The sequence below is a fragment of the Oncorhynchus keta genome, chromosome 22 (genome assembly GCF_023373465.1).
Source record: "Oncorhynchus keta strain PuntledgeMale-10-30-2019 chromosome 22, Oket_V2, whole genome shotgun sequence".
Classification (NCBI taxonomy): Eukaryota; Metazoa; Chordata; class Actinopteri; order Salmoniformes; family Salmonidae; genus Oncorhynchus; species Oncorhynchus keta.
The window spans coordinates 6,002,328-6,074,416 of NC_068442.1; the positions used below are offsets into that span (position 1 = coordinate 6,002,328).

The 72,089-nt window shown below is 40.7% G+C and overlaps 1 protein-coding gene across 1 annotated transcript; it reads right to left on the reverse strand.

Annotated features, from left to right (window-relative positions):
• Positions 1 to 12,887: 12,887 nt before the first annotated feature.
• Positions 12,888 to 52,755, reverse strand: LOC118400963 (kit ligand-like). The gene is made up of 9 exons (XM_035798021.2): positions 52,497 to 52,755; positions 23,359 to 23,466; positions 21,593 to 21,649; positions 21,244 to 21,396; positions 20,226 to 20,421; positions 19,193 to 19,293; positions 18,364 to 18,476; positions 18,152 to 18,203; positions 12,888 to 18,002 (listed from the first exon to the last, which is right to left on the reverse strand). Exons 1-8 carry the CDS (start codon positions 52,509 to 52,511, stop codon positions 18,173 to 18,175), a joined length of 774 nt encoding a protein of 257 aa, XP_035653914.1. The 5' UTR covers positions 52,512 to 52,755; the 3' UTR covers positions 12,888 to 18,002; positions 18,152 to 18,172.
• Positions 52,756 to 72,089: the final 19,334 nt, after the last annotated feature.

Below are 72,089 nucleotides of genomic sequence, written 5' to 3' on the forward strand. Positions count from 1 at the left end.
GTCCTTCACGGCTTAGTGTGTTACCAATTGTTTTCTTGGTGACTATGGTCCCAGCTGCCTTGAGATCATTGACAAGATCCTCCCGTGTAGTTCTGGGCTGATTCCTCACCGTTCTCATGATCATAGCAACTCCACGAGGTGAGATCTTGCATGGAGCCCCAGGCCGAAGGGAGATTGACAGTTATTTTGTGTTTCTTCCATTTGCAAATAATCGTACCAACTGTTGTAACCTTCTCACCAAGCTGCTTGGCGATGGTCTTGTAGCCCATTCCAGCCTTGTAGGTATACAATCTTCTCCCTGACATCCTTGGAGAGCTCTTTGGTCTTGGCAGTGGTGGAGAGTTTGGAATCTGATTGATTGCTTCTGTGGACAGGTGTCTTTTATACAGGTAACAAACTGAAATTAGGAGCACTCCCTTTAAGAGTGTGCTGCTAATCTCAGCTCGTTACCTGTAAAAAAGACACCTGTGAGCCAGAAATCTTTCTGATTGAGAGGGGGTCAAATACTTATTTCAGTCATTAAAATGCAAATCAATTTATAACATTTTTGACATGCATTTTTCTGGATTTTTTTTTGTTATTCTGTCTCTCTGTTCAAATAAACCTACCATTAAAATTATAGACTGATCATTTCTTTGTCAAATACTTTTTCCCCCTCACTCTATAGCTAGCTAGGTAAACAATATTTTGAAGATAAATACACCAACGCAGAGTATGAGAGGACAAGAGTACTAAAAACTAAATAGAAAACTACTGGTCAATAGGAAATTGTCAATGTAAGTAGGAGTTGGTTTTCAGCTGAACAGCTGTTTAGCATCTGTGGAATGTCAGTCCTGGGGGGTTATAAATTACATCCTGTTCCTTTATTCTTTGGAGAAAAGTTGAGGACAGGGGAGACTGAACATCTACCTCCCAGCATAACACATACAAATTTGGCCTTTTCAAATAAATTGTGGACGAGTGGGGTAACATCTCACAGCAAGAACTGACAAATCTGGTGCAGTCCATGAGGAGGAGATGCACTGCAGTACTTAATGCAGCTGGTGGCCACACCAGATACTGACTGTTACTTTTGACCCCCCTTTTGTTCAGGGAAACATAATTCAATGTCTGTTAGTCACATGTCTGTGGAAATTGTTCAGTTTCTGTCTCAGTTGTTGAATCTTATGTTCATACAAATATTTACACATGTTAAGTTTGCTGAAAATAAACTCAGTTGACATTGAGAGGATGTTAGTTTTTTGGCAGAGTTAAATAAATATACAACTTTTGACATTAATGTAATGCCATTGTTAATTGAGAAAACCACTCTGGAAAAGGGCGGAACAACTCTTTTTGAGCATGAAAGAGATTTCACTGTTTATTGATATAAAGAACCATTTCAAAGTAGAGGAGGAGGCATGGGTGAAAAAGTCAGATGTGACCCCCACCTGTGGCTTCTCTGTTCCCTCTATCTATCCTCACACTGAATTGTGCAAGGCAGATCAGGTTTCAAGCATCTGGTCAGTACTGCCTGGCTTTGCATCGACAGATTCTGACAGAAGTCACAAATGATGTCTTAGGCCAAACAGAACACAGGCTGTAAAAGGAAGTAAAGACAAACATCTAGTGACAGTAAATCACACAAAACAGCATCTCCAAAACAATTGGATGAATGACCGAAAACTTTTAAGCATCCACGAGACGTGGGTATCAGAGTTGTGCAGGTTCCGAGTGAAACCAACAACATTATTCATTCAGCAAAAAAAGAAACCAGGTGTATGTCATTATTGCGGGATTTCTGGTCACTGGCAACGAGCATATCTGAAAAGAAAACGTATTTCATGAGAAATGGCCAGGAAAAGCAGGGTCCATCTAAGGGAAAATGGAATCAAGACCACAGCCCCAACGACACAATGCTGATGCAAAAAAATGTAAGAAGCTCTCTCCGGCTCAGCAGCAGAGTTTTAGTGGATGCTGTTGAGGAGGTAAACTAACAGACGCACCAAAGTACGTTCATCTCTCGGAGACAGAACGCGTCTCCACCTTGAGAAGTATGACGGCTGCATGGTCCCATTGTGTTTATACTTGCATACTATTGTTTGTACAGATGAACGTGGTACCTTCAGGCGTTTGGAAATTGCTTCCAAGGATGAACCAGTCTATAATTTTTCTGAGGTCTTGTCTAATTTCTTTCCCATGATGTCAAGCAAAGAGGCACTGAGTTTGAAGGTAGGCCTTGAAATACATCCACAGGTACACCTCCAATTGACTCAAATGATGTCAATTAGCCTATCAGAAGCTTCTAAAGCCATTAAATAATTTTCTGTAATTTTCCAAGCCGTTTAAAAACATCCTAACGATTGATTCTGTACTTAGTTTGAAATGTTTCTTTGACCGGTAATATCACTTTTTGAAGTTTTTGTCCGATATAATGCTGACCAGAATTAGCGTTTGGATATGTATACCAAACGCTCTAACAAAAGAAGGTATTTGGACATAATTAATGGACGTTTTCGAACAAAACAAATATTTATTGTTGACCTGAGATTCCTGGAGTGCTTTCTGATGTAGATCATCAAAGGTAAGGGAATATTTATCATGTAATTTCTTGTTCATGTTGACGCCATCTTTGCGGCTGGTGTTATTGCATGCATTTGTTTTTCCGTAAAGTTTTTAAAAAATCTGACACAGCGGTTGCATTAAGGAGAGGTATATCTATAATTCCCTGTGTATAACTATATTATCATCTACATTTATGATGAGTATTTCTGTTGAATGATGTGGCTATGCAAAATCACTTGCTGTTTTTGGACCTAGTGAATCTAATGCGCCAATGTAAACTCTGATTTTTAAAAATATAAATATGAACTTTATCAAACAAAACATGCATGTATTGTGTAACATGAAGTCCTATGAGTGTCATCTGATGAAGATAATTCAAGGTTAGTGATTAATTTTATCTTTATTTCTGGTTTTTGTGAAGGCTATATTTTGCTGGAAAATGGCTGTGCTTATTGTGGTTTGGTGGAGACCTAACATAATTGTTTGTAGTGCTTTCGCTGAAAAGCCTATCTGAAATCGGACACATTGGTGGGATTAACAACGACACATGTATGTTTTAGGAATTGTAATTATGAGATTTCTGTGGTTTGAATTTTGTTGCCCTCTATTTTCACTGGTAGTCATATCGATCCCGGTATCGGGATTGCAGCCATAACAGGTTTAACCTGTTACTCCTACCCCCTACTTTTTCGAACATTCTTTAAAAAATCGCGCAACATTTCAGCGCCCTGTTACTCAGGCCAGGAATATAGTATATGCATATGATTAGTATGTGTGAATAGAAAACACTCAGACGTTTATAAAACTGGTTAAATCACGGCTGTGACTATAACAGAACGTGTGTTTCATCGAAAAGTGCAGGAAAATCTGATCACTGAAAGTGGAAAAATATTTCCATCCGCCACTTCAACCCATTGTTATGGGCGAACGACATTAAATGGGGCTGAGGTTGCAGTACCTACAGTACCTACATTTCCACACGATGTCAACAGTCTTGTCATTTGCCAATTCTTTGTTTCTTGGTCAAACGAACAAGAGACAGGCTTTTTCTTCAGGTCTCCGACCGGATATTTTGGTTGAGAAATACACGGACATTATTTCCAGACGGACCCCTATAGAAAACACTTCGTCTCGTGATTAATTTGATCGCTTATTAACGTTTACTAATACCTAAAGTTGCATTACAAAAGTATTTCAAAGTGTTTTGTGAAAGTTTATCGTCGACTTTTTTAATGAAAAAAAATGACGTTACGTTATAAGACGCTATTTTTTTTCGTTTATCACACAGTCTTCATAGATCGATATCTAGGCTATATATGGACCGATTTAATAAAAAAAAAGACCCAATAGTAATTATGGGACATCTAGGAGTGCCAACAAAGAAGATGGTCAAAGGTAATGAATGTTTTATATTTTATTTGTGCGGTTTGTGTAGCGCCGACTATGCTAATTATTTTGTTTACGTCCCCTGCGGGTCTTTTGGGGTGTTACATGCTATCAGATAATAGCTTCTCATGCTTTCGCCGAAAAGCATTTTAAAAATCTGACTTGTTGCCTGGATTCACAACGAGTGTAGCTTTAATTCAATACCCTGCATGTGTATTTTAATGAACGTTTGAGTTTTAACTAGTACTATTAGCATTTAGCGTAGCGCATTTGCATTTCCAGATCTCTAGATGGGACGCCTGCGTGCCAGGTAGGAGCAAGAGGTTAAACAACAATGCCACAGTGCCAACAATGCTACAGTGCTGGGAAGCTAACCAACCATGTTCAATGTTAGCTAGCTAACATTAGGCTCCAACAAGAACAGCATATGGCTCTGGGAAACAAATAATAACATCAGCTCGGGAGCCAGACAGCTAACATTAGCTAGCTAGGTAACAGTACACTTTAGCTTGAAATGAAACCACTTTCTGTCAAAATGAGATGTGTAATATCTGAAAATGTAACTAGCTAATGCTAGACTATCTTACCTGTATACATCATCGTGCAGGGACGTGTCTCCCTGTCAGGAATGTCATGCCATGGTTGCCCTTAGTTTGAAGATGTAATCCGGAGGCAGTTGTTTCCTCCAACTCTTTAGCTATCATACTCTAATTTCACTGATTTCAAAACTTGATCCTCCAGAAAGTGGAGAGCCACACTTATGCAGCTCCACTACACAATATATATATTTTTTTAAATCTGCGTTCGACAGGATTACCAACACAGACTAACGAGCTTCTATGGCAGACCAATCTGAACTCCTCTCTCGGCATGTCCAGCCCACTCATTATCTCAGCAAATCATGGTTGCGGGAAGGTTTGCCAGCTTTTTCTGTGGATTAACCAACAAGGCTCGTAAATGAACAATATTATTCGCATTTACAGATGGCATACAAGTCTGTTATTAAGGCACATGAAAGTTCACATGTTTTTGTGGAGGATCAGTGATGATCTGGGGGTGCTTCAGCAAGGCTGGATTCAGGCAGATTTGTCTTTGTGAAGGACGCATGAATCAAGCCACTTACAAGGTTGTCCTGGAAAAAAACTTGCTTACTTCTGCACTGACAATGTTCCCCAACTTGGAGGATTGTTTTTTCCAGCAGGACAATGTCCCATGCCACACAGCCAGGTCAAACAAGATGTGGATGGAGGACCACCAGATCAAGACCATGTCATGGCCAGCCCAATGCTGACCTCTTGCTCAGGAAAGAGCGGGGGCTGATAACCCATCGAACACGCAAAAGGCAAGAGACCATTGGCTGAGCAGGGGAGGGTGTTGCAGGCGCATTCCACCCACACAAGTTGCTGGCTCCAGGTGGTGGGGTTGGCAGAGAAGAGGCAATGAAGAGTTGTCTCAGGTCCTGATTGGCTCGCTCTGACTGGCTGTTAGACTCAGGGTGAAACCCGGAGGACAGGCTGGCCGACGACCCAATGAGCGTACAGAAAGCCTTCCATAATGGGGATGAGAACTAAGGACCATGGTCGGAGATCCATGTCCGGAAGTCCATGGATCTGGAAGATGTGGTGCACCATGAGCTGGGCCATCTGCTTGGCTGAGAGTAGCTTGGGGAGGGGAATGAAATGGTCTGCTTTAGAAAACCTGTCCATCACCGTAAGGATAGTGGTGTTGGGAGACCAGTGACGAAGTCCAGGGATAGATGCGACCAGGGACAGTGAGGGGCAGGAAGTGGTTGAAGGAGGCCAGCCAGAGCTTTGCGAGGAGATTTATTCTGGGCAAATACGGTGCAGGTGGCGACGAACGTGGAGATGTCAGGAACCAAGGTGGGCCACCAGAAATGTTGTCGTACAAAGGGCAGGGTCCAACGGAAGCCAGGATGGCAGGCCAGTCGAGAGGAATGAGCCCCTTCCAGAACCAGGGAACTGGCAGAGTCCGGGACAAACATCTGTTTAGCCGAGCCCCCCTGTCTAGGGAGGAGGGACTCGGGGTCCGATGATGTAGCAGAGGTGCTATAGAGGCATGACAGCGCATCCGGCTTCACATTCTTGGATCCTGGCGGTAGGAGATGGTGAAGTTGAATCAAGTGAATAGCAGGGCCATCGAGCTTGCCTTTAGTTGAGGAGCTTGGCGGTGCGGAGATATTACAGGTTCTTGTGATCTGTCCATACTTTGAATGGGTGTTCTGCCCCCTCTAACCAGTGCCTCCACTTCTCCAACATTATTTTCACCACGAGTAGTTCTCAGTTAGCCATATCGTAATTCCTTTCCATGGTTTTTAGACACGATGAGAGAGGAAAATGCAGGGATGCAGCTTTTGATCTTGGGCCTGACGCCGGGACAGGACAGATCCCACTCCGATGTCCGAAGCGTTCGGATGGGGGCGGTAGTGAATTGGTGCTTGAGGTCCAAGAACGCCCGGTCTGCAGCTGGAGACCACGTGAACAGGACTTTGGAGAGGTGAGTGCTGAAAGGGGGGAAGCCAGTGTGCTGTAACCCCGGATGAACCGTCAGTAAAAAGTGGTGAACCCCAGGAAGCATTGCAGCTGCAATCTGGAGGTAGTTTGCGGCCAGTCCACCACCGATCTCATCTTTACAGGATCCACTTGCATGCAGCTATGATTTATCCAAGGAAGGAGATGGTGGTGTGATGGAATCTGCATTTTTCTGCTTTGACTAACAGCTGTTTCTCCAGATGACACTGGAGGACTTACTGGACATGTTGTTGAGCTGAGTGGGAAAAAACTAGGATGTCATCAATGTAAATGAACACGAACCGGTTCAACATGTCATGGAGAATGTCGTTAACCAGGGCCTGGAACACGGCAGGAGCGTTGGTCAGTCCAAATGGCATCTCCAGGTATTTGTAGTGCCCGCTAGCCATGTTAAAGGCGATCTACCACTCGTCCCCTTCCTGTACCAGATGATAGGCGTTCTGGAGGTCCAACTTGGAAAAGATGGTAGCCCCCTGGTGACGGCTCGAAAGCAGAGGCAATGAGTGGAAGCGAGTAACGTTTTTTAACCGTGATGTCATTCAGGCCCTGGTAGTCAATACACGGCCGCAGGGTTTTGCTCTTCTCCTCCACAAAGAAGGACCCTGCACCGGCAGGGGAGGCAGAAGGACGGAAACCCCCTCCTAAATGTACCAGGGTAGCGTCCAAAAAACTTGTCGGCCCCAGAGTCAATGGGTACCCGGAGAGATTTGGACCGGTTATCACAGCAGGGTGGCATGAACAGGAGTGTGAGTAAGCCAGAGACTGGACATTCTCCGTAATGCCCACCAACATATTTATACCTCCTTATGAGCCGTGTCTTTTTACATGGCAGGTAGAAATGTAATGTCCTGTAGTCCCACAATACAGACAGCTCTTGGTGTTCAGTCCGTGTAAACGTTCGGCAGGAGACAATCTAGCTCTGCCAAGTTGCATAGACTCCGGAGGACGCGAGTCGGCAGACCTCGGTGATTCCCAAGGGAACTCGGGTAACCTCAGATTCTCTCTGCAATGTAGAGGTCAGAGACTTCCGGGATTCCTCGGAGGCGAAGTGGAATCTATGGACGAGCGAGGGGGAGTGCTAACAGACCTCCACTCCCTCCTACGTTCCTTTAGTTGCCCATCGATCCAGATGGTTAAGGCGATGAGAGGGAGGAGATCGATGGGCAGCTACTGGGCTGTGAGTTTGTCTTTCACCTCCATGAAGCAATGTGTCGAACAGGGCTTCTGGGTTCCTGGCACTCTCAGGGTCCAACGACTGCATATTCTGCCACACTACGGGAGTCTTTCCATAGCCGGAGTAGCTTCTGAGCAGCTTCTCTTTGAAAACAGAGAATCAAACCCTTTCTTCACCTATGACATGAACTAAGTCTCTAGGGCGGCAGGGTAGCCTAGTGGTTAGAGTGTTGGACTAGTAACCGAAAGTTTGCAAGTTCGAATCCCCGAGCTGACAAGGTACAAATCTATCGTTCTGCCCCTGAACAGGCAGTTAAACCCATTGTTCCTAGGCCGTCATTGAAAATAAGAATTTGTTCTTAACTGACTTGCCTAGTAAAATAAAGGTAAAAAAATATATATATATAAAAAAAAAAACTAATCTAGACTGTAGCCCTGGCAAGAGCCCTCCTGGACATTAGTGTTATAAGACACGCTACCTTCGAACAGTCCGTGGGAAAAGATGAGGGCTATAGCTCAAAGAAGCGGGAGCACTGGGAGAGAAATCCCAGGCAGGTCCCTGAATCTCCACCAGCGAAGTGTTCTGGATGAGGTAAGCTGGGTTCTCGGCAAGCCGGGATGCCTGGGGGGGACGTGCTGCTGACAGTGGGGATACTGAGAGGTTGGGAGGTTACGGTAGTGGCTGACTGTCTAATACACAATCCACGGACTTGCTCCAGCAATGTATGGAAAGCACGGTCGTGGCGTTCTGTCAACGTCTGCAATCCTTCCAAAAGACCTCAAAGTAACTTCTCGCATCTCCCAATGGTGGCTCCTTTGGAGGAGACGGCGTTGAGGGGAGGTCAGAGGTCCAAGTCTGCTGGGTCAGTCATGGCCAGTTTGTACTATCACGACTTAGGATAAGACCGACCCAGATGCAGACAGTTCGAATCACAGATGCTTATTGACAAAGCAGGGGCAAGCAAACGACAGGTCAGGGGCAGGCAGAGGTCAGTAATCCAGGGCAGAGTCAGAAAGTTACAGAATGGCAGGCAGGCTCAGGGCATGCAGAATGGTCAAAACCAGAAGAACTAAAAACAGGCACTGGACAGAACAGGTGTATGGGGAAAAACATGCTGGTAGGCTTGATGAGACAAGACAAACTGGCAACAGACAAACAGAAAACACAGGTATAAATGCACAGGGGATAATGTGGAAAATGTGTGACACCTAGAGGGGGGTGGAGACAAGCACAAGACAGGTGAAACAGATCCGGTTGTGGCAATGTTTGCTGAATCCAAGTTAAAACCAACTGACTGCAGCATTACTGTGAAAATGGAGTAGGCAAGTGGAAGGGGGTGGATGTAAGAAACGTGTTTGTCTGCTATATACTAAGGACCAAAATTGCCTGAAAAAGATTGGCATTACTAGACAAATTTACCAGTTTCATTTGAGGACAAAACTGTTTCCAGCTGTGACATACAGGTTGCACAATAGCTTGGAAGAAATGTTTGATGTACAAATTCCATGGGACATGGTGTATGAACTGATACATAAAAAACATTGTACGGAGGAGACCAAGGCGCAGCGTAAGTTGAATGCATACTTTAATGAAGACGAAAGAACACTTAACAAACTATACAAAATAGCAAAAACGAACGCAACTAGACATAGACATAGACAATAACCCACAAAATACCCAAAGTAGATGGCTGCCTAAATATGGTTCCCAATCAGAGACAACGATAAACAACTGCCTCTAATTGAGAACCAATCTAGGCAACCATAGACATATATAAACACCTAGATGATAAACAACCTCATAAACCTACAAAACCCCTAAACAGTACAAAAACACATACATCACCCATGTCACACCCTGACCTAACCAAAACAATAAAGAAAACAAAGAATACTCAGGTCAGGGCGTGACACAGCGCTTGATTCAACACTGAGTTTTTCAATTTAAATTATTATACAAAATTCTTACCACCAACAGAATATTATATAAGGGTTAAACCTGTGACCAAAAACAAGCTTCATGGAGACAATATCAGAATAAATTATCTAATGCTCTAAGGCTGAGATTGTTGTATGCCCCATGGGATGTTTTTGGTCACAGGTTCAGGAATGGCAAAACAATCACAACATTCCTTTAAAATCAACCCTTCAAATAGTAATGTTGGGCATGTTGGTAAAGCCATCAATCAACAATATAATAATTATCATGTATCTTTAATGTACAATCTGTAGCTAGTCTGCGATTAGAGAAGTTCATAGTTCATGTGAGACATCACAGCACAGTTGAAAAACACGTGAAAATCAAAGGGTGTCTATGGATATATAGGTGGGATGGGCCGAGAGTAGCAAACGGTTGGGTTTAAAAAGCTCATGATCAGTACTAGTTATTACTGAAAACACTATATAGATGTCCAAATACTAACTATCCACAATGTTGTGTGTGTGTATCAATACATAAATACATATGCCTATGCTCAAAAAGAAAAAGAAATAGCTACAAAAGTATTTGGTTTGTTATGAATTTTGAGAAATTAATTTGGATTATATTTTGAACACCTGCCCCCTGAAAGGTCTGTGCACGGCCCTGTTTCCCACACATGCCTGAGTCATATATGCTTCATAGCAGTAGCTAAAGCTACAAGGATGTAGTACAGTACTGTACATATCCTGCTCATATCTACAAGGTACACAAAAGGCCTAACACAATGTTGGTTGTGGTCATAGCCGTTTCATAGCATGGACTGACATTGGCTAATAAATAACTACAGTGCCTTCCGAAAGTATTCACAACCCTTGACGTTTTCCACTTTTTTGTGTTAAAGTGAGATTCAAATGGATTTAATTCTCATTTTTTTTGTCAACGATCTACACAAAATACTCATCTGATATGGATGAAAATATACTCAAATGACTTTGAGTATAGAGCCAAAAGAAGGAAAATGCTTCACTGTCCCAATAATTACAGAGGGCACTCTATGACATATTGTGAATTCACAGCCATATCAAATATTGTGGTGCGACAAAAAGCATGCAGGACATATGGATCTCAGAGGATGAAGAAATTAGCCATTAGTCAGCCACCTGACCCATGACCATACCCTTGGGTTTACCTTAGTTGAGGTCGATAAGTCGCTGCAGTTTAGGTCAGTCCTTTCTTCGATAGTCATTGTCAGAAATGTTACAGTTCTGTACTGTATGTATATTCACAGCAACACAATGCTGTATTCACACTGACATATTCAACATGTTAGTTGGCTCTTTATTTACTCATGACGATAACAATGATATGAGATCAGATCCTGTTATTTAGATGATGGCGCCACCCATAAAATGAGTAGTTGTTTACTTGAATACATCTTTAGAAGGAGTGAAGTCAGGGGAGGTGTGTTATTTCATAGTTTTGATGTCTTCACTATTATTCTACAATGTAGAAAATAGTCCAAATAAAGAAAAACCCTTGAATGAGTAGGTGTGTCCAAACTTTTGACTGGTACTATATAATATATATATACAGTGCCTTGCGAAAGTATTCGGCCCCCTTGAACTTTGCGACCTTTTGCCACATTTCAGGCTTCAAACATAAAGATATAAAACTGTATTTTTTTGTGAAGAATCAACAACAAGTGGGACACAATCATGAAGTGGAACGACATTTATTGGATATTTCAAACTTTTTTAACAAATCAAAAACTGAAAAATTGGGCGTGCAAAATTATTCAGCCCCCTTAAGTTAATTCTTTGTAGCGCCACCTTTTTCTGCGATTACAGCTGTAAGTCGCTTGGGGTATGTCTCTATCAGTTTTGCACATTGAGAGACTGAATTTTTTTCCCATTCCTCCTTGCAAAACAGCTCGAGCTCAGTGAGGTTGGATGGAGAGCATTTGTGAACAGCAGTTTTCAGTTCTTTCCGCAGATTCTCGATTAGATTCAAGTCTGGGCTTTGACTTGGCCATTCTAACACCTGGATATGTTTATTTTTGAACCATTCCATTGTAGATTTTGCTTTATGTTTTGGATCATTGTCTTGTTGGAAGACAAATCTCTGTCCCAGTCTCAGGTCTTTTGCAGACTCCCATCAGGTTTTCTTCCAGAATGGTCCTGTATTTGGCTCCATCCATCTTCCCATCAATTTTAACCATCTTCCCTGTCCCTGCTGAAGAAAAGCAGGCCCAAACCATGATGCTGCCACCACCATGTTTGACAGTGGGGATGGTGTATTCAGGGTGATGAGCTGTGTTGCTTTTACACCAAACATAACATTTTGCATTGTTGCCAAAAAGTTCAATTTTGGTTTCATCTGACCAGAGCACCTTCTTCCACATGTTTGGTATGTCTCCCAGGTGGCTTGTGGCAAACTTTAAATTACACTTTTTATGGATATCTTTAAGAAATGGCTTTCTTGCCACTCTTCCATAAAGGCCAGATTTGTGCAATATACGACTGATTGTTGTCCTATGGACAGAGTCTCCCACCTCAGCTGTAGATCTCTGCAGTTCATCCAGAGTGATCATGGGCCTCTTGGCTGCATCTCTGATCAGTCTTCTCCTTGTATGAGCTGAAAGTTTAGAGGGACGGCCAGGTCTTGGTAGATTTGCAGTGGTCTGATACTCCTTCCATTTCAATATTATTGCTTGCACAGTGCTCCTTGGGATGTTTAAAGCTTGGGAAATATTTTTGTATCCAAATCCGGCTTTAAACTTCTTCACAACAGTATCTCGGACCTGCCTGGTGTGTTCCTTGTTCTTCATGATGCTCTCTGTGCTTTTAACGGACCTCTGAGACTATCACAGTGCAGGTGCATTTATACGGAGACTGGATTACACACAGGTGGATTGTATTTATCATCATTAGTCATTTAGGTCAACATTGGATCATTCAGAGATCCTCACCGAACTTCTGGAGAGAGTTTGCTGCACTGAAAGTAAAGGGGCTGAATAATTTTGCACGCCCAATTTTTCAGTTTTTGATTTGTTAAAAAAGTTTGAAATATCCAATAAATGTCGTTCCACTTCATGATTGTGTCCCACTTGTTGATTCTTCACAAAAAAAAATACAGTTTTATATCTTTATGTTTGAAGCCTGAAATGTGGCAAAAGGTCGCAAAGTTCAAGGGGGCCGAATACTTTCGCAAGGCACTATATATATATATATATTTCTGTGCACTACAAGGTATACTGCATTTCTTTATATCAACATTTATATAATGATCAGCAAATACAACTCAGTAACACTGCATATTTGGATAAGTGTACTTTATTCATATCATCATATATATATATATATATATATATGTCTGTTTTCATTTATACAATAATACAGTAAACAGTAGAGTGTTGCCCAGCTTTCACCTGGGTCACAATTACATTTTCTTTTGGCACCCAGACTTACTTCCTGGAACACATAGACACAGAATTCCTCAATTAAAATTCTAACATTAGAAATATGGAATTATATTTTGATTGTGGGAGACTAAGCTAAACACCACTGTTCAGGGCACAGCTATGTTTTCAACCAAAATAAGCTAAAGAACATATCAGAACTGATACCATAACATATTTAAGGCTCTTTAATTTTACCGTTATTTTACCAGGTAAGTTGACTGAGAACACATTCTCATTTAGAGCAACGACCTGGGGAATGGTTACAAGGGAGAGGAATGAGCCAATTGGAAGCTGGGGATGATGGTATGAGGACCAGATTGGGACTTTAGCCAGGACACCAGGATTAACACCTCTAGTCCCATGGGATCTTTAGTAACCACAGAGAGTCAGGACACTCCTTTAACATCCCATCGGATACATGGCAACCTACACAGGGAAATATTTTTTTAGACCAGAGGAAAGAGTACCTTTACTTACCTACTGTTCACCTAACAACTTTTTTGCACTATCGGTTAGAGCCTGTAAGTAAGCATTTCACTGTAACACCTACATCTACACCGGTTGTATTCGGCGCACGTGACAAATAAACTTTGATTTGATTTGACCACCTACTAGCCTCTCCACCACCACTTCCAGCAGCATCTGGTCTCACATCCAATACCAACTCTGCTTAGTTTAACAGGCAAGCCAGCAGTGGGATGCTGATGACATTTTGTTACATTACTCTAAAATTGGCAGATTTTTTTTCTCCCACCAACAATCTACACACAATACCCCATAATGACAAAGTGAAAACAGCATTTTAGAAATGTTAGCAAATGTATAAACATTTTTTAAATATTTGCTATGAAACTTGAAATTGAGTTCAGGTGCATCCTGTTTCCATTGACCATCGTTTCTACAACTTGACTGGAGTCCACCTGTGATAAATTCAATTGATTGGACATGATTTAGAAAGGCCTCACAGTTGACAGTGCATGTCAGAGCAAGAACAAAGCAATCGGGTCGAAGGAATTGCCCGTAGAGCGCCGAGATAGGATCGTGTCGAGGCACAGATCTGGGGAAGGGTACCAAAACATTTCTGCAGCATTGAAGGTCCCCAAGAACACAGTGGCCTCCATCATTCTTAAATGGAAGAAGCTTGGAGCCACCAAGACTCTTCCTAGAGTCAAACTGAGCAATCGGGGGAGAAGGGCTTTGGTAAGGGAGGTGACCAAGAACCCGATGGTCACTCTGACAGAGCTCCAGAGTTCATCTGTGTAGATGGGTGAACCTTCCAGAAGGACAACCATCTCTGCAGCACTCCACCAATCAGGCCTTTATGGTCGAGTGGCCAGACGGAAGCCACTTCTCAGTAAAAGGCACACGACAGGCTGCTTGGAGCTGGCTGAAAGGCACCTAAAGGACTCTGACCATGAGAAACAAGATTATCTGGTCTGATGAAAGCAAGATTGAACTCTTTGGCCTGAATGCCAAGGGTCACGTCTGGATGAAGCCTGGCACCATCTCTACAGTAAGGCATGGTGTTGGCAGCAGCATGCTGTGGGGATGTTATTCAGCGGCAGGGACTGGGAGCCTAGTCAGGATCAAGGGAAAGGCAAAGTACAGAGAGATCCTTGATGAAAACCTGCTCCAGATTGCGCAGGACTTCATACTGGGGCGAAAGTTTACCTTCCAACAGGACAACGACCCTACGCACACAGCTAAAACAACACAGGAGTGGCTTTGGGACAAGTCTCTGAATGACCTTGAGTGGCCCAGCCGGAACCCGGACTTGAACCCGATCTAACATCTCTGGAGAGACCTGAAAAAAGCTGTGCAGCGACGCTCCCCATCCAACCTGACAGAGCTTGAGAGGATCTGCAGAGAAGAATATGAGAAACTCAAAAATATAGGTATGCCAAGCTTGAAAAGTCATACCCAAGAAGACTCAAGGCTGTAATCGCTGCCAAAGGTGCTTCAACAAAGTACTGAGTAAAGGGTCAACACTTATATAAATGTTATGTCTGTTTTTTTGTATGCATTTTGTATAAAAATCTGTTTTTGCTTTGTCATTATGGGGTATTGTGTGTCGATTGATAAGGGGAAAAATCTATTTAATTAATTAAAAAAAAAGGCTGTAATGTAACAAAATGTGGAAAAGTCAAGGGGTCTGAATACTTTCCGAATGCAATGTACATAGGGAATAGGCTGCTATTTGGGACGCAGACCTATAGCTCTGTGTTCATAGGCTCTAAGACGGACAAGAACATAGGTGATTCCACCACATTTCTGTTCACAGCTTAAACCACGTTTCAACTCATCGCAATATTCATACAATATGTAAAACACCTGTAAACCTTCTGAAGTTAACTCTTTAAAAGCTTACATTCATGTTTTGTTGTGGCAATTTTTTACATTTTTTTATTGTATCAAGGGGGATATGAAAAATAACACTCTTGTATCTTTTAACAAAACAACACTTACTCACACCAAGCATTTTCAGCTGCTCATGCTGAAACTGTCACTTTATGAACACCAATGTGTTTTTTTTAGTTTATTTTTACCTACACTCCATTTTGCATGATAAAAACAAACAGAAAAGTGCAAGAGGAAAATGTCCCAAATACACTTGGTGAAATAAACAGGTTTTACCATTTGAACCGTTTCCTATAAAAAGAGTACAACAGCTAAAACATTACATGCAGGCAGGATTTTCTAAATTAAACTGGAGTTTAATGCATTTTTCTGTCACATGTTATTTAGTGTAGAATTGCATTATAAGAGCCCGGTGTTGTGGAGTATAAGTGTTCAAATGAAGGAGGGTTATTGCTCTGACTGTGTCCTGATATTTAATATGGTTTACACTTAGGGTCCATTTGTTTGGATAGTATCAACATTGTGTATTGAAATGAGGGTAATGGGTTAACATATAAGGGCCACAATGACAACACAAGTTGTTTCCATTGGTGTGAGATCATTACAACCAGTTGGGCAATGATTCAACACTCTCTAGGTATGGTCCACAACACTTTCTAGCACTTTCTATACCATTGGTTCACGGTCACAGAGACAACCAACACCTATCAATGAGACGGGTTCTTGGTCTCAGGTCCTCCATGTTGCTGTTTTTTTCAATGGTTTGCCTCAATTCTTAGTAGTCTCCCGGTGAGTTGGTGAAATGTCATACAAAACATTTTGGGTATAATCGAATGATGGCCATGACTGCGGACCCAACTTTTATCAGACTAATCTTCATAATTAGGCTGCAATATCGTAGCCTGAGTTGCTGAGTACAACAAGAGTACCACACCATTTTGATAGACAGTGGATAAACTGCTAGACACTGTCCTCACAGATCATATCACTTTTCTAAATAATGGTGAATTTTAGAGTCTGGTCCTCTACAAACTTTGATATATTCTGGCTTTTGACGTGCGTGTTAAGAAGATTTTCTAATATTGTTACCTCAGAAATAAACATTTTAGCTCACTTTCTGGTATAGGTTACTGAAGGTTATTTGGAACAAAATTCATTAGGGTACTTGGTTACTGGAGTGACAAGTATATTGTTCAAGTAAAAATGTTTCTTGGCTCAAAGGCCGTCATTGAAAATAAGAATATGTTCTTAACTGACTTGCCTGGTTAAATAAAGGTAAAAAAAAAAAAAAATTAAAAACATTTCAATTCATATCTTTGAACCACTTTAACACATTAAACTGTACAGCTGTGTACATGCAACATACATAATATACCTTATGGGTGGTGAGGATGCAATATACCAGAGCGGAGTTATAATGTAATTGCAGAATCTGATGCAAAACTGGTTTACTTGAGGCTAGACCACCTCTTTCTTGTGCGTTGAGGGCATAGAAAAACCTTATTGTCAGTTATCAGATCCTCAATGTCTGATCTAAATCAGTATGGATATGTAAGATTTACCCTTGATCTACCATTGATTGCTATAGGGACAATCATTTTTTACTGTATATAATGGGATAAATGAAAGTTAGTCAAAGAAGCACATTTTTTGTTACATTTACAACTCCAACAAAAGCCTTTCATACAATCCATTCATAAGCAATTAACAACACCATCATACATACATCATTCTATGGCTGTCTTAATATAGATAACGCATGTGTTTATAGATTCCAGTGTGCTGTTTAAGGAGGCTTTATGCATTGCAGAATAATGAGTTATGTAGTCTTTATAAACCACCCTCGTAGACCTTTTCCTGCTCATGTAGTATTTCTATAGATGAGCTGAATCACTGACAGTTTCTTTCTCCAACTGCAGCAATATTATGCTGTCAGCATTCCGAGTAAGCAAATAAATAAATACATCACACAACCTCATCCCTTCCGTACGTCCATAGCAAAAAACATCAAATAAAACAGATGGTTAAATCTGAGAATATTTATAGATAACTAATTTCAAAATAGATTCTCAGGGAACGTCCAATGGAAAGCAAGATGGAGAAGGAAGTGGAGTGGAATGCTGCTGAGAAGAAGTTGAGGAAAGTGAGGGCAGGGCGACTAGAGGTAGTCATTTATGCTTCAGTCCTAATGAAAGAAAGCCATTTATAGGTGTGTGTTCTATGCTGCGTTCTTGAGTAGAACCAGTGTCCATGCTCCAGCCAAACCTACAAAAAGTGCAAACGGGGGAGTGCTTGTGAAACCAACATTGTCCCGTGAAGTTCACTGTGTTTTGAACAGTTATTGGAATCTCCAGATGTTTCCATGAGAATCACACTCTCCTTTTCAGCTTCATTTGATGAAATTTGATAGTAGATGACAGGTTAATATACTCTCGCAAGAACAACTCCCAGCTTATTGCAGGAGTGATAAGACAGCACATTTTTGTGTGCCATTATCTGGTTCTGGTATGAGAAGACTGTCAGTTTCTGGACAGGAAAGAAGCAAGTCTTTCACCGTAAGAAATGTAGTTTTATGTTTGCTCGTTCTTTCTTAGATGACTCCTCTGTACACCTAAGTAGAGAGAGAAAGAAGTGGATGTATAGTAAATTAGTGTTCATCTTTACATACAGCGAGCTAAGAATAATTATCCTAGTTCCATACTCTTTGTTGTCAAAGATGGTTTTCCATCTCTGAGGTCACATTGATATGAAAAATCTCACCAATTTCCAAGGATTGAACAATTACACTGCCTCAATGATGTTCAATCTGTTCCTGTAATGGACAAAACATGTAGCATAAATCTATTGACATATCTAGATACAAATTCACCTCACCACAAAACGACTCATTTATTTTGGCACACGCAAACCTGTCAGATATTAAGATCAGTGAATTGTTAGATTCAATTAAAAAGATGAGTGAATGTCTTTACTTTTCAGAAATGTCATCTAGTGGAGGTGCCAAACTCTCTTCTGTTCCTGTGAAGAGGCCTCCTTCCACTGATTTCAGTTCATCTGATTGATGTTGGTTGCTCCTGGATTTCACCTGTTAGATAAGAGTAATACTTTGTTAAATGCCCAGTGCATTCAAAAACTTAATTTCCTGTGTTGTACCTTATATGTATTTTCACACTGAGATTGGAATAATACTGTGCAATTGTGAAAATTATGATAGTTGTTTGAAAAGACCACCTGAAATGTCTACTTGTTATGGTGGGATGGAGTTTTGGCCTGCCTGGTGACATCGCCATGCTTTAAATTAATTAATAAACTGATAAGAAAGAGTTCCAAACCTCTCTGCCAACAACATATAGTTTTCCCCTCCCCACCCAGACCACTCCCAGACAGTCCTAGCTAAATTCTTGCTTGAGAAATTACTCTTTGCTAAAAAGCCATTTTTGTTTATTTGTTACTATTTTCATTTAAAACAATCACAGTAACGTATTTAATTGTTACCCAGAAATGATGTCATATTTAAAAAAGGCTGCGTTGGACCTTAAAACACCAAGTTAACCCACAAACACAAACAAAGTCAAATTCCCTAACAAAAATACAAAAGAGGAGTCAAAGTAGCAGTTACTGGGAAAGTTACTGGGAAAGTTACTGGGAAAGTTACTGGGAAAGTTACTGGGAAAGAAACACCCACAGTCACAGACAAAACAACCATCAAAGACCAAAAAATGTACTTGCAATCAAAGAGATTGACAATTGCCAACAGTCAGGTTCTAAGTTGCAGGTCCTTAGTGTCAAAGAACAGCTCACCTTCCACACAAACAGAAACACGATGGCCGCAATAGGAATTACAAGTAGTGACAGGAGGCTTCTCTCCACTACTTCTGGCAGGAATCTCAGAGGCTCTTTCCCTGTAGGGACAGAAATGTTATCGAAAAGGTGCAAGCAAAGGAATCATATGAAATCGGACCATTCAAACCATTTGTATTTGAAAGCTGGCAAATAATTGTAATATATATATATTTTTTTTATTTCACCTTTATTTAACTTCTTTGGGACTGGGGGGGCAGTATTGAGTAGCTTGGATGAATAAGGTGCTCAGAGTAAACTGCCTGCTACTCAGGCCCAGTTGCTAATATATGCATATTATTAGTAGATTTGGATAGAAAACACTGAAGTTTCTAAAACCGTTTGAATTATGTCTGTGAGATAATACATATATTATCACCTAATGTTGTGTTAGATCTTTTTATCAACTTCTTATGAACACTACAAGTTTTGAACTTCTATTTGCAATTTATGACCTGTAGGCCTCAATGATCTGAGCTCATACAACTCGTTTATGAGTTTAAAAAAGCATAATGTATCGATTAGTTTGACAATAACAAATACTTAGATGAAACATATTGTGCTATTTATCACAGACTTTGTGTCAAAGTTTAACAAGGACTCTCTCCTCCTCACCAGTGTCATGATCAAAGATATTATCAAAAGCCTCACATACAGTATATCGTTTGGCCATTGTGCTGCCACAGAATGAATTGTGAGCAAGGGCACAAAAACATTTTTTGATCAGAGAGAACTTGTAAATCGGTCAAAATCAACAGGAACACAGCAGGAGGGTTAATGGAGAGGTACTGGTGCCCATCCACCAAAGAAGACAAATAGTCGTTTTTAATTCTGGCATATGATAACCACCACATTATATTTTAGACGACTTAACAAGATCCAAACAGAGCTGACTCCTATGACCATATCAGCATTGACCACTATCTGAATATGAGCGAATGCAACAATGATGTAAGATAACATTTACACTTAAAAAAAACACTTCAACATTTACCTGATGTGGGGTATTGTGTTGTTATTGTAGTTGCTGATGCCTTTGTTGTTGTTGGACAGGGAGGTGGATCGCATTCTTCTGGCGAATCTCTATTCCAACGGGCCGTGTTTAGAAAATCTTCAACAAACTGAAAATAGTGTCCTGTCTGCCATTTTTCGTCTCTATAGTGGCACTCAAAATCAGACGTGATCACCTCCTATGGATAAAAAAAGGAAAAGATAATCTCAATGATGTGAAATTCAAAACATAAGCATGTTAGCTTTAACTTTCCCCCTCACAATGGTGCTCTCATTTAGCGATGCAGCAAATATTTCAAAGAACACAGCTGGGCAGAGATGTTTGAGCCCAAAATTAAGACATATAGGACAAGGGGGACTTAACTATCCCTATTGGATTATGAGCGAAGTTAATATGAGTAATATGCTTTAACAATTTATTACATCTGCATTACGAACATATTTCTTCACTCTCATGAGACTACAAGAGATCCCCAGGTCCCTTTGTGAATACCTGATCTACCTGACAGATGACCCAGTCCTCACAAGACATTATTGCTGACAACTCAGATGTGAGCTGAGGTGGTCACTGGGATATTTGTGCTAAGAACTTTTGTAAACTTGTTTATTAATTTATTCCAGTCTCTTGTATTTCTCTATTTCATGTCAATGGGCCAGAAAGAATTGCATGAATGTATGTGTTATTGGCCAGCTCCACTAGAAGCAGCTAGGTAGTCATCCCAGTCAAAGCCTCTATCCAACAAGTCCTTAGTCAATTCAGTCTTCAATGTTTTGAAGCAGTTGACGTGTTCAACTAACCCATTGCACTATGGGTGGTATGCTTATTGCAATAATTGTAATTGGTAAATGACATATTGGTATCATAAATATTATATGGACAGTAATGCACTTCAAAGGTGCATTTTTGAATAGCCATAAACATGTGTCCTCATCAAAATAAACCTGTCATAGTAGCTATCGCAGTTACATTATTAGTATTAGAACCAAAGCACCAAACGTACCAAGTTCTTCATGTGATATCGCGTCTCTTTCAGCATTTCGATCAATATGCTGATATTATATTTGTTGGATGAAATGTTTCCAAACTTGTCTGCTAATCCCCGTAAACTGAGTTCCAAGTGGAAAACATTTAGCGTGACCCAACACATTCCACCCTGAAAAAAGAAAACAATAAAACAATAATCAGGACATAAGAATCATGGCTACTGGACAGTTTTGACATTTAAAAATTATAGTCCACCCTCTAGAAAAGTCAGGCATCTCAGACATTGAAATTTCCTAGGAAATACAAACATTTGAAGTTATAATAATAAGTGTAATCATGCTATTGAGAAGAAAACAAAATCTTACCACTTCTTTTGGAATATATGTCACAGGAATCTTGTAATCTTTAGGTATATTTTGTTTCTGTTCAAAAACAGACAATATCAAAACATTTTACCAGAAATGTTTGTTACCAAACTACTTACTGATTTACATGAATGCAAATTAGTGTTGCACAGTATATCACAACATCTATACTTTTTTGATACTAGAACATGAAAAACTGTTACTGTCGTCACTTTTCTCAAATGTGTCTCATGTGGTATACTGATTGAGAGGATCAAGTCTGCCTGTCAGTGCAGCCGATGTCCCATTAGCACGAGCGCACCATTCATGCAACATGTTGACTCCCCACTCATGCTGCACAAAAGTTAACACACTTTAATAACGCAAAAAGGCATGTTGAAATGTTGATACGGTTAATTACTTATTGTAAAACAATGTTCATACAGGCTAGAAAACCTTACAATACAAGATGATACCGGTAGCTTCCAGCTTTGTAGGCTAACTTTCCTTGCTAGCTTACAGATGACGCTGAAATCAATTCACTATCCTAGTACTTTGTTTGTGATGCAAAATATGATGATTTCAAAGCTAATTGTCACCAAAAACTTTATTAATTGACTTAATCATCTCCATCCAAAGATACTTTCCCTCTTCGTCTGTCACGTCTCTTCCTCACCGAACGAAGTGGTTCTGTAGCTCAGTTGGTAGAGCATGGCGCTTGTAACGCCAGGGTAGTGGGTTCGATTCCCGGGACCACCCATACGTAGAATGTATGCACACATGACTGTAAGTCGCTTTGGATAAAAGCGTCTGCGAAATGGCATATAATAATATAATAACTAAACTGACTGTGTGGGCGTGTGACTCATCATGAATGACGTCATTACTGGGTTTAAAGAGACAGCAGGCACTTTTACAAAAGAAGAGATTGCTACTTCTATGAACATTTTGTTGATCGGTACAATAAAATAAGTCCCAAATGGAAGGGAAACAGATTGTCTGTTATCTGTAGCCATATGAAAGCAACAAAAACACGCTCAAAATTCAATGCATGTACAATATGCATATATCCAATTGAATATATATTGTATATATATGTATTGTGGATAGACCGCCTAGACTACATCTTGATTTCCCAGTTTATCAATAAAGATTTACAATTCAAATAAATGATTCCCATTATGTTATTTAGTTAGATTGGTAAAAACAAAGCCAAATTAATTGTATAATTTATTCATTAATGCAAACATAGCTGGCCCTGAAACATGTCTACATCAAATTTAAAATGTAATGATATTGAACTCAAAAGATTCCCAACTATTGAAGAGAGCAGTAGCGGAATGTATCTGTCTGGATCAAGTGCCATTCTGTGACTTTGGCTAATACGCCTGTTTTGCCGTGGTATCATGATGGTATCGAGTATCGCAATATTAAACCTGGTATCGAAGTAAAAATTCTGGTATTGTGACAACACTAATGCTAATGCAGGAAGTCCAACTGCATTACAATACGCATTAGGATAATAAGTGGTATTAGGAAACAATGACTGAATCTAAATGGATCAATGTATCAAAGTATAAAGTTCAAATGAATTGTGTGCAACTGGCATTGCAACAATGTTACGCATAAGCCTAATGGTTGATTTCGAAAGTATCCCTGGTTGAGAATAAAACTACATACTGGCAGTAACTGGATCGAGACAGCGAAATGCAATAAGAGCATTAGCCAAAGAGCTTTAATTTGCAGTTTTGGTGGCTTGAAGTAGTAAGTACTTCCGAGGACCTTACCAATAGTGAAATGCTTGTGATGTCATCTGTTACAGCATCTCCAAATTCACTTGAGTGAACTCCAAATGTGGTGCACACCAATAAATGGACACAGATGCGTATCCAAATCTGAAAACCAAGAAAGACAAACACAACATCATGAGAAATGTCTACAGATAAATATTCTATTAGCGTAACTAGCTGTTGCCTACAATTGAAGAGTTTAATTTCAAAATGCTATATATCCATTTTCAGAAATGTTGGTATATTAGCTTTTATTGTTTTAAAGACATTCTTAAATAGATTGGTGTGTGTTTTCACTATCTAATTATGGCATGGGGTTGTTAAATGACAGACGTACTGTATTTGTTTAAAATCTGTCACTTGAAGGTTTCATTTCAGAGAATGTAAGGTGTGCGTAACTGGTGACAGGGAAGTCAAACGCAGGAGAGCAGAACTAGGTAATAGCCGGAGCAGTTTAATTCCAAAACCAATGGCATCAAGAAAATAACTTGGGTACAAAACCAGACGTGCACCAGTCAACATGTGCACAAGCACTTACAAACAAACAATACCACACAAAGACATGGGGGGGACAGAGGGTTAAATACACAACACGTAAGAGGTAATGAAAACCAGGTGTGTGTGAAAACAAGACAAAACAAATGGAAAGTGAATTGGCGATGGCTAGAAGACCGGTGACGTCGAGCTCCAAACACCGCCCGAACAAGGAGAGGACCCGACTTCGGTAAAAGTCGTGACAGAGACAATCATGTATTTTTGGGGGGCAAAATGCTACTTTTCCACCTGACTCACTGATAATTGTTTTATAGAGAACAGTACAAATGATACATTTGTGACAAATATTATACTTTTTATAATTCAACACAGATATGAGATTTGTATGTAAAACGTTTTACATTTGAGTAATTTAGTAGATGCTCTTATCCAGAGCAACTTACTGTAAGTGCATTCATCTTTAGCTAATTGGGTAAGACATATCACAGTAAAATATACAGGATACCAACATTTAATTCCAGCTAAACAATGAATATATAGCGTTTTGCAAAAGAACACATTCTTATACACATCTAAAATCTATGAATAAAATATATGATAAACAATCATTTCTATAGAAAAAACATAGCATTTTGAAATAAATGATTGAATTAGACATAATCCACTAAATTGATCAAAGGTAGCAACCTGACACTTAAAAACCATCCTAGGCATGAGAAGAGAAGAGCATGTATCCACACAACTTTATTTTCACCATGGTGATGATACTGTTCCCTTAGAAGTCTGTCTTCAAACACTAGGCTCCGTAAAATAGACGGTGACAGACCATCAGTGCTCTAGTCCTTTCGAGACACAGCTTGATTGGTTGTGGTTGATTGATATGGTTGTCATCAGCTAACTTGGATGCTTCTCTTTTGTTATTATCTAATTGGCCCACTTCAATTTTCTGAATTGCAGCCTTGGTATCCAGACCAGGCCTTTCACTGTCTAATGCCTGTAGTGTTCCAGGGAGGCCCGTGTGACTGTCTTCCTACACCTCGCCCCTGGGGCATTCCCTCGCTCCGGTCACCCTTTCCCCCATGACAGTCTGAGCATGTTATGGGCAATTCCACAGTAACGGAATTACGCTTTGACCCAGTATTTTCACTTTTAAATGTATGCCAAAAAACCCTCATTGATTTTAAAGTTTAACAAGCCATAAAACTCTTTGAACAAGGACTACTTTTAACAATCGCCACTGAAAAATGTACAAAAACTAATTTAGTGATATAAAGTTGCAGATGCAAACTTTGGTAATGGAATTATGGTCAAATTTCCCTCAGGGCAGATAACTGTTAAATATCTGCGCCGAATTAAGATTCAACGATGTCTGAAGAAAGAATGGGGTGTCAGCTGTGACACCTTGAGTTTGAAATAATCTCGCTAACACTTTATTTTAGGAGTCTTTATTACAGTGCAATTACATGTGTAAATACACTGTAACAAGTATTGTAATTAAGTTGTATACTTCAGTTACACTGTAATAACAACATGTAACTGGTGATAATTGCAGTCTGTAATTACAGGGGTGTAACAAATGCTTGTTACCATGCTTGTTAAATGTAAAAATGTTTACGATACCATCCCAATGCACCATATTTCAGCGTTAGCCAATTGAAAACCGACCACCTCATTGAGACAACTCTGCAATAAAGGTCAGGCAAAAACGGGTTCAAACAGTTGACATAAAAATACTTTAAATTGTTAAATCATTTAATGTTAATTTGAAAATGGGTCAGTTATTTTAACCATCAATTACATTTTTTTTTAGACACATTAATAAACAGTTATGGTCAAATTGTGAGAGAGTCATTCGTGCTTGCCAAATTGTAACCCTATGAAGCTTGTTTGAATAATGGTTTATAAATGCACTTAAAAATGTCATTAGACAAACTGTCAATCGTGTAACATTGCAAGGGTTTTCACTGTTGGAACATTCTCACTTTTGGATGGGATGCATTGGTGCAATTATTTATTTATCTAAGGAATTAAGGCATCATGTCAAGATCTGCCCATCTGCGCAACACGTTCGGAATAATGGCGACCTCGAACATGCCCAAGTGTTGAAACTGACTCCATGTAACAGTGTGTAAAGAACGGGATCGAGAAGGTTGGTGTGCAAATTCCAGACATGAAAGATTGCTTTAAAAAACAAGGTGGTGTGTCAAATGTCAACACACGAGACAGAAAGTACATTTTCATGTAATATGTTTAGCTTTTTTGGATACATTAATTCTTCCTTGACGATTTAGCGTAGGTAGTAAGCTAGCGTTTGGTAGCTAACTGCAGCTAGATATCTATCAAACGTTAGCTAGTTTTAGTTGGGCCTACCAACTAGGCTAGCTAGTTAGTTAAAGAATAGACTTTCCATGCAATCTGTTTTTTTGTTGTTGGATTAGCTAGTATGCTAGCTAGCTAGTTTTATAACCTTGACTTGCTCACTAGCTACCTAAAGTTGGCAAATATGCTATGATTGCTAGTCACTAGCTAGCTAACGTTAACTGGGTTCTTCCCTGAACCTTTTTCTAAGGGTATCTGTTAGCTAGTTACTTGTGTCAACACAAACACTATTGTTGCTAGCTGGATAACGTGAGAACTAGCTAGCTATGTGCATAAACTACAGAAATCATGAGGATGATAACTTGGGGTAATGAATAGTGTCTATGCTAAATTGTCATACATTCATCTTCTCTACCACAGATTCCCACAAGGTCTCAGACTCCAGGATGGGAAAATGCTTACAAGAAAGAAACAGATGAGGTCAGAGACAGAGTTGTCCCTTGTTACTTGTAATGTTAAAAGGGGAAGAATAAGACAATCCCAAAAATTAGCTAGCTATCTAGGCTACTCACCATAATTTAGGCTAAAGATTTGAGTCACCACTAGAATAGTTGTTTTTGTGTTATAGGCCTATATCTTTGTTTAATCTAATTAATACAAATGTTAATCTAACAATACAAATCTGTATTATCTCGTAAGTAAATAAGTAATTATATAGATATTGATCATAGCTCACTATAAAGTTACACTTACTTTAAAATAGCTAAATCCTGTGTAACCAGCAACAATCTTGTACTTTTTCCGATATTAGATATGTTCTCCGTGGTATATTACTGTGTTTATTTTCTTACTTGGCCGGTGCATTCAGAAGCTGACGATTAGATTGTCAGAAAAGGTAACGTACTTTGTAGGTACATACTAATTCAAAGTACCCCCTCAAGATATCCTCAATTTTAACAAGCTAAATCCTGTGTAACACCTATTAATTGCATTGTACATAGTCATTTTCCTCATTTTTGATACCAATTTTTGGGTAATTCCGTTACCAAATTGGTAACGTAATTCCGAGATTTAATCACTGAATAATTCATAAACAAAATTGTTATCAGTAAAAACACTAACTAACTGGTAGGTCTGCCTTTACGTGTTACTTCAGTGAACTTCCATTATCCTCCCTCCTGAGGGAGAGAAATTAGAAAATATCTTAAAGATATGTGGGTTTTTGGTCACGGAATTTCAAGACCGTATTTCTTAAACTTACAGAAGGTAGACAATTTCTCCAAAATGAAATATAAATGTTTACATTAGTTGGTAGTGGTCTTTAAGTCAACATTATTGTAATTTGATGTATTTCTGATACCTTAAGACTTTCTGGTAGATGTTTTCTAAAATGTATGCACACATGACTGTAATTGCTTTGGATTAAGGCGCCTACTAAATGGCATTTATTATTATTATATATTCAGACCCCTTTTCCATCTGTTTATCCAGAAATCAAAGTCTCAACTTATGGCACTTTTTTTACATGGAAAATGTTTTAAACATGTATCTATGCCATTTCTCAAAAACTATAGACTCTTAGCTTTCATTTGACATGCTCCTATGAACTTCAGATGTTGGTGCTCATGGGTCCTTTTCGATGGAAATTCCCTTATGCAACAGACCGACCTGACCCACACCTTACCCCCTCATAGCCCAGACAAAAACCCAATATTAGGAAGGTGTTCTGAATGTTTTGAGCATTGTGTATATTATCAAGGGGCGGTTGCACCAGTTGGTTGTAAGTGGGTCATAACTCTACATCCAACGTAAAATGCACTCAATGCCGGACCTACAAATTTGACTTGTGGCAACACCTGGGTGTAAGCCCGTCTAGAGGTATGACTGGGCGTAGATTGTACGCCTAGTAGAGAGCAGGCGTAGGTTTTCAAATTGGGACTATCGTCGTCATGATACGCACATAAATTAATAGCAATCTATATTTTCAAAAGGATGTGAGTCTCGTGTTCATATTTCACAACCTCCACATAGTTTTTGAGTTGCCTATGAGTCGATAGCAATATGAACCTATGTTCGCTGCTCTGGCCCCCCAATGGTGGAACAAACTCCCTCACGACGCCAGGACAGCGGAGTCAATCACCACCTTCCGGAGACACCTGAAACCCCACCTCTTTAAGGAATACCTAGGATAGGATAAAGTAATCCTTCTCACCCCCCTTAAAAGATTTAGATGCACTATTGTAAAGTGGCTGTTCCACTGGATGTCATAAGGTGAATGCACCAATTTGTAAGTCGCTCTGGATAAGAGCGTCTGCTAAATGACTTAAATGTAAATGTAAAAAAATACACCTGATTTATTCTACATTATAGCATTCTGCCCTTTTCTGATCAGTGATAGATTAGCAAACAAATAGATTAGCTACCACCACTATTTATTAGACCAGCCAGAGATAAAATAACCGCATATATGCTACAGACGGAGATTCAGTAAAATCAAATCAAATTGATTGATTATCCGACAAGTCAAGAGCTTTTGGTTGGGATAAAGGCTACTACGCGTGTGAAGAGCAAAATAATCAACTTTTAGCAAAGTCTTCTGACCAGTGCTGAACAAGGTAGACTAAAGATTATGATCATGAGCACTCACCTCAATATAGCTAATTTTCACGAAATATCCAAGCAGAGATTCAGTGAAAACATTTGACATATCAAGATGAGTCCCCACACTTGTCTCAATCAATCAAAAAACGGTGGTGAAATGATACACTGCATGACCAAAAGTATGTGGAAACCTGCTCGTCAAACATCTCATTCCAAAATCATGGCATTGATATGGAGTTGGTCCCCCCTTTTATGCTACAACAGCCTCCACACGTCTGGGAAGGCTTTCCACTAGATGTTGGAACATTGCTGTGGGGACTTGCTTCCATTCAGCCACAAGAGCATGGTGAAGTCGGGCACTGATGTTGGGCGATTAGGCCTGGCTCGCAGTCGGCATTCCAATTCATCCCAAAGGTGTTTGATGGGGTTGAGGTCAGGGATCTGTGCAGACGAGTCAAGTTCTTCCACACTGATCTCAACAAACCATTTCTGTATGGACCTCGCTTTGTGCACGAGGGCATTGTTATACTGAACCAGAAAAGAGCCTTCCCCAAATTGTTCCCATAAAGTTGGATGCACAGAACTGTCTAGAATGTCATAGTATGCTGTAGCATTAAGATCTCCCTCCACTGGAACTAAGGGGCCTAGCCCAAACCATGAAAAACCTCCCCAGACCATTATTCCTCCTCCACAAACTTTACAGTTGGCACTATGCATTGGAGCAGGTAGCGTTCTCCTGGCATCTGCCAAACCCAGATTTGTCCGTTGGACCGCCAGATGGTGAAGCGTGATTCATCATTCCAGAGAATGTGTTTCCACTGCTCCAGAGTCCAGTGTACACCACTCCAGCATGTGTGTGGCTGCCTGGCCATGGAAACCCATTTCATGAAGCTTCTGACGAAGAGTTATTGTGCTGACGTTGCTTCCAGAAGCAGTTTGGAACTTGGTAGTGAGTGTTGCAACCGAAAACAGCAGATTTTAATGCGTTACGTGCTTCAGCACTCAGTAGTCCCGTTCTATGAGCTTGTGTGGCCTACCACTTCGCAGCTGAGCTGTTGTTGCTCACTTCACAATAACAGCACTTACAGTTGACCGGGGGAGCTCTAGTAGGGAAGTAAATGTATGAACTGAATTCTTGGAAAGGTAGCATCCTATGACGGTGCCGCGTTGAATGTCACTGAGCTCTTCAGTAAGGCCATTCTGCTGCCAATGTTTGTCTATGGAGTAGGCATGGTTGTGTGCTCGATTTAATACACCTGTCAGCAACGGGTGTGGCTGAAATAGCCAAATCCACTCATTTGAAGGGTTGTCCACATACTTTTGTATATAGTGTAGTTGACCACACACGGCTATTGCTTTAAATGATTTAAGACTTTGGGAGTTTTGGTAAGCAACCATTTGATACATGCCTTCAATTGCATTAACCTAATTTATTCCAACATTTTCGCCATTCAGTGATATTCGTACTCCCAGTAATTATTTATTGATCCATCCAGTTGTAGTTATGAAAACGTGCATGCATAGTGGTGGGCTTTGCAAAGTGATGGGCGAAGTGACAGCATCGCAATGTTTAGAAATGCCACAAGGATGGTATGAATGTACATTGCTTATGCCAGACTTAGCAACCATTAGTCTCATTTTGATTGTTGCAACAGGTGTAAATTCTGATCCCGAAGTCGGACATAGCTATGCCCAACCTAGCATTTAAGACCAACTTATTTACACTGATGTGCTATTAGCAAAAAGCATCATCACTTGTACCCCAACTGATGCATGGGGTTTTTACATCTGCATTTACCCCATTGGACACAAAATCCTGATTGTTATTATTAATAATTTTATCATACAGATGAATATATAAATAATAATAAAATGTTTGTTGTTTCTATTACAAAGTATGTTATTGCCCTTTTAAGGACATTGCCCCTTTAAGAGCTCTGTTAGTAGCTACACCTAAGCCATGCTTGAAACTCCATGCTACACAAGCAGATGAAGGAGTAGAGAAATAAACGTGGTAGCAATAAACTGTTATCCCTCTTTTTTTAACAAAGGACAAAACTATTTTCAAAAGGTAAAGTCCCAGGTTTAACCTGCTAGGTAAAGTCCCCCCTTATCTCAGCTCGCTGGTCACCATTGCAGCACCCGCCTGTAGCACGTATGTCTCTCTGGTCACCCCCAAAACCAATTCTTCCTTTGGCCGCCTGTCCTTCCAGTTCTCTGCTGCCAATGACTGGAACGAACTACAAAAATCTCTGAAACTGTAACGGCGTTCTTCGTTTGTAGAAAGAGAGTCGGACCGAAATGCAGCGTGGTGGTTACTTATGTCTTTAATGACATGAAATAACTGATACAAATAAGAAAACAACAAAACGGAACGTGAACCTAATTACAGCCTGAACGTGAACCTAATTACAGCCTATCTGGTGAAACTACACAGAGACAGGAACAATCACCCACGAATTACAAAGTGAAACCCAGGCTACCTAAATACGGTTCCTCATCAGAGACAACAAGAATCACCTGACTCTGATTGAGAACCGCCTCAGGCAGCCAAGCCTATACTAGACACACCCCTAATCAACCACAATCCCAATGCCTACAAAAACCCCAATACGACGATACAATAACCCTGCACAATAATTACTGCACCTGTACATAGCCCATCTATAATTTAGCAAACAACAACCTCTTTCCCTACTGTATTTATTTATTTATTTAGCTCCTTTGCACCCCATTATTTCGCTCTACTTTGCACATTTTTCCACTGCAAATCAACCATTCCAGTGTTTTACTTGCTATATTGTATTTACTTCGCCACCATGGCCTTTTTTGCCTTAACCTCCCTTATCTCAGCTCACTTGCTCACATTGTATATATACTTATTTTTCTACTGTATGTTTGTTTTACTCCATGTGTAACTCTGTGTTGTTGAATGTGTCGAACTGCTTTGCTTTATCTTGGCCAGGTCGCAATTGTAAATGAGAACTTGTTCTCAACTTGCCTACCTGGTTAAATAAAGGTTAGATAAATAAATAAATAAAATAATAAAAAATCCACAATCAGGCATGTCAGTTCAGTGCACACATGGTAACAGAGAAAATACAATATTTGAGAATACATATTTCGTAGAAAAGACATGCTTCTGTCTGGAGATTTTATTGCGGATCTACAATGATCTCAAAAACAATCTCTCCACAATCCGTATGAGGAAAATCTGTTGCAGTGGCGGAGAACTTTATGCTTCAAACAAAGGAAATAAAATCCAGGTGTTGTGGTCATTATTTTACAATTAGCTATACCACAATTGAGCAAAAGTTCAAACTACTTTTGGTGTTGCACTTGGTCTTAAAAAAGTGTCACGTGAGGCAGGAAAATGCCAGGCCCTGGTGGAACAGATGCCTGGGGACTATACACAGTGGCAAACCGTCACTGGTAAGATTAGGAAATGGGTATAATAGCATCATACAGTGGCTTTGACATCTGGCTTTGGATAAACTGAGAGAACACAATGGTGTCAGAGTCTTGTGAGGGATGTTATGAGGGCTACTTCAGAGATTCAGCATGAATTGAGATTCTGTTTGTAATCCAAAAAAAATCAGATTGGAATGAAAAATTATCAAGACAGTATAATAGTTCAGGGAACAATATTAATGACGTAAGTCTTGCAAAAAAGACCCCTTAGGGCAAATCAAGTTTGACATAAATAGTTCATTATAGACTTTAGGAGCATTTTTATAAACCTTGAATACACTACAAGTTCGCAATTTCCAGCTGTGCATTTACTGCAACAGGATTATCAAATTAAGATCCACCATCTGAATATGATTGGAATTCGTTTCCGGTAACTGCTGGGGTGAAGTGATCTTATCTGTAATTTGCATATTCTGGAGGACATTCCTGAAATATGATAAATGAGTAGTTTAGAGATGGTAAAGTTATGTTATCACTCAAATTATTCCGATTAAAGTTTACTGTAAAAACAAGGTAGTTACATATGATATAGTTGTTTTTAACCAAGAAACTTCATGTATATTAAAATCCAGTAGTGTATAACCTTTATAAGTACTATGTAGTTACAATGTAACAACTTTTTCAGACACTACCCTTACTAGGTTAAATTAGGAGACAGGAGAGCACTAGGTATAACAATCTTTACCAACCCACTCTTTAATTACAATATTGTTACAAGTGAATATAAAAATATAAATATATTGACAATGTACTTACCCAGGAGCAAGCAACATAATGTAAAGTGAAGTGCCATTTTGTATTACTTGTAGTTACAATGTAACAACCTTTGCAGGCAACAGGCTAACCAGGAGAAAAATAACATTTTCCCGTTTGACTTTTCTAATATGGATTTGAAAAATATTCATATTCAAACTATTAAAATTCAAAGCAATAACTATTATTAACACGTAATAACTAGTTAGTAAAACATATGCACACAGGTTTGTAAAGCAAGCTATCATTTCCACTCTTTTCACTAATAGTAGGTAACAGCTAGCTAAGCATTGGCACAATGTCAACACGTTTTCCAACACGGTCACTGGTTTAATCAGGAAGTGCATAGAGGATGCTGTCGCTACAGTGACAATTAGAACATATCCAATCCAAAGAATGCGGATGAATGGCAGCATGCACGCAAAACTGAAAGCGCGAACCACCGCATTTAACTCTGGTAAGTTGACTGGGAACATGGACAGGTACAAACAGACCATCCATGACCTCTATAAGTCAATCAGAGACAAAAATACATCATAGGGAAAACTTCAATGGCTCAGACACAAGACGCATGTGGCAGGGATTCCAGACAATCACGGATTATCAAGGGAAAACTAGCCACGTCACAGACAGACATTGACGCCTCACTCTCAGGAAAACACACCGCCGTCTTGGCTGTAACCGACATGAGTTGGACTTTCAAGTGTGTTAACCCTCGCAAGGCTGCCAGGATGGACGGCATTCCAAGCCGCATCCTCAGTGCATGTGCAGACTAGCTGGCTGGAGTGTTTACGGACATTTTCAACCTCACCCTATCCCAGTCTGTTGTCCCCACTTGCTTCAAGATGTCCACCATTGATTGTTCATGTAACCAAGCAAGCTAAGGTAACTGAACTAAATGACTATCGACCTGTAGCACTCACCTCTGTCAAGATGAAGTGCTTTGAGAGGCTGGTCAATGACCATATCCCCTCCACCTTGCCCGACACACTAGACCAGGGGTATTAAACTCTTATACTATGAGGTCCAGAGCCTGCTGGTTTTCTGTTCTACCTGATAATTAATTGCACCCACCAGGTCTAAATCAGTCCCTGATTAGAGGGGAACAATTAAAAATTTCAATCTCAACAGTTTCGTGTGTATCAAGCATTGGAGTCAACATGGGCCAGCATCCCTGTGGAGCGCTTTCAACAACTTGTAGAGTCCATGCCTGGAAGAATTGGGTCTGTTCCGAGGGCAAAAGGGTCTGCAAATCAATATCAGGAACGTATTCAGACCTCTTGACCTTTTCCCAAATTATTTTTACGTTGCAGCCTTTCTATAAAATTGATTAAATCGTTTTCTCCATCAATCTACACACAATAGCCCATAATGACAAAGCAAAACCAGGTATCATTCTTTTGCAAATGTAACAACCCCCCCCGAAATATCACATTTACTTAGGTATTCAGACCCTTTACTAAGTACTTTGTTGAAGCACATTTGGCAGTGATTAAAGCCTCAAGTCTTCCTGGGTATGACGCTACAAGCTTGGCACACCTGTATTTGGGGAGTTTCCCTCATTCTTCTCTGCAGATCTCTCAAGCTTTGTCAGGTTGGATGGGGAATGTCGCTGCACAGCTATTTTCAGGTCTCTTAAGTGATGTTCCATCAGGTTCAAGTGATGGAAGGTGAACTTTTGCCCCAGTCTGAGGCCCTGAGTGCTCTCAAGCAGATTTTCATCAAGGATCTCTGTACTTTGCTCCCTTTTTCTCGATCCTGACTAATCTCCCTGTCCCTGCCGCTGAAAAACATTCCCATAGTATGGTGCCAGGTTTCCTCCAGACTTGACGCTTGGTATTCAGTCCAAATAGTTAGATCTTGGTTTCATAGATGAGAGAATCTTCTTTCTCATGGTCTGAGAGTCTTTAAGTGCCTTTTGGAAAATTCCAAGCGGGCTGTCATGTGCCTTTTACTGAGGAGTGTCTTCTGTCTGGCTACTCTACCATAAAGGCTTGATTGGTGGATTGCTGCAGAGATGGTTGTCCTTCTGGAAGGTTCTCCCATCTCCACAGAGGGACTCTGGAGCTCTGTCAGAGTGACAATCAGGTTCTTTGTCACCTCCCCGATCAAGGCTTGTCTCCCCCGATTGCTCAAGAATGATGGATGCAAATGTGTTCTTGTGGACCTCACCTCTAAACTTCTTCCATTAAAGAATGATGGAGGCCACTGTATTCTTCAATGCTGCAGAAATGTTTTGGTACCCTTCCCCAGATCTGTGCCTCAACAATCCTATCTCGGAGCTCTACAGACAATTCCTTCGACCTCATGGCTTGGTTTTTGCTCTGACATGCACTGTCAACTGTGGGACCTTACATAGACAGAGGTGTGCCTTTCCAAATCATGTCCAATCAATAAAATGTTCCCCAGGTGGACTCCAGTCAAGTCGTAGAAACATCAAGGAAGCTCAATGGAAACAGGATGCACCTGATCTCAATTTCAAATCTCATAGCAAAGGGTCTGAATACATATGTAAATAAGGTATCTGTTTATTTTAAATACATTTGCAAAAATGTATAATAACATGTTTCAGCTTTGTCATTATGGGGTATAGTGTGTAGATTGATGAGGTAATAAGGTATTCAATCCATTTTAGAATAAGGCTGTAACGTAACAAAGTGTGGAAAAAGGCAATACTTTCCGAATGCAGTTTGGGGTCACATAGAAATGTCCTTGTTTGTCCTTGTTTCATATATACAATTGAGACATTATTAATGTTGTAAATGACTATTGTAGCTGGAAACGGCAGATTTTTTAAATGGAATATCTACATAGGCGTACAGAGACCCATTATCAGCAAACATCACTCCTGTGTTCCAATGGCACGTTGTGTTAGCTAATCAAAGTTTATCATTTTAAAAAGGTGAATTGATCACTCGAAAACCCTTTTGCAATAATGTTAGCACAGCTGAAATCTGTTCTGATTAAAGATGCAATACAACTGGCCTTCTTCAGACTAGTTGAGTATCTGGAGGATCAGCATTTGTGGGTTCGATTACAGGCTCAAAATATCCAGAAACAGAAACTTTCTTTTGAAACGTCAGTCTATTGTTGTTCTGAGAAATGAAGGCCATTCCACGTGAGAAATTGCTAAGAAACTGAAGATCTTGTACAACACTGTACTACTCCCCTCACAGAACAGCGCAAACTGGTTCAGACCAGAATAGAAAGAGGAGTGGGAGGCCCCGGTGCACAACAGATCAAGAGGACAAGTACATTAGAGAAACAGACGCCTCACAAGTCCTCAACTGGCAGTTTCATTAAATAGTACCCGCAAAACACCAGTCTCAACATCAACATTGAAGAGGTGACTCCGGGATGCTGGCCTTCTAGACAGAGTTGCAAAGAAAGAGCCATTTCTCAGACTGGCCAATAAAAATAAAAGATTAAGATGGGCAAAAGAACACAGACACTGGACAGAGGAACTGTGAAGTGGCATCCCGGAGTTGCCACTTTACTGTTGACGTTGAGACTGGTATTTTGTGGGTAGTATATACAGTGGGGAGAACAAGTATTTTATACACTGCCGATTTTGCAGGTTGAAATAAAATGCTAATTAATTACTTACAAATCATACAATGTGGTTTTCTGGATTTTTGTTTTAGATTCCGTCTCTCACAGTTGAAGTGTACCTATGACAACAATTACAGACCTCTACATGCTTTGTAAGTGGGAAAGCCTGCAAAATTGGCAGTGTATCAAATACTTGTTCTCCCCACTTTGTATATATATATATATAATTTTTTTTTACACATATTTAACCTTTTTTTGTGTATGCATAAAACTACCTTAATTCTTCCATATAAAAATTTACAGTACCGTTCACCTTTATATGAGTCCCGTGACACTTATGGGGGTTGTAGAGTAAAACGGAGAACACCATCGTGTTCATGAGTCTCATAATTCCATAGAGGGGTCAAAACAGTCGGACGCTAAAGACATTCGCGAGAAGACCGATTTTCCGGATGTCTCATGGTCTAACAAACACCGCTCTAGCTCTGTCACCTTTAACCTCCAATGCAAAAAAGACACATCTCTAGCTTAAACTGACAAATTTTGAAGGGGATTTTTGCATTGTGTTACTTAAATTGACACACCAGTGCTTGATCAAAATGAAAACAAGGTAAGTTGGGAAGTAATAGTAATTGGAGATGAAATTACATTTAACAAATTGAACACACATTTTCATAAAGAACTTAAATGAGTGCTTCCTTGTTTGCTTCAGTAAGTCAAAGCACATTTTAGTAGAAAAAGAACATAGCCAGGTTTCTGCAGTGCAGGTTTGATTGAACTCCAGACTAACATTAAAATAGAGGCACACTTTTCTAGTTCTTAAAAGGCCTGTGTTCATGCTTTGTTTGGTGCATTACTGCTCGAGGTATGTTGTGTTGGCTGCACTGCACTGCCTGATGACAGGGCCAGCTACAGACATAGGTGACATAAGCGGTCATTTTCTTTTTAGCTCAGTTAAGGGACTCGAAATTTGGTTGTGCATCAGCAGTTTCTCTCATTATGTCATTCACTGACATTTATTAAATTAGCCATGTCAGCAAACCATTTTTTGATTGGTAAATTAGTCTAGCCAGCTATCATGGCCAAATACCGATGCAGGGCATGTGCCCAGGTGCCCTGACCTCCTGGGGGCCCCCATGGATTTTGTTAGTCACTCTTCCTCAGATATCATTAACATGGCATAAGTATTGGCAAAATGTGTATAATTGCAGGAAATTAGCTGTAAAACTGCCCATTTGTATCTCTGCAACATGGCAAAATGAGTAGAATTGCATGAAATGTGTTATGAAATGTCTAAACCGCTCTCCGCCCCATGGCAAAATGTGTAGAATTGCAGAAAGCTTGCTTTAAAACTGCAACATCTGCTCTACTCCCAATGGCAAAATAGGGCCGGCCCTGCTTGATGATGATTACCCATGTCCTCATTGTCTACCACCTACTTTGATTCTACAGCCACTTTGATCCTGCGGTATCATTAACCAAATAGACTCAACAGGCCCTCCAGATACCCAGGCCTGTGCCTTCCTCTCCAGCCCTCTCCAACAACATACAGTAATCTCATTGTACAAAAACACAGGGCCATGCATATCATTAGTACCACATGGCATATTTTAATTTAGGCCAGCAGTTTTTCACAGGGAAGACCCTGTTCCTAATCTCATCGAAATAATTTTTGGTCTAACGACAATACAACATCTCTGCCAGTGCAATAAATGTTTTATAAAAGGAGGAAAACATTTGCAGATAAAATCTGTTTTCAAAGCCTAGATGTTATCTCATATGAGATGGAAGAAATTACTAAGGAACAAACTATTGTTTTTCAGTGGACTTGAGGTCTATGACCAAGGCTTTATGGTCCAGTGCATTGTTTACTGACTGGAATGGAACAACAATGACACGGTCTAATTTGTAAGTCGCTCTGGATAAGAGCGTCTGCTAAATGACTTAAATGTAAATGTAAATGTATGTCTTGGTAGGCTTCTGGCTCCTATTGTGTCTTGTCCATCTTAACAACAAACAAAAACATTTCTGCAGTTCTCAGGTATTGCAAAAATCATATGTAATGGAAATCTGAAACATTTCTGATTTTGGTCTAAGAATGACAGTGTAAGCAGATTTAGAACATTGGCATATCTGATGGTAACCAAAAATAGAAGGCCAACAAGTGTGGGTAAAAGTGAAAACCATCAGGAAACGTAAAGTCTATGATAAAAAACAGGAAATGCGATTGACCTATTCCCACAGTGATTCAGAAAGCGGACCAGCGCCCACACAAAACGTGTATAAATCAAATCTGCATCTACAAATTGCATTCTGCCTGCCTCTGTCCACTCAGGTGCACTTAAAGGCCCATGTTAACTAAATAAACTAATGGATACGATGCCATGGGGATTATACTGTCTAAAATGTAGAGGCTCACTCAATGCCATGTGGTCAACTGAAGAGATTGAGTACTGGAAGTACATTGCGTTGGCAACTAAAGAGCACATTGAGTAGTATTTCTTCAGATCAATAAAATACCTCTACTACTACTACTGGGTCATTCCAAGAAATGAGTGCCTTTTGGCATCCCTTTGATATTTTAAGTAGTAATTGTGCACAAATATTGCATTTTAAAGCCTGTTATATTAAATGAAGTAGCCTTTAACATAGACCACATAGAAAACTCAATAAATCCGATTTTCTTATACGAATAAAAATACAGCATTTTGACTTCCTCACATCCTCTGACTTCTAGGAATATGTTAACCCATTTAACTTGAACATTTATACAAGTTTTCACCATCATTGTAAAGCCATAGTTATTTTGTTGCTTTCACAAAGTCATTTTTTAATAATTTCAGGGAGAAAAAACCCTGTCCCTCATTTTTAGGTCAACCCTGTTACATCAACAGAACGCTTGTTTTAAAGGGTAACTAAATCCCAATGTCAGCATTTGCACAACCCCTTAAAAACATTGTGGGTGGGGATATTGCTCATAAATATTCATTTTGTAGGGATGGGTGAACGTAGTTGTACCTGATCCCAACACTTTCTCTCTAGAGCATGCTTACCAGAAGTCTACAGGCAGCCTCTGATAATAAAAGCATGTGCATCGGCGAGTAAAAATGGCTCTGGACAGCTACCTCACAGTGGTGAGGCGCTGAGTTCCTGACACCTATTGCCACTTCTCTTTGAAATGTAGACTCACATTTATTGCACCTTTTGTGTTGGGAAGAATAGTGCAATCATCACCTTGAAAAATGAAGATTAGGGGCTCTATTTAATCCAACCCGCATTGCAATATTTATGCAGTAGATCTTTTTCCATTGGTCAAATTAAGTCACAGATTGGTCTTGGGTACTGTATAAAAACATACAACTATTACCAGGGTGATCCCTCTCACAGGAACGCTTTCACTTTTCAGAATTAGGCATGGGATGAATATTGTAAATAAAGGTTTAAAAAAAAAAAAAAAGATTTCTGCCCATTGTGGGATAAGAATTTACAATCAGCTAACTATTTTGGCTGACTGCGCCAACAATCAGTTGTAAAGTTTTCGAAAGAAAATACATTGAATTGACATGTTGTCGTCTATTTCTTGCTACGATGGATGTAGCTACAAATATAAACACAATCATCATAACCTACCTTACATGTTTTTTTTTTCTTTCGGAAAAGCACAGATGTGTATGAAATGGTAAGCAAAAATGTTGAATTTGGTCATATGCAGAAATGTGCCTAACTGCCTTTTGAATTTTGTGTAACGTCAGTCGTCTATAGAGAAGGAAGCATCATGCAAAAAATATTGGCACTCTCCACTTACCAAGACCATTGATGTCACCTGCTTTTATAGTAAGCCTTGAGGTGGTACCACCCAGCATATCTAGAAGGGAGAGTATTTCATACCTAACCCCTCCCACCTTCTAGAAAGTGCCTCTAATCACAATTTCAAAAGTAGAGTTTAACTGTTAGAGGCAAAATAACTAGATTTACTACTAAAAAGACCAAAATATAACTTTTCCAACTGTCAAAATGAAGACCAGAATATATGTGTTTCACTCGAAGCCTAAAAGATTTGGTCGTCGATGAAAAAAAAGTTTATGGTGAAACTATTCCTTTTTAAATATAGACTACCGTTCAAAAGTTTAGGGTCACATAGAAATGTCCTTGTTTAAAAAAAACAAACATTTTATGTCCATTAAAATAACATCAAATTGATCAGAAATACAGTGGAGACATTGTTAATGTTGTAAATGACTATTGTAGCTGGAAACGGCTGATTTATTTATGGTATATCGACATAGGCGTATAGATGCCCATTATCAGCAAACATCACTCCTGTGTTCTAATGGCACGTTGTGTTAGCTAATCCAAGTTGAGGCTAATTGATCATTAGAAAACCCTTTTGCAATGTTAGCACAGCTGAAAACTGTTTTTCTGATTAAATAAGCAATAAAACTGGCCTTCTTTAGACTAGTTGAGTATCTGGAGAATCAGCATTTGTGGGTTCTATTACATGCTCAAAATGTCCAGAAACAAAAAACTTTCTGAAACTCGTCAGTCTATTGTTGTTCTGAGAAATGAAGGCTATTCCATGAGAGTAATTCTCAAGAAACTAAAAGATCTCATACAATGCTGTGTATTACTTCACACAACAGGGCAAACTGGCTCTAACCAGAAGAGAAAGAGGAGTGGGAGGCCCCGGTGCACAACTGAGCAAGACGAGAAGTACATCAGGGTGTCTAGTTTGAGAAATAGACGCCTCACAAGTCCTCAACTGGCAGCTTCAGTAAATAGCAGAGGCGGGACCAAGTCATTGTTTTACAAGTCCCAAGCCAAGACAGGCAAGTCCGAGTCAAGTCTCAAGTCAAGACCGTCAAGTCTCAAGTCAAGTATCAAGTCCTAAACAAGTCATAATGTGCTCTTCACCAAATGTTAAAAATATGAAATGGTATTACAAAGGTAATAGTTAGTATTTTACATTCACACAAATTATGAATGCTTTTAAAAATATCTATATTTATTACTTTCCAAATAAAAGTTATATTTCCATGGAAATACATGGGTAGCCATGATCTCTCTCTAGATGAATTAATTAAGCAGCAGAGTATCAGCAGGCAATCCAACATGGCAATTCACATAGAAATATATCACCTACAACAGCCTTTGCCGTATGGAATAGAGAATCGAGTACAGATCTATATATTGCATTTCTATGTGGAAAACTGTATCTGAATGCGGTGGTGGGATTTGTGTGAAGCATAAACACAATCAGTGGGTTCAAGCACTCGCCATAATCAGCAGGTTAGGAAGAGTACACAACCATCCTTGGAGGCACTCTGCCACAAATGTGCCCATTTTGATATTTTCCAGCTCCAAACAGCGTGGTGGTGAGTCAATCTGCAAGTCTAATCTAGGCAAGCAGTGAGGAGTACACATAATACAGGCTCCAGACATCAAAAGCCAGCAAAAAGAAACCCATGAAACAAACAAGTTACACACACTCAAACACACAACCTTGTGTGATGGATAGCTGTCGACAATACTAGCCACGACTTACCGTTCTTTGTGCAGCTTCAAATGTCGAACAAAGTTGGAAATTGTTGCGCCTCCGTCTGTAATTTTCTTCCCGCATGTTTTGCAAGTTACAATCCGTTTTTTGTTGATACAGCATCGTCTTTATATACGAAAATAATATTTTGGGGTATCATCTTTCCAAGTGCTCCATCTGAATTCACCTGCTGACGTTCCTCTGCACTGCCACGCACAATTTGATTGGCTGCTGTCCGATTCAAACTAATGAAGAGTTGATGCGCTGCACACTTTTTAATAGCATCGTTTTTAATATTTGGGCTTGGGGATGGTATCAAGTCAGGTCGAGTCATAAGGCTCAAGTCCAAGTCAAGTCACCAGTCATTGGTGTTAAAGTCAAAGTCGAGTTGCAAGTCCTCATATTTGTGACTCGAGTCCAAGTCATGTGACTCGAGTCCACACCTCTGGTAAATAGTACCCGCAAAACACCAGTCTCAAGGTCAACAGTGAAGAGGTGACTCCGGGATGCTGGCTTTCTAGGCAGAGTCCTCTGTCCAGTGTCTGTTCTTTTGCCCATCTTAATCTTTTATTTTTATTGTCCAGTCTGAGATATGGCTTTTTCTTTGCAATTCTGCATAGAAGGCCAGCATCGCGGAGTCGCCACAGTCTTCAACTGTGCTAACATAATTGCAAAAGGGTTTTCTAATGATCAATTAGCCTTTTAAAATTATGAACTTGGATTGGCTAACACAACGTGCCACTGGAGCACAGAAATTATGGTTGCTGACAATGGGCCTCTGTAGGTATTCAATTTAAAAAATCAGCCGTTTCCAGCAACAATAGTCGTTTACAACATTAACAATGTCAACACTGTATTTCTGATCAATTTTATTTTAATAGACCATTTTTTTTTGCTTTTCTTTAAAAAACAAGGACATTACTAAGTGACTTAGAAATCCAACACGCGGCACCCCCTCCAACATTTCCTTGAAAATCAAATATCATGAATTACAGTAGCAGCGTCATAGACAGTGGGGGATTTATCCACAGCCACAGGGAAAAAGTCAACATAATTAACTATACATCCAAACGGCTTGTTCTCTGCCTCGTACACATGTATAACCACACCCTAACTTTAGATTTGCCTACTTCTATTTCAAATCTACTGTTGACATCAATGCATGTCTAATGTGAAAACGCAGTGTAAATACAATCATCTGAGTTTGGATTCGGCTCATTATTTGCATTGATGGTCACACGCCTACAAATATGGAAATGAGGCGGAAGACAGACATTACTACTTCACTGGAAATCACGAAGCTGTTTCGCCATGGAGAAAGTACAGAATCTTTCATAGCCATTATTTGGTTGAGATAATGAGGGGGCTGGTACATTCACGAGAGTATTTAATTACAAATATACTGCACATCCCCCTCCCCCATATTACAATTTGTGCCACCCATAAGTGAGAAACCTACATGCGAAGTATAGACCATATATTGTGTTCCCTACAGGCTATAGAAAATAACTATCCATCAGACCCCAGTCCTACCTACAGGTTATGAAAAATATGCTATTTTTGTATTTCTGCTTCAGGTTTCCTAAAGGAGAAAGCCTCCACTTCTATGTCAAAGAAAATAAAACAAAACCACTCTAGCAAATACTCACAGTGATGTCTGCCAACACACAACAGTAAATACTACAGTATTCAACAGTCTGCAAAAACACAACAGTAAATACTACAATCTGCAAAAACACTACACGTTTTGTTTGATGAAATTCTTTATATTGGATCAAATCCAACACATCACTGAGTAACTGCCTCCTTATTTTCAAGTATGGTGGTGGCTGCATCATGGTATGGGCATGCTTGACATTGGCAAAGACTGGAGAGTTTCAGGATGAAAAAATGTGGGATGGAGCTAAGCACAGGCAAAATTCTAGAGGAAAACCTACTTCTGTTTGCTATGCACCATACACTGGGAGAGAAATTCACCTTTCAGCAGGACAATAACCTACAACACAAAGCCAAATCTACACTGAAGTTGCTTACCAAGAAGACAGTGAAAGTTCCCGAGTGGCCAAGTTACAGTTTTGACTTATATCTGATTGAAAATATATATTAAGAAAATTGTACTTAAGCCATGATCACCAACACCTTGACAGAGCTTGAATAATTTTGAAAATAATTAAAGAGACTTACAGCTGTAATCACTGTCAAATGTGTTTCTAACATGTATTATAAACTGGGTGGTTCGAGCCCTGAATGCTGATTGGAAGATTGTCGTAGTATCTCAGACAGTATACCATAGGTATGACAAAACATGTATTTTTACTGCTCAAATTACCTTGGTAACCTGTTTATAATAGCAACAAAGCACCTCGGGGGTATGTGGTATATGGCCAATATACCACGGCTAAGGGCTGTATCCAGGCACTCTGCTTTGCGTCGTGCATAAGAACAGCCCTTAGCTGTACCCACCCCCGGGCCTTATTGCTTTATTGACTCAGGGGGGTGAATACTTATCTAATCATGTCCATAAATTCTACCAAATACTAATTGAGTGTATGTAAACTTCTGACCCACTGGGAATGTGATGAAAGAAATAAAAGCTGAAATAAATCACTCTACTATTATTCTGACATTTCACATTCTTAAAATAAAGTGGTGATCCTAACTGACAGGGATTTACTTGGATTAAATGTCAGGAATTGTGAAAAACTGAGGTTTAAATGTATTTGGCTAAGGTGTGTGTAAACTTCCGCCTTCAAAAGGTACAGCCCTACAGGTGATTGTTAGAGCCTATATTACAGCCTGCATTACAGGCTGTTGGTCAGTCAGGCGTTTGTTTTGCTTTAGGCAAAAGGGAAACAAATATTTCACTCAGTGCCGGTGCTTCACAAGTATTTCAAGTCTGGTCAAAGAATTCCTCGATCGTGATTTACCTCTCTAATACCAGTCTGTGGGTAGAATGTATGGTAAAAAGTCATGACTGACAATAATGCTGTTTGTCTCAGAAGGGACACAGGTTGATTTAGCATACCTGAGCTGCTTACAGCCCATCCAGTCTGACCCATTTTACTAGCATTCTCAGGCATGTGGAGTCTAGAGTACAGGAGACATAGCACCCTATTCCCTTTATAGTGCACTACTTTCCCCCTATGGGGAATAGGGTGTAATTTGGGATGCAGACAGCCTCAGCAGCTTTCCATTTCACTGGCAATCATACAAAAATCCCCTGAAATGTTTAGTTTAACCACTTTCTTTCACTCAGGCCATGTTTTGTGACTTGCCCTTAACACTTTCCAGAAGCTTAGCCCTCTGAATTGTTGCCTGGTAAATTATGACATAGACCAACACCAACAAAAGAGCATCCCATTGAAGGTTGACCTAATTGCGGAATGCGTGTCATCTTCCGCAGTCTCTACCCCCACCGAAAGGTTGTATACCGGAGGGGAAAATCTCACTCAATTCATAGCCTCATTGACCCCTTCCGTTGGATCACTATCTCTTCCTAAATATGCTCGGCTCTCCACACCCGGGGGCACATCGTAAAGCAGAGATACAAACAGGGCTGTCGGTGTGTGACCCCTCTCTGCAACCCCCGGTGTCTCCACAGGTGCCTTGGGACCCTAACTTCTAAGGAGACCTTGGAGCCCACCATAAGGCTGATATACTCAGCCTTATTGTGGTGTTGGAAAGCTTGACTACTGAGGCATTTGGGACCTTCGAGGAAGGTGGTCATGGATATGTTTAATAGTAGACATAAAAAATAAAACACCAGAGGTACAGTATGTGTAGCTTATCTGTCGTTGAGCATTTCTAAAAAGCAATGCACAAAGTTACGCACCTCACCTCACACATTTTCTTGATAGACAAACATTTCACACATCCTGTATCGTATTATACTTTTATAGCTATATTTAGTTTTCAGCAGCAGCTGCAGACTATTGCACAATGGGATTTTTAAAAGAAAAGATGTTATTACTGTAGTTGACTTGATAAAAAAATAAGCAAGAGGGAAATGAAAGAGGGGAATGTTTCCTCTTTTCTGTGAGCTACCATACATATGTCAAAACTATGAGTGGCTCATTGGAGTCAATGAAGTTTTGTTCCTAGCGATAGAGAACTCTAGATTGATATAACCCGTTTTAGCAGGACATTGCCAATAAGGGCTTCCACACAACATGGAACAGGCAGAACATTTGCGTTACTATGAATTATCAGGATTTATATAATACTTTAATTTAACCAGACAAGTTATTGAGAACACTGGATAGACTGTACATCATAGGCCTACCAAAGGGTGCAAAGTTTCACAGCGTGCATAATGTATTTGTCAGTTGCTGTGCTCAATTTGCTGTGTACATAAGAAACAGGAATGCAAGTCTTGATGTGAGAAGTTCAATTATACTAACTGAATCAGAGAAAAAAAAGTTGTACTGACTAAAAGATTAGGCTACAGTAAAGTTCACACTTGAGGCTATGGCGAAAGTGAGAAACACCTGATTTCAGTTAGGCTCATATACCAAGTCTGGATACAAGGAAAGTTAGGATAAGGACTCTGGGTCTGCAACTGGATCCTGGACTTTGACAGGCCGACCCCAGGTGGTGAGGGAAGGCAACATCACCTCCATCACACTGACACAAGTACCCAACAGGGGTGTTGGTGCAGTCCCCTCCTGTACTCCCTGTTCCCTCACGACTGTGTGGCCACGCACGGCTCAAACACCATTATCAAGTTTGCTGGTGACACCATGAATCCAGGACCTCTAACGGGCAGTGTGAAAAGAAGGCCCGGAAATAAATAGACTATTCTAGACTATTTTCTCTGCTGCCGCATGGCAAGAGGTACCGGTGCATCAAGTCTGACACCAACAGGCTCTTGAACAGCTTCTATTCGCAAGCAATGCAACTGATAAATAGCTAACAGTTACAATAGCTACATGGACCAAATTTACCTGGTATCTTTGACCTTTTATTTAAGTATTTACACACATCACTCACACACACACACACACACACACACACACAAACTCTCCATAATTTGCTCACTCACACATTTATACTGACTCTACACACCCACTCACATGCAAGCTGCTGCTACTCTGTTTATCTTATATTCTCTTGCACATGTAAATATGCTATTGGAACTGACTTTAATATTTCCTGTATTTAGTATGCTTACTTAATTAGTGCATTTCATATTTCTCGTGTTTTTTGTTTTTGTTGTAATACATTGAATATTGCATTGTTGGGTTTTGAGTTTTTTTTTTACAAAGGCATTTCACTGTACTTGTGCATGTGACATTAAAACTTGATATGGTAGGACTTGGTAGGATATGGTAGGACTTTAAGGACAACTTTAATGTCCCAGAGCAGAAAACTGTCTTAGAAACACACTGTAAAAACATTCCCTGTAAAGCTACTGCATTATCATGGCACCAGAGTTGCCTGCTTATACTGTCATTTTGCTTCACAGCAGAGATGCTATAATATATTTCACAGTACTATTTTCCTTACTGTAAAAACATACAGCATCCCTTTGTTAGTTCTTCTCACCCTTAATTAGGACATGTATAGAAAAATAAAGAATTTGAGAGGCAGAGCACCAGGGCAGTTCATCTGTGGGCAAAAACACAGGTGACAAGGGGAATATCAAACTGGTGTTGTGTGCGTGCTTGCCTCGCTAAAGTTCTTAATTCAAACTCAGTAAACTCTTGGAACAATGGGGCAATGTCGGGGTTGAGAAAAAGCCTGCTGTTCTGGGCCACCTTTTCATGCACTTTGTCCCATCTTCAGGGTTCATCATCTTGGGTTGATTCGAACTTACAGCATATATCCAATATAGTTTATGAAATCAATGGAGTCATTGAACAAAAATCGACAGCTAGATACACATACTTCAAACCCTTGCTAACTAATAAAACATTTCTGTCGCCTACACAATCCCACAGATTATTTACCAGACTCACATTTTCCTGTCTTTTCCACCAAATGTTTACGTACTACTGACAAAGTGAATCGGTTTACTAATACTGTAACATTACATGGCATGTTGGAGTCCATGTTACTAGGTACCGCCAGTGACATTATGACAGGCTACAGCTGCCCAGTGCACCTTAGGTCGGCAGGCACCTCGATACACACTGGTGCACTGGTCATTCGCAGCGGCTTTAGAGTACAGCCCACGGTTTATGTGCAAAATGTGGCTCGTCAAGCCTCCCAAAAAACACTGTGCCAGTAATATGGGTCACATCCTTTGAACTGCTAGTAACATGCCATTTCTCTGGAGTAATGGTGAAAACATACCGCTTCGTTATCATTTCGGAGGTGATGCTTTTCTAGGTCACACAGCAAGACATTTATGAGCAATTTAGAGCAGACCAAAATGTCATGTGTCAACTTCAGCTAGCGAGCTAAGCTAAGAAAACATGCAGTGATTCAATTCAATAAAGATACTTATAAACAAGTCAAGGTACCTAGCCAGCAGCTGCTGAAAATATTCTTCCACCACAGACACTTCAAGAAGATATTTACTAAAATAGTCTGAGCTTCATGTGTCTAGCTCCTGAAACGGATTATTTTAATCTAGAGTAGGCATAAACTATTACTGTTAAGAAAGTGTTTTAGAGTCATTGTTACAGCTGGCTTCCAATTAAAGTTAATAACAGTAATTTTCTGAATTTTACCTAGAATGCAGTGCAATCTACAGCATTGTTTTAAAACATTGATAACAGTATTTTACTCTATTGTTTCACTGTTGAAATGACAAAAAGAGAGACTGTACATTACACACATAATACATACATTTAACATTTTACATACATTTAAGTCATTTAGCAGACGCTCTTATCCAGAGCGACTTACAAATTGGTGCATTCACCTTATGACATCCAGTGGAACAGCCACTTTACAATAGTGCATCTAAATCTTTTAAGGGGGAGGGGGGGGGGGGTGAGAAGGATTACTTTATCCTATCCTAGGTATTCCTTAAAGAGGTGGGGTTTCAGGTGTCTCCGGAAGGTGGTGATTGACTCTGACTCTGACGAGGAGTATGAATGATCGGACCAATATGCAGCGTGGTACGTGTCCATGTTGATGTTTATTAACACGGAACACAAAATAACAAGGAGAACGAACAAAAACGAAACAGTTCTGTCTGGTGACGACACAGAGACAGAAAACAATCACCCACAACTAAAATGGGGAAAACAGGCTACCTAAGTATGATTCTCAATCAGAGGCAACGAAAGACACCTGCCTCTGATTGAGAACCATACCAGGCCAAACACACAAATACTACATAGAAAAAAGAACATAGACTACCCACCCCAACTCACACCCTGACCAAACTAACACAAAGACATAATAAAGGAACTAAGGTCAGAACGTGACATACATAAGCCTATACCCAGTGGGGTCCGAAATTATTGACACCATTGATAAAGATGATGAGCAATAATGACTGTATAAAATAAATAATTCAAATACTGAGCTGTGTTGTAAGAAAATAAATGGGTAAATTCTATTATTTTATACAATTGCTCAGAGAAAGAGATGTTGTTTCACTAATGTAGAAGTGTTTAGAAACAGATTATATTCTTAATTATAATAAAAATTGACTCAAATGACAATACATTTACCATTCATTTCTATTGGGCACAAAATAATCTGAAACGCAACCAAAATTAATTGGAAATGCATCCAACAAGTCTATATAGTCACAAGTTTGATTTAGTCATTGTGTGCTAGGAATATGGGACCAAATACTAAACTTCACTATTTCATTGATAACTTATCTTTAGGGGTGTCAATTTTGACCTCTACCTTTGATAATTCTTTATTATTTGTGTTAAACAAAATCCTTCTGAAGCAATTGTATTAGTATAACTGTCACGCCTTGGTCATTGTATTTTGTGTTTTCGTTATATATTTGGTCAGGCCAGGGTGTGACATGGGTTTAAGTTATTGTATTTTCGTATTGGGGTTTGTAGTATTTTGGATCGCGGCTTATTAGGGGTGTTGTATAGGCTTGGCTGCCTGAGGCGGTTCTCAATCAGAGTCAGGTGATTCTCGTTGTCTCTGATGGGGAACCGTATTTAGGTAGCCTGGTTTCGCTTTGTATTTCGTGGGTGATTGTTCCCGTCTCTGTGTAGTTTCACCAGATAGGCTGTAATTAGGTTTCACGTTCCGTTTGTTGTTTTGTATTGTATAGTTATTTCATGTATCGTCATTTCATTCATTAAAGAACATGAGTAACAACCACGCTGCATTTCGGTCCGACTCTCTTTCGACAAACGAAGAACGCCGTTACAATAACATCATTTCCCAATTTGAGCAAACAATACACCTCAGGATTTGAATTATTTATGTTATATGGTCATTATTTCATTATCTCTATCAAGGGTGTCAATAATTTCAGACCCCACTGTAGGCCTACATAAATAAACGACCTGAATATTGTTAGGCTATTCAAAAACAGGATGTTGAGAGGCTGTGTAGAATACTGAAGTACAACAATTTTCCCCACCATTGATGTAAAAATGACAAACATTTCTAAAGATGAGCATTTGGAAAGTATTCATACCCCTTGACTTTTCCCCCCCAAAAATTACATTACAGCCTTATTTTAATATTAATTAAATAGTTTCTATTTTTCTTTCCATCAATCTACACATAATACCACATAATGACAAAGCAAAAACAGGTTTAGAAACTTTAGCAAATGTATATAAAAAACTGGAAATATCACATTTACATTAGTATTCAGACCCTTTGGCAGGGATTACAGCCTCGATTCTTCTTTGGTATGATGCTACAAACCTGAAACACCTGTATTTGGGGAGTTTCTCCCATTCTTCTGTGCAGATCTTCTCAAGCTCTGCCAGGTTGGATGGGGTGCATCAGGTTCAAGCCTGGCCAAAGAGTTCAATATTGGTTTCATCAGGGAAGAGAATCTTGTTTCTCATGGTCTGAGAGTCCTTTAGGTGCCTTTTCGGTAAACTCCAAGTGGGCTATCATGTGCCCTTTACTGAGGAGTGTGTCCCGTCTGGCCACTACCATAAAGGCCTGATTGGTGGAGTGCTGCAGAGATTGTTGTCCTTCTGGGAGGTTCTCCCATCTCCACAGAGGAACTCTGGAGCTCTGTCAGAGTAACCATTGGGTTCTTGGTCACCACCCTGACCAAGGCCCTTCTCACCCGATTGCTCAGTTTGACCGGGCAGCCCGCTCTAGGAAGAGTCTTGGTGGTTTATTAAAACTTAATCCATTGAAGAATGATGGAGGCCACTGTGTTCTTGGGGGACCGTCAATGCGGTAGAAATGTTACGGTACCCTACAGACCATTCCTTTGACCTCATGGCTTGGTTTTTACTCTGACATGCATTGTCAACTGTGGGACCTTATATAGGCAGGTGTGTCTTTCCAAATCATGTCCAGTCAATTGAATTTACCACAGGTGGACTCCAATCAAGATTCAGAAACATCAAGGATGATCAATGGAAACAGAATTGACCTGAGCTCAATTTCGAGTCTCATTGCAAAGGGTCTGAATAATTATGTAAATTAAGGTACTTTCTTTTATTATTTTTGTTGTTTTATAAATTTGCTAAAAATTCTAAAAACCTGTTTTCTCTTTGTCATTATTGGGTATTGTGTGTAGATTGAGGAAAACAAGTAATTTAATCAATTTTAGAATAAGGCTGTAACGTAACAAAATGTGGAAAAAGTCAAGGGGCCTGAATACTTTCCCAATGCAGTGAATGCAGTGTGCCAAAACCAATAGCCTGTATTACACTTTCATTTCAGTACCCCCAAACCAAAAACCAATAGGCATGGCACATCAAAATACTGTACATACTGTCATGAACTTACAGTATGTTTATCATTGCTTATTACCTAAGGTTATAACCTTAAACCACAAACTACCGTGATTTCATGAAAGGAAAACGTTTAGGCCCTACGCGCGAAAAGATTGTACATTATTGCACACAATTCAACATGGGCGCACTCATTGCACACATCATGGGATATGTGCAGGCATATAGGCCACTAAATGTCATTCGTGTGTTACTGTGATACGATATATGAGAAAATGTAGGATGATTAGGTGCCTGGTCAGTTCGGACACCCAAACATAATTACCGTTGGCATTTTCTGTTTGGACGTATTGGAAAAATGGGGAGTGAGGTGCTTAACTTAACAAACGTTTCCAAAGACGCTGACCACTAAAGGAACGGGCTTCATGTCAATGATATTGATGCATAATTCTCAAAATCTATGGACAGAAATAGCCCAATTCACACCTTTCGTTTTCTCACCTGCCACTCGAATACGCGCACCGCACCAGGCGTAAAAGGACACGAAAATAAGACAGCCTATAACAAGAAAGTGAGTAAGAAAATGTTCAGTTCCGATGTTAACTTACTTTTGACTTCTTCATATGGAACGAGAGGAGTAAATCCAATGTATTCGAAACCCTATTTTATCTTACTTCTGCGGGGAGGAAAGGGGTTTTCATCATCCCGCGTGCACATATCCAATGCCCCAGTCAGTAGTATCCGAACAGGGAAAAAGATATTAAACCGCATAAAACTGCTGCAATAAGCTCTGTTGTATGGTATCCACACATCATAACGTGCGCATGAAAGTGGACTGCGAGACCATTGTGAGTTGAAGGCTTTTTTTTACAGGGCAACACCTTTTATGCGCGCTTCAAGTGCCGCCCACAGGAACCGATCCCGCCCGTCTGCTGCTCTACTATATGGAAAGCCAAAAGGTTCAAATCGTCTTACCAGGAACATGCTAATGCATGTTTGTAATTTTCATTTTTCACTTGCTTTCTTCAAATGCTTGTTATGGTCATTTTTGACCCCCACCCGCATCCACCAGGAGGCGCCACTTCAGCCAGTCAGCTCCCTGCCCCAAGGAGATGAGAGGAGAGGGCCCAGTGAGGGGGAGGCAACCCCTGGAGGGGTCCTAACCCTCGCCCATGGCCACCAGGCGGCACCCCGCATTCATCCAGCTCCCTGCATGGGCTGGGGCAACCCAAGGAAGAATGGGGGGAGCACCAGTTAAGGCCACCAGGGGGCGCCACTACATCCAGACAGTTCCCTGTCTCAGCTATAGAGAGAAAGAGTAATGCCGTATTTTTGCAAGCTTAACTCCGCCATGGTTCGTTCAGCAGGCTAAGACATAATAAATTGCATTGTTGTAGTTTATTTTAAATAATTCCCAGAAACAACTTATTTGGTAAATGTTATACATTTTGTTCAATGAGATCATCTTCATCAGCTAACGTCACATTTTGAAAATGTTTATGCATTTATGTACTTTTTTTAAAGCACATAAAGGCTTCATAATTCATGAAGGTCATGTTAAATGACTGATATTATCTCATAGAACAAAACGTATAAGATCTCCTAAGCCCGTCTTAACCTCATACCTCACTACCATCATTACATTTTAGTAATATAGCAGACACTCTGGTAAAATTTAGCTAAATACGTATAACTCATATCTCTGTGCCACCTTTTAGTATTTTCCCCACAGTAACACACATTTTCAGCCTGTTGGCCTTTTACATCAATATTTATTCCTTTATTGCATTGAAAAATCAATTCAGTTCCTCCACAATGAAATTAATGGAGGCCAACTGAAAAGTAGGCTGCTGTGACTGATTTTACACTAAATCTATGACGACTCTATGAACATTTTCCAATGGGTCGACTTGTTCTGTGGTGTAGTTATTTGGTGTAGTTATCATCGAGGGTACCATGTGATAATAAAGCAAAGGTCCTATGTGGGTAAGTTGGTAAAGCATGGTGCTTGCAAAGCCAAGGTTATGGGTTCCATAAGCCGTCACTGTAAACTAGAATTTGTTTGTATACATAGTTGAAATTGGAAGTTTACATACACTTAGGTTGGAGTTATTAAAACTTGTTTTTCAACCACTCCACAAATTTCTTGTTAACAAACTATAGTTTTGGCAAGTCGGTTAGGACATCTACTTTGTGCATGACACAAGTAATTTTTCCAACAATTGTTTACAGACAGATTATTTCACTTATAATTCACTGTATCACAATTATAGTGAGTCAGAGGTTTACATACACTAAGTTGACTGTGCTTTTAAACAGCTTGAAAAATTCCAGAAAATTATGTTCGCTTCTGATAGGCTAATTGACATCACCATTTGAGTCAATTGGAGGTGTACCTGTGGATGTATTTCAAGGCCTACCTTCAAACTCAGTGCCTATTTGCTTGACATCATGGGAAAATCAAAATAAATCAGCCAAGACCTCAGAAACAAATTGCAGACCTCCACAAGTCTGGTTCATCATTGGGAGCAATTTCCAAACACCTGAAGGTACCACGTTCATCTGTACAAACACCATGGGACCACGCAGCAGTAAAACTGCTCAGAAAGGAGACGTGTTCTGTCTCCTGGAGATGAACGTACTTGGTGTGAAAAGTACAAATCAATCCCAGAACAACAGCAAAGGACCTTGTGAAGAAGCTGGAGGAAGCAGGTACAAAAGTATCTATATCCACAGTAAAACAAGTCCTATGTCGACATAACCTGAAAGGCTGATCAGCAAGGAAGAAGCCACTGCTACAAAACAGCCATAAAAAGCCAGCCTACAGTTTGCAACTGCACATGGGGACAAAGATCATACTTTTTGGAGAAAAATCCTCTGGTATGATTAAACAAAAATAGAACTGTTTGGCCCTAATGACCATTGTTATGTTTGGAGGAAAAAGGGGGATGCTTGAAAGCCGAAGAACACCATCCCAACCGTGAAGCACAGGGGTTACAGCATCTCCTTTTCACTCTGTCAATTAGGTTAGTAATTGTGGAGTAACTACAATGTTGTTGATCCATCCTCAGTTTTCTACTATAACAGCCATTCAAGTCTATAACTGTTTTAAAGTCACCATTGGCCTTGTGGTGAAATGCCTGAGCGGTTTCTTTCCTGAGTTAGGAGGTACGCCTGTATCTTTGTAGTGACTGGGTGTATTGATACAGTACACCATCCAAAAGGATATTCAATGTCTGCTTTTTGTATTTATACCCATCTACCAATAGGTGCCCTCTTTGCGAGCCATTGGAAAAACCTCCCTGGTCTTTGTGGTTGAATCTGATGTTTGAAGTTCACTACTCGACTGAGGGACCTTAGAGATAGTCATTCAAAAACCTTGTCAAACACTATTATTGCCCACCGAGTGAATCAATACAATTTATTTTACTCGCCATAGCAAAGGGGTTGAATACTTACTGACTCAAGACATTTGAGCTATGAATTTTTTATTAATTTGTAAAAAAAAATCGAAAATAATGATTCCACTTTGACATTATGGGTTATTGTGTGTAGGCCAGTGACAAAAAATTCTCAACCTAGTACATTTTAAATTCAGTCTGTAACATAACAAAATGTGGAAAAAGTCAAGGGGTGTGAATACTCTCTGAAGGTATTGTATGTCATGGTCTAGCCTACTGCTTGGGCTTTGTCATCGCAGACCAATAATAGAAAAAATCCTATTCCCTATTTTTATTTTGTGAAATGGCTTGAATATTTTGTTCAGGACATATTCATGTGTCATGGTTTCTACAGTCCAACCGTTGTTATGCTACTTTCACGCCCTGATTTGTTTCACTTGTCCCTGTGCTTGTCTCCATCCCCCTCCAGGTGTCACCCATCTTCCCAATGTATTTATACCTGTGTTCTCTGTCTGTTTGTTGCCAGTTTGTCTTGTTTGTTCAAGCTTACCAGCGGTTTTCCTGTCAGCGCCTATCTTTTCTCTTTTCTCGTCTTCCTGGTTTTTGACCTTTGCCTGTCTTGACTCTGTACCCGCCCACCGGACCTCTCTGCCTGACCCTGAGCCTGCCTGCCATCCTGTACCTTTGCTCCACCTCAGGATTACTGTACTCTGCCTACCTTGACCTGGTTTTGCCTGTCCCTGTTGCTACAATAAACATTGTTACTTTGAAAGTCTGCATCTGGGTCTTACCTTGATTCCTGATAGTTACTTTGTTGATAAAGCAACACACACAGTATTTACATACTTGGATTGCTCACAACTTCCTCCAGCTATTTCAAGTCAAGAACAAGGTATTTATCATTGGAGCCAAAGCACAGAGAGAGAATCTGGCCAGACATGGTCACCTCCCTGACCAAAGCCCTTCTCCCCGAATTTGACTGGTCGGCCAGCTCTAGGAAGAGTCTTGGTGGTTCCAAACTTTTTCCATTAATAAATCTTTTTACGGCTAGGGGTTCCGCTTCATAAATTCACAAGTGCAATACACCAAATTAAAGATAAACTTCTTGTTAATCTACCCATCCTGTCCAATTTCAAAAAGGCTTTACAGCGAAAGCTCACCATATGATTATGTTAGGTCAGAGCCTAGTCACAAAAACACACACAGCCATTTTCCAGCCAGAGAGGAGTCACAAAAAGCAGAAATAGAGATAAAATTAATCACTAACCTTTGATGATCTTCATCAGATGGCACTCATAGGACTTTATGTTACACAATACATAAAGTTCATATTTATATCCAAAAATCTCAGTTTACATTGGCGCTTTATGGTCAGTAATGTTGTGCCTCGAAAACATCCGGCAAATTTTCAGAGAGCCACATCAATTTACAGAAATACAAAATAAAAAAGATACAACTATTATGCACATAATTATCGATATACTTCTCCTTAATGCAACCACTGTGTCAGATTTCAAAAAAGCTTTAAGGAAAAAGCAAACCATGCAATAATCTGAGTACGGCGCTCAGACACAAAAACAAGCCATGCAGATACCCGCCATGTTGTGGAGTCAGTAAAAGTCAGAAATAGCGTTATAAATATTCACTTACCTTTGATGTACCTTTGATGAACTTCATCAGAATGCACTCCCAGGAATCTCAGTTACACAATAAATGTTTGTTTTGTTCAATAAAGTCCATCATTTATGTCCAAATACCTCACGAGGCGTGGCAAGTCCAGGCGAAAGTTCAGACGAAAAGTTCAAAAAGTCATATTACAGTTCATAGAAACATGTCAAATGAAGTATAGAATCAATCTTTAGGATGTTTTTAACAATAATCAATAATGTTCCAAACAGAGAATTCCCTTGTCTTTAGAATTGCAATGGGACGCAGGTCGCTCTCACGTGTGCACGCGTGATCAGCTCATGGCACTCTGGCAGGGCTCTGGTTGAATCAGCTCTCATTCGCCCCCACTTCACAGTAGACGCCCCGAACAACGTTCTAAAGACTGTTGATATCTAGTGGAAGCCTTGGGAAGTGCAATATGACATGATAGGCAATGAGTTGAAAAACTACAAACCTCAGATTTCCCACTTCCTGGTTGGATGTTTCTCAGGTTTCCGCCTGCCATATGGGTTCTGTTATACTCACAGACACCATTCAAACAGTTTTAGAAACTTCTGAGTGTTTTCTATCCAATACACGTAATAATATGCATATATTAGCATCTGGGCCTGAGTAGCAGGAGGTTTACTCTGTGCATGCTTTTCATCCGAACGTGAAAATGCTGCCCCCTATCCCAAACAGGTTCTAAAGAATGATGGAGGCCACTGTGTTCTTGAATTCTTCAATGCTGCAGAAATGTTTTAGTACCATTCCACAAATCTGTGCCTCGACACAATCCTGTCTTGGACTTCTGCGGATAATTTCTTCAACCTCATGCATTGGTTTTTGCTCTGACATGCACTGTCAGGTGTGTGCCTTTCCAAATGATGTCCAAACACTTGAATTGACCATAGGTGGACTCAAATCAAGTTGTAGAAACAGCTGATGGATGATCAATGGAAACAGGATGTACCTGAGCTCAATTTCAAGTATCATAGCAAAGGGTCTGAATACTTATGTAAATAAGGTATTTCTGTTTTCAATTTTCTATGAATTTGCCAAAATGTTTAAAAAAAAACTTTTTTGTTTGTTGTCATTATAGAGTATTGTGTGTAGACTAATGAGGGAGGAAAAATGCTAATTTAATACATTTTAAAATAAGAAAAACAAAATGTGAAAAAAAGTCAATGGTTCTGACTACTTTCTGAATGCACTGTATAGTGTCATTAGAATTTGAAAGAAATCACTATTCAAGACAAAGGCTGGAGGATCATTTTGCTTCTATAAAATAATGAATAAACGATGGAGGGTATTTGTTTTCGAATGGACTAATAGCTTGTTACTTCAGAAGGAACATTTTTGATATCCAGACAATAGAAATGGAAAAAGATCAATTGTTATCGTGGCATTGAGCTCTAGTATTGCATTTGTCATCACATGGAGTCTGTGTAGTGCAATCAGTCATAACCTCAGCTACTATCCGTAGAACACTTTTATGATATCAATTACAACAGAATTTTGTTTTATTGTCCACAGTTTAAAAAAAAACGTAATACATTCTGAATTAACATAATAAAAATTGCATATAAAAACACAAAGAGAAAAACATGGATTACACAATTGTAACGAAGAGGAGAGGCGAAACGGATCAGAGGACCAATACGCGGCGTGGTAATTTTCCATGGTACTTTTTAATGCGATAAGGTACACATGAACAAAACTAACAAAACAAGAAATGTGAAACTCAAAACAGTCCTATCTAGTGCACCCACAGAGACAGGAAACAATCACCCACAAACACACAGTGAAACCCAGGCCACCTAAGTATGATTCTCAATCAGAGACAACTAATGACACCTGCCTCTGATTGAGAACCATACTAGGCCGAAACATAGAATTTCCCAAAACCTAGACAAACAAACATAGACTGCCCACCCAACTCACGCCCTGACCATACTAACTAAACACAAAACACAGAAAATAAAGGTCAGAACGTGACAGTACCCCCCCCCAAAGGTGCGGACTCCCGGCCGCAAAACCTTGACCTATAGGGGAGGGTCTGGGTGGGCGTCTGTCCGCGGTGGCGGTTCTGGCGCGGGACGCGGACCCCACTTCACCCTTGTCTTTGTCCGCCTCATTTTCCGCCTCCGTGGCTTTCTCACCATGGCAACCCCTCTCAATGACCCCACTGGACAGAGGGGCAGCTCGGGACAGAGGGGCAGGGGCTCTGGACAGAGGGACAGGGGCTCTGGACAGAGGGACAGGGCTCTGGACAGAGGGACAGGGGCTCTGGCGCCTCTGGGCTGAGGGGCTCTGGCGCCTCTGGGCTGAGGGGCTCTGGCGCCTCTGGGCTGAGGGGCTCTGGCGCCTCTGGGCTGAGGGGCTCTGGCGCCTCTGGGCTGAGGGGCTCTGGCGCCTCTGGGCTGAGGGGCTCCGGCAGCGGCGCCGGACAGGCGGGACGCTCCGGCAGCGGCGCCGGACAGGCGGGACGCTCCGGCAGCAGCGCCGGACAGGCGGGAGGCTCCGGCAGCGGCGCCGGACAGGCGGGAGGCTCCGGCAGCGGCGCCGGACAGGCGGGAGGCTCCGGCAGCGGCGCCGGACAGGCGGGAGGCTCCGGCAGCGGCGCCGGACAGGCGGGAGGCTCCGGACAGGCGGGAGGCTCCGGCAGCGGCGCCGGACAGGCGGGAGGCTCCGGCAGCGGCGCCGGACAGGCGGGAGGCTCCGGCAGCGGCGCCGGACAGGCGGGATGCTCCGGCAGCGGCGCCGGACAGGCGGGAGGCTCCGGCAGCGGCGCCGGACAGGCGGGAGGCTCCGGCAGTGGCGCCGGACAGGCGGGAGCACCTGCAGAGAGGAGACAGAGAGACAGCCTGGTGCGTGGAGCTGCTACAGGAGGCAGCGGCGCCGGACAGGCGGGACGCTCCAGCAGCGGCGCCGGACAGGCGGGAGGCTCCGGCAGCGGCGCCGGACAGGCGGGAGGCTCCGGCAGTGGCGCCGGACAGGCGGGAGGCTCCGGCAGCGGCGCCGGACAGGCGGGAGGCTCCGGACAGGCGGGAGGCTCCGGCAGCGGCGCCGGACAGGCGGGAGGCTCCGGCAGCGGCGCCGGACAGGCGGGAGGCTCCGGCAGCGGCGCCGGACAGGCGGAACGCTCCGGCAGCGGCGCCGGACAGGCGGGAGCACCTGCAGGGAGGAGACTGAGAGACAGCCTGGTGCGTGGGGCTGCCACAGGAACTACCAGGCTGGGGAGACTTTCAGGAGGCTTGGTGTTAGGAGGAGCCTGAAAGACCGGGCTGTGGGGGAGCACTGGAGCTCTGGTGCGCAACCTTGGCACCACTTCCCCAGGCTGGACAACTACTCGAGCCCGGACCTCAAAAGTGCAGGCACAAGTTGAACCGGGCTGTGGGTAAGCACGGGAGATCTAGTGCTTACTACACGCACCTCTCCCCTAGGCTCCACTCCCACAGTTGCCCGGTACGAGCGGAGCGCAGGCAGAGGACGCACTGCACCCTCCCAGCGCCCGGAGACACAGCACGCAGAGCCGGCGCAGGATAACCTGGACCCAGACTGCGTACCGGCGACCAGACCCGCTGAGCAGGCACCATACGCCCTGGCTCAATGCCCACACTCGCATGGCACTCTCGGGGCTGCCCTATAGCGCACCGGGCTATGGACACGCACTGGCGACACCGTGCGCTCAACCGCATAACACGGTGCCTGACCAGTAATGCGCTGCTCATAATAAGCACGAGGAGTGAGCTCAGGTCTGCTACCTGGCTTAGTACCACCCCTCGTGTGCCCCCCAAAAAAATTTTGGGGCTGCCTCTCGTACCTGTCGCACTGCCGTGCTGGCTCCTCATATTGCCGCCGATCAGCTTTCGCTGCCTCCAGCTCTGCTTTGGGGCTGCGATTTTCCCAGCCCGTGCCCAGGGTCCCTCTTCGTTCCATATCTGCTCCCATGTCCAGGAGTCCTGTGATGGTGGCCTCTGTTGTTGATGCTGCTGCTGCTGTCGTCGCTGTCCTTTACCACGCCGCTTGGTCCGATTGTGGTGGGTGATTCTGTAACGAGTTTCCTCCTCTTCTTCCGAAGAGGAGAGGCGAAACGGATCAGAGGACCAATACGCGGCGTGGTAATTTTCCATGGTACTTTTTAATGCGATAAGGTACACATGAACAAAACTAACAAAACAAGAAATGTGAAACTCAAAACAGTCCTATCTAGTGCACCCACAGAGACAGGAAACAATCACCCACAAACACACAGTGAAACCCAGGCCACCTAAGTATGATTCTCAATCAGAGACAACTAATGACACCTGCCTCTGATTGAGAACCATACTAGGCCGAAACATAGAATTTCCCAAAACCTAGACAAACAAACATAGACTGCCCACCCAACTCACGCCCTGACCATACTAACTAAACACAAAACACAGAAAATAAAGGTCAGAACGTGACAACAATGATTGAAGACGCTGTCTGCATCCCAAATTAGTCCATGGGCCTTGAGGTTCCATTATTATTTTTTTTATCCACTTTGGTGTGGCAAAGTATAATGACGATTTTCATTAAGACCCATGTTAATATCACGTTTAAGGTAAGACCCAAATGCAGACTGTGTAGAAGTAACATTGTTGATTACAGCAACAGGGGCAGGCGAATGACAGTTCAAGGCAGGCAGGGGTCGATAATCCAGAGTAGTGGCAAAGGCACAGGGCGGCAGGCAAGCTCAGGGTCAGGGTCAGGTCAGGCAGAGGTCAGTAATCCAGAGTAGGGACAAAGGCACAGGACGGCACTGGTTGACTTGACAAACAAGACGAACTGGCAACAGACAAACAGAGAACACCGGTGTAAATACACAGGGGATAATGGGGAAGATTCTCGACACCTGGAGGGGGGGTGGGGACAAGCACAAAGACAGGTGAAACAGATCAGTGCGTGACAGTCTATTTTGGTATGATAACCATTTATAGGAGGTAGCTAAATGTGGTTATCACTGTCATTGGTTTTGGGGTCAATAGCATTGAAGATATGAAATGTCATTTTGTATTATCTGGGGAAAAAAATGTATCAACTTTGTCGTAGAAATATTGGTCCAATAATATTTCTCAGGAAATTGTGAATTCAAAATAGACTTTATTACAAAGTAACAAGCCAAGCTGGTCCATGGATCAACTGTCTTCCCAGCCTCGGCACACTCCTTTAATAAAGTGTTCATCCTTACATCACATACATAGTTACTTTTCTTTATGTTAATGATTAACTATTTTTTACTTCGTGCCACTATTTCCCTCCCTAAGTTATTTTTGAGGCGGGCTTTTTCTCACCTCTACAAATCATTTAACTCTACAATCTTTGAGGAGGACTTTTTCCCCCCTCCACAAATCACTGAACCGATTATATTGGTGTCGCAAATGATAGTTTGGCTAAAAAATAATAGACAAGGCTGCAGTCGCAAATACATTCATCATATAGATTATATCAGCACCCACCAGGCTATAGTCATAAGTACATGCATTATATTGATTATAACATTTCTTATCCAGGCATGCATCTGGATTACATTGTGTGTCTGTTTCCTTTGTATATTGGCTTTTCTTATGCTATACATGTGTGGTTACAGGTTCCTTCAAAGCTTTTAATGATTCTGTTACATTACATTATTATTTCACAATATGCTACTGACAAATCACCATAACTAAAAATATGTGTTACTGTGAGGAAAATGCTAAAAGATGGCCCAGAGATGTGTTTAGCAAAATATTACCAGTGTCTGCTTAATTACTCAAATGTAAATGTAAGAATGGTAGAAATATGAAAATACATCCAAAAATTAGGTCAAGGTTGAAGACGGACTTACAAGATCTTATATATGTTTTCTTCTATGAGATAAAACCAGTCATTGAACATGACCTTTATGAATTATGAAGCGTTTGTGTTTTCTGTGCTTTATTCTAATAAATACACTACTGGTGAAAAGATTTAGAACACCTACTCATTCAAGGGTTTTTCTTACATTTTTACTATTTTCTACATTGTTGAATAAAAGTGAAGACATCAAAACTATGAAATAACACAATATGGAATCATGTAGATACCAAAAAAAGTGTTTAATAAATCAAAATATGTTTTAGATTTGAAGTAGCCACCCTTTGCCTTGATGACAGCTTTGCACACTTTTGGCATTCTCTCAACCAGCTTCATGAGAGTGTCACCTGGAATGAAATATTTCAAATGGCAGGTGTGCCTACTTAAAAGTGAATTTGAAGAATATCTTTCCTTCCTAATGCGTTTGAACCAATCAGTTATGTTGTGACAAGGAAGGGGGGGTATACAGAGGATAGCCCTATTTGGTAAAATACCAAGTCCATATTATGGCAACAACAGCTCAAATACGCAAAGAAAAACGACAGTCTATCATTACTTTAAGACATGAAGGTCAGTAAATACAGAAAATGTCAAGAACTTTGAATGTTTCTTCAAGTGCAGTCGCAAAAACCATCAAGCGCTATGATGAAACTGGCTCTCATGAGGACCGCCACAGGAATGGAAGACCCAGAGTTACCTCTGCTGTAGAGGATAAGTTCATTAGAGTTACCAGCCTCAGAAATTGCAGTCCAAATAAATGCGTCACAGAGTTCAAGTAACAGACACATCTCAACATCAACTGTTCAGAGGAGACTGCGTGAATCAGACCTTCATGGCCGAAGCACTGCAAAGAAACCAATACTAAAGGACACCAATAAGAAGAAGACTTGCTTCGGCCAAGAAACACGAGCAATGGACATTAGACCGGTGGAAATGTGTCCTATGTTGTGGAGTCCAAATTTTAGATTTTCGGTTCCAACCGCTGTGTCTTTGTGAGACGCAGTGTGGGTGAACAGATGATCTCTGCATGCGTATTTCTGACCGTAAAGCATGGAGGAGGATGTGTTATGGTGTGCGGGGGGTGCTTTGCTGGTGACACTGTCAATGAGTTATTTAGAATTCAAGGTGCACTTAACCAGCACGGCTACCACAGCATTATGCAGCAATACTCCATCAAATCTGGTTTAGGCTTATTAGGACTATCATTTGTTTTTCAACAGTACAATGACCCAACACACCTCCAGGCTGTGTAAGGGCTATTTTTTTTTTACCAAGAAGGGGAGTGCTGCATCAGATGACCTGGCCTCCACAATCCCCTGACCTCAACCCAATTGAGATGTTCTGGGATGAGTCAGGCTGCAGAGTGAAGGAAAAGCAGACAAGTGCTCAGCATATGTGGGAACTCCTTCAAGACTGTTGGAAAAGCATTCCAGGTGAAGCTTGTTGAGCGAATTCTAAGAGTGTGCAAAGCGTGGCTATTTGAAGAATCGCAAATGCAAAGTATATTTTGTTTCGTTTAACACTTTTTTGGTTACGACATGATTCCATATGTGTTATTTTGTAGTTTTGATGTCTTCACTATTATCCTACAATGTAGAAAATAGTAAAATAAAGAAGAAACCTTGAATGAGTAGGTGTTCTAAAACTTTTGACCGATAGTGTAAATGCTTAGCTGATGAAGATTATCTCATTGAACAAAACATTTCCTAAGCCTGTATTTACCAAATAAGTTATTTGGTAAATACATAGGCTGTTGAACAAACAATGGCGGAGATAGTGCGTGCAAAAATACGCCATTACTATCTCTCTCTATAGCTGAGACAGGGAGTTGGCTGGATGTAGTAGCGTCCCCCAGGAGGCCTTGGGCGGGAGTTAAGACCCCTCTGGGGTTTCGCCCCCCAACCTCACAGTGCCTTCTCCCACCATCTTCTTGGGACAGGGAGCTGGCTGGATGAAGTAGCACCTCCTGGTAGTAGTGGGCTCGGGTTCTGCCCCCCCCCCCCCTGTCTGGGGATCGGCTCCTGCACCCTGGGTCATCCCCAGCACTCTTTTGGTGTATTTAGTGGCGCTCTACACAGAGTCTCTGGGTTAGAGCATTAACATCACGTAAATGCACACTGGACAGGTGTGAAGAGTACGTTTAAATATGACCATAACAAGCGTTCTAATCACCTATAAATGTACACTGGACAGGTGTAATGGACGCCTGTAAAAATGACCATAACAAGCGTTCTAATCACCTGTAAATGCTCACTGGATAGGTGTAAAGAACACTTGAAAAAAGCAAGTGATCAATGATCATTACAAGCATTTCAATCACCTGTAAATGTGCACTAGACAGGTGTAAAGAACACATGTAAAATTACTTTAGACTCTTGAAAAAGCAAGTGAAAAATGATCACTAGAAGTGTTAACCTCTCTGAGATATGTGGTACGCTATAGCGTCCCACCTGGCCAAAAGTCAGAGAAAATGCAGAGCACCAAATTCATATAAAAATCAAAAACTTTCATGAAATCACACATGTGAGATACCAAATTAAAGCTACACTTATTGTGAATCCAGCCAACATGTCAGATTTCAAAAGGGCTTTTCGGCGAAAGCAAACGATGCTATTATCTGAGAGTAGCACCTCCGTAAACAAAGAGAGAAAACAAATTTCAACCCTGCAGGCGCGACATAAAACGCAGAAATAAAAATATAAATCATGCCTTACCTTTGACGAGCTTCTTCTGTTGGCACTCCAATATGTCCCATAAACATTACAAATGGTCCTTTTTTCGATTAATTCCGTCGATATATATCCAAACTTTGGTGCATTTGATCCAGAAAAACACTGGTTTCAACTTGCGCAACGTGACTACAAAATATCTCAAAAGTTACCTGTAAACATTTCAAACTACTTCTGTAAGACTGGTTACATCCAGTGGAAGCGGTAGGAACTGCAAGAAGGTCCCTTAGAAATCTGGATTCCCAATGCAAGCCCATTGAAAAGAGTGTGACCTCAAAACAAAAAAAATCTGAATGGTTTTTCCTCTGGGTTTCGCCTGCTACATATGTTCTGTTATACTCACAGACATGATTAAAACAGTTTTAGAAACTTCAGAGTGTTTTCTATCCAAATCTACTAATAGCATGCATATCTTATCTTCTGGGGATGAGTAGCAGGCAGTTGAATTTGGACATGCATTTCATCCGGATGTGAAAATACTGCCCCCTGTCACCAAGAAGTTGAGATGTGTTCCGGGTAAGACAATTTGAACCTTTTGGCTTTCCATACTCCAACTCCATCATAGCCTACAGTCCTCATCAGTAGCGATTAACATATTGAGGTAAAATCCACTTTATGGTGTGAGACAAACCAATATTCCTATCTGTAGCCTATAACTCCAGGTAGCCCCACAGTAGCCTTATTTTGATAACTAACATTTTGCAGAAAATACCTGCCCATGCACTGGCATGCTTTAATAGCATAGATAATCAGGGGAAAGACAGAATATCAAAAGTGTCACACAATAGTGGTAGGTGGATCATTTGTACAGATCTGCAATGTGCTAACGAGCAATCATACCACACATAAAATTATTCAAAGCTGCACCAATTTGCACATGTGAAAACATCCCTAAAGCTCCCCTATTGATCTTGTTTAGAGACAATACAATTATCCTACCTTAACTAACCTACTGTACAACACCACATTGCAATGAATAATTGCTTTATTGTTTTCAAGTCAATACAAATTTCAAGTCTAGGCTGTAAACAAACCCTGTGATTACAATATTTCATTCAATTTATTCCATTTGTATCAGTTGTGGGTCTACTCTCAACCATATAGAAAGGCACAATAGCAGGCCAGTCTGGCTGTATTTTAAGTTCTGATACTGACATGCACTGTCACTTATGCTCCCAGCAGGCCCAGTTATTCAGGAAAGCTTAACATGCACCCCTCTCTGATTCAAGCAGCTATTCCTCATGCGGAGTCGTGCACCTAGAACCTAAAGCTTCAATATAGCCTACATATTTGTAATTTAACTTTGAAAATGTATGCCCTTTTATGTGTGGCATAAACACAACCAGTCACAATGTTTTAATCTGATTAGGCTACTTGAAAAGTCTCCTCTTGGCTACCTGCACACGTGTGCAACTGACAGATATTATGTTGGAGGGAAATGTTTGAGTAAGCTATCTTCAAGAGATAAGGCCTAGTTAGTGAGGATTTAGCCTGTGATGAATACATTATACAAATGTATTGGTGATAAATGCAGTGTCAAATTACACCAAAGTCTTCCACACTGCCCACTACAAGAGATATGGGTTGTCAATGGGAACCGAGACCAAAGGCAATGCGAGATATGGTCTCACAAACCGACCACAAGACTCAGAGGGGAGGAACATTTGGCACTTAGCTTTCCATGGTAACTCTACATCAGAATAGCTCGATGTGAGTTACCGCTAAAAAACTCAGCATTTTCCACAATGTATAATAGTGTAATTATAATAAGGTATAATAGTATAATTATGTTCAAAATATTGTAGTAATTTCAAAATCTCCTCTGTACCACTTCCCAGGCAACCATGTCCACAACAAAATGTGGCAGTTGGCACCACTATGCCAGTAGATGCCTAGTTAGCATGACTCCTGTGAAAGACAGATCATCCAAACCTCCACTGGCCAAGCGGTCAAGGAGTGTTGATGACTGTAACAACATTGCCCAATCCAGATGATCCCTCATACCATCCCAGTGAAAAAGCTATGGGTGACCATACAATTCAACAGCAAGTCACTAGATTACTTGCTCTACCATACTCTACCATTGTCCTGACGAGAGACTTTTTAACAACCACGTTCTGTGTCAGTACTAGGAAATATTACTACTTCCTAATATATCACTGTACATTTTTGTATCAAAATATGTTGAATAGGTAGCCTTTAACCTGTTACTCCTACCCCCTACTTTTTCGAACATTCTGTTAAAAACCGCGCAACATTTCAGCGCCCTGCTGCTCATGCCAGGAATATAGTATATGCATATGATTAGTATGTGTGGATAGAAAACACTCAGACGTTTATAAAACTGGTTAAATCACGGCTGTGACTATAACAGAACGTGCGTTTCATCGAAAAGCGCAGGAAAATCTAATCACTGAAAATGGAAATATATATCCATCCGCCACTTCAACCCATTGATAAAGGCGAACCACAATAAATGGGGCTGAGGTTGCAATACCTACAGCTTCCACACGATGTCAACAGTCTTGTCATTTGCCTAGGCATTGTTTCTTGGTCAAACGAAGAAAAGACAAGCCATTTCTTCAGGTCTCCGACCGGATATTTTGGTTGAGATTTACCCGGACATTATTTCCAGACGTACAGCTAAAGAATATACATCGCCTCGTGATCAATTTGATTGCTTATTAACGTGTACTAATACCTAAAGTTGCATTACAAAAGTATTTCAAAGTGTTTTGTGAATGTTTATCGTCAACTTTTTTAATTAAAAAAAATGACGTTACGTTATAAGACGCTATTTTTTTTTGTTTATCACACAGTCTTCATAGATCGATATCTAGGCTATATATGGACCGATTTAATCTAAAAAAAGACCCAATAGTGATTATGGGACATCTAGGAGTGCCAACAAAGAAGATGGTCAAAGGTAATGAATGTTTTATATTTTATTTGTGCGGTTTGTGTAGCGACGACTATGCTAATTATTTTGTTTACGTCCCCTGCGGGTCTTTTGGGGTGTTACATGCTATCAGATAATAGCTTCTCATGCTTTCGCCGAAAAGCATTTTAAAAATCTGACTTGTTGCCTGGATTCACAACGAGTGTAGCTTTAATTCAATACCCTGCATGTGTATTTTAATGAACGTTTGAGTTTTAACTAGTACTATTAGCATTTAGCGTAGCGCATTTGCATTTCCAGATGTCTAGATGGGACGCCTGCATGTCAGGTAGGAGCAAGAGGTTAAGTATCGTAGTGGTGGAGCGTACACTAAATTGCTCAACTTACATATAAGCACTGACTGAAGAGGTAAGGCTAGGGGGACGGGTGGCTTGAGAGTCAATTGGGACTGGGAAGGGTTGTGACACTGCTATGAGAGCTTTCCATCCCAGAACCCCTGTGTGCCCAGTGCGAGACCTGACAAGGAGGAAGCCATCGATGGATATGTGTCCCACTTCAGCGATGCAGGGGGAAAGTGAAGACTGGTCTCTATAGACTCTGCCACCAAAGGCACCAGAAGTATGTTCGTTTCTAATGTACATTCAATGTTTAAGCGTCTGTTTATGATGAAGATGATTAAGAAGTGGTACACATGCACCGCTCACACAAACACACATAAACAACAAACCTCACACTAAACTAACCTCTCTTTTCTCTTTGTCTCTGTAAGTACAGTTGAAGTCAGAAGTTTACATACACCTTAGCCAAATATATTTAAACTCAGTTTCTGTTTTAGGTCAGTTAGGATCACCACTTTATTTTAAGAATGTGAAATATCAGAATAATAGTAGACATTCCCAATGTGTCATAAGATTACATACACTCAATTAGTATTTGGTAGCATTGCCTTTAAAACCTTTTGTGACTAGGGGGCAGTATTTTCATTTTTGGAAAAATAACGTTCCCGTAGTAAACGGGATATTTTGTCAGGACAAGATGCTAGAATATGCATATAATTGACAGCTTAGGATAGAAAACACTCTACAGTTTCCAAAACTGTAAAATATTGTCTGTGAGTATAACAAAACTGATGTTGCAGGCGAAAGCCTGAGAAAAATCCAATCCGGAAGTGCCTCATGTTTTGAAAGCGCTGTGTTCCAATGCGTCCCTATTGAGCAGTGAATGAGCTATCAACCAGATTACTCTTTCTCCGTATTCCGAAGGTGTCTACAGTATTGTGATGTAGTTTTACGCATTTATGTTGAAGAATACCCGTAAGCGGCTACATTGCGCAAGTGGTCACCTGGTGGCTCCCAGAGTGACTCTTGTGTAAAATACAGGAGGTAGCCATTACTCCAATCGGTCCTACTGAAAAACTAATTGTCCTGATGGGTATATTATCAAATAGATATTTGAAAAACACCTTGAGGATTGATTATAAACAACGTTGGCCATGTTTCTGTCGATATTATGGAGCGAATTTGGAATATTTTTCGGCGTTTTCGTGACTGCAATTTCCGGCCGATTTCTCAGCCAAACGTGAAGAACAAACGGAGCTATTTCGCCTACAAAAATAATATTTTTGGAAAAAAGGAACATTTGCTATCAAACTGGGAGTCTCATGAGTGAAAACATCCGAAGCTCATCAAAGGTAGACAATTTAATTTGATTGCTTTTCTGATTTCTGTGACCAAATTACCTGCTGCTAGCTGGACAAAATGCTATGCTAGGCTATCGATAAACTTACACAAATGCTTGTCTAGCTTTGGCTGTAAAGCATATTTTGAAAATCTGAGATGACAGGGTGATTAACAAAAGGCTAAGCTGTGTCTCAATATATTATATTATTATTATTATATTATATATATCATTTGTGATTTTCATTTTTCTAGGAATATTTATGTCCGTTGTGTTATGCTAATTAGTGTCAGTCGATGATTACGCTCCCGCATGCGGGATGGACTAGAGGTTAAATTGTTTAATTTCAGTCAAATGTTTCGGGTAGCCTTCCACAAGCTTCCCACAGTAAATTGGGTGAATTTTGTCCCATTCCTCCTGACAGAGCTGGTGTAACTAAATCAGGTTTGTAGGTCTTCTTGCTCGCCCATGCTTTTTCAGTTCTGCCCACAAATTTTCTATGGGATTGAGGTCAGGGCTTTGTGGTGGCCACTCCAATACCTTGACTTTGTTGTCCTTAAGCCATTTTGACACAACTTTGGAAGTATGCTTGGGGGTCATTGTCCATTTCGAAGACTCATTTGCGACCAAGCTTTAACTTCCTGACTGATGTCTTGAGATGTTGTTTCAATATATCCACATAATTTGCATGGTCCCATAGTGTTAATACTTGCGTACTTTTGTTTGCACAGATGAACGTGGTACTTTCAGGCATTGTGGAGGTCTACAATTGTTTTTCTGAGGTCTCGGTTGATTTCTTTTGATTTTCCCATGATGTCAAGCAAAGATGCATTGAGTTTGAAGGTAGACCTTGAAATACATCCACAGGTATACCTCCAATTGACTCAAATGATGTCAATTAGCCTATCAGAAGCTTCTAAATCCATGAAATCATATTCTGGAATTTTCCAATCTGTTTAAAGGCACAGTCAACTTAGTGTATGTACCCCGTGAACTGTGACACGGGGCTGATGGGGGGGGGGGGGCTGACTGTGTTTGTGTGGTTGGGATACCTGTCTTCAGCCGTCAACCATATGGTATACACTTAACCTGTTGCGACGAGCAATCCCGTATCCGGGATCTTAAGTATAGCCTCAAGCTCATTAGCATAACGCAACGTTAACTATTCATGAAAATCGCAAATGAAATGAAATAAATATATTGGCTCTCAAGCTTAGCCTTTTGTTAATAAGCCCACCCGACATGCAGGCGCCCCATCTAGCCATCTGGAAATGCAAATGCGCTACGCTAAATGCTAATAGCACTCGTTAAAACTGAAACGTTCATTAAAACACACATGCAGGGTACTGAATTAAAGCTACACTTGTTGTGAATCCAGCCAACAAGTCAGATTTTTAAAATGCTTTTCGGCGAAAGCATGAGAAGCTAATATCTGATAGCATGCAACACCCCGAAATACCTGAAGGGGACGTAAACAAAATAATTAGCATAGCCGGCGCTACACAAAATGTAGAAATAAAATATAAAACATTCATTACCTTTGACGAGCTTCTTTGTTGGCACTCCTAGATGTTCCATAAACATCACTATTGGGTCTTTTTTTTTCGATTAAATCGGTCCATATATACCCTAAATATCGATCTATGAAAAGTGTGTGATCCAGGAAAAAACACAGTTTTAAAACGCAACGTCATTTTTTAAAATAAAAAAAGTCTACGATAAACTTTCACAAAACACTTCGAAATACTTTTGTAATGCAACTTTAGGTATTAGTAAACGTTAATAATCTATCAAATTGATCACGGGGCGATGTGTATTCAATAGCTCCACGTCTTCAAATCATGGTCGGAAATTTCTCTTCCAAAACATCCTGTCGGAGACCGGAAGGAATGGGCTCTCTCTTACTCGTTTGACCAAGAAACAAAGCCCAGGCAATTGACAAGACTGGCGACATCGTGTGGAAGCTGTAGGACTTGCAATCTCAGT

What these genes read in the sequence shown, in the direction of transcription:
- LOC118400963 (XM_035798021.2), bottom strand. An exon ending in TCACAAGCATTTCACTATTG is followed by an intron (nt 21,650 to 23,358) that starts GTAAGGTCCTCG and finishes GTTTTTGAACAG; the next exon opens with AAACAAAATATACCTAAAGA. An exon ending in CATATATTCCAAAAGAAGTG is followed by an intron (nt 21,397 to 21,592) that starts GTAAGATTTTGT and finishes TTCTTTTTTCAG; the next exon opens with GGTGGAATGTGTTGGGTCAC.